Source organism: Triticum urartu, chromosome 4A (genome assembly GCF_056163025.1).
Source record: "Triticum urartu cultivar PI428250 chromosome 4A, HENAU_Tu73, whole genome shotgun sequence".
Lineage (NCBI taxonomy): Eukaryota > Viridiplantae > Streptophyta > Magnoliopsida > Poales > Poaceae > Triticum > Triticum urartu.
Genome location: NC_141876.1, coordinates 237,495,951 through 237,568,039, shown reverse-complemented (window position 1 = coordinate 237,568,039; position 72,089 = coordinate 237,495,951). Strand labels below are relative to the sequence as shown.

The following is a 72,089-nucleotide window of genomic DNA, read 5'->3' as shown; positions in this document are numbered from 1 at the left end:
CGTCAATACTGAGGCTGACATGACCTCGCGCCTGGCTCAAGTATTCGGATGCTCGATTGGATCCATGCCTTTCACATACCTTGGGTTGCCAATGGGCACAACCAGGCCGACGGTGACTGATCTCATGCCTTTGGTGTCCTCTGTCGAGTGCAAACTCTCTACGGCCGCTTCGCTTCTGGATCTTGGCTCCAAACTTACACTCGTGAATTCGGTGATCACATCGCCGGCGATCTATGCTATGTGCTCCATTAGACTGCCGCCGAAGATACTTGACCATCTGGACAAATTAAGACGCTGATGTCTCTGGGCCAAGAACACGGATGATGGTGTGAAAGCTGCTTCAATGGCGGCTTGGGGATTGGTTTGCAGACCTAAACACAAAGGGGGGCTCGGAGTACCTGCCCTTGGGGTCCAAAACCAAGGTTTGTTACTGAAGCAACTGCATAAGTTTTATAACCACATGGATATACCATGGGTTCAGCTAGTTTGGGACAGTGTGCCACATGCCTTTGATCCATGTGGATCGCTTTGGTGGAAGGATGTCATGGCCCTGGCGCCAATATACAGAGGCGTCACATCCGTCAAGGTGGGGAATGGGAGTACAGTTCTGTTCTGGAAAGATGACTGGTGTGGCGAAATTTTGGCAGACAGCCACCCCCGTCTATTCTCCATTGCTGAAAATGAAGATGTTTCCGTTCAGAAGTTGCTAACAGCACCAACGCTTGACCAAAACTTCCACTTGCCGCTCTCGATTCAGGCTAGAGGAGAGCTCGAAGATCTCCAGAACGCCTTGGCCACGGTGGAGCTGACAGAGCGGGCTGATGTTTGGAAGGCCGTGTGGGGATCGGACGGGCTCGCTTCCAACAAATTTTATCTCCACTGCTTCCGAGACGAGGACGCAGATGAGGCGTTTAAGTGGGTCTGGAAGACAAAATGCACTAACAAGTGGAAGGTATTTGCTTGGCTGCTTCTCGCTGATAGGTTAAGCACTCAAGGACTGCTCAGAAGAAAGAATATGAAACTGAGGGATGACAATTATGCATGCATGTTATGCCGCCAACCTCCCGAGGAAACAGTGGAACACCTGTTCTTTCAGTGTGCTTTTACCAGATCATGCTGGGGGAAGTTGGGGATCACTTGGCCGTGCCAGGGCAATAGGCTACAACTTCTGCATGCAGTGAAAAGTGTGTGGTCCAGACCGATGTTCATGGACATTTTCATCGTGGCAGCTTGGAGTATTTGGAAGGAACGTAACAATAAACACTTTAGAGGTATCATGCCCACTGTGGATGGATGGAGCCCGAGGTTCAAGTGGGACTTTGGTATGATGAGACATAGAGTCAAAGAGGCCTTAGTGCCCTTTGTTTGGCAGGTGGCCAACCTGACCTAGCTAGTTCCTCTATACTCTGTTGTATAGGGATTCTCCTAATCACTACCCCCTCCTCTCATGTAATCTCAATCATGTAACTCTTTGTGTGGAGGTTTAATACAAAGTCAGTGGGGGGTGCCCTCACTGTCCCAAAGTTCAAAAAAAAGTTCCACTCGTAGGCAAACACAAGCATTTTCAGAAGATAAACCAAGTTCAGATAAATCCTAAAGTTCCAGAACACGGATAAAAGTATTTGGGCATCAGGCCCCAAGGAGTCTAACGGTTACAAAACCACTCGGCATTCCGAGGCAAATTTAAGGCGAGGTATAAAGTTTGTTCACTCCGCAGGAGGAGGGCTTGCAGGATCGACAAACTCGTCCAGATCAATTCCGTCAGTGATCCGAGTGGAAGCAGCAATGAAGGTTTCCATGAAGGATTGGAAGTCATGCCTTTTGGTGTTGGCAACTTTGATTGCTGCCAACTTCTCTTCTCGAGCTTCTTTGCAGTGGACCCGAACCAGCAACAGAGCCACGTCAGCACCACATCGGGCAGAAGACTTCTTCCATTCCTGCACTCGACCAGGAACCTCATTGAGTCGAGTCATCAGGGACTCGAGGTCATTTTGAAGCGTTGCCCTTGGCGAAAGTGATGTATCAATGCGCGACACCGCCACCTTCAGGCGAGCAAGATAGCTCGTAACGCTAGCAACACGAGATTCCAGTCGGAGCACGTTCATGGCAGCCTCATCGCCGACAGGAGAAAGGATGGGGTCAAAGCCTGTCTCGGTCCGTCCAGTTTCTTCTTCAAAGTTTTGGCAGAATTCTGCAGATTCAAGGAGTTAATGAGTCGACCGGTTCATGGTGACTTGCAAACAGTAAAATCGGTCGGATAGAGAAAAGTACCTTCGAGCATAAGGAAGAGCTTCTTGGAGAGTGCTTTCAGATAAGCTTCCAGGTCGTTTCTCCTACGAGGCATGCTTTCCAGCTGCTCGTTCAGAGTCACCTTATCTTTCTTCAGACGAGTCGCCTCTCAGTTGGACTCGGTAAGAGACGCCTTCAGCTTGGTGATTTCCTCCTCTAGCGCACCGACCGAAGCCAGCTTCTTGTCAGCCAGTGCAGTCTTCTCCTGGGCCTCCTTTTGTGCAGCTGCAAGATCGAGGTCCTTCTTCGCTAGAGCCTGCCTCATTTTTTCTGCAAGATATACACTTGGGTCAGGTAGGAGAACGAAGAAATAACTTGAGGGATGGTCAAAATAAACAGTCGACAGGTCATTACCTTCCGTACCAGCCACTTCATCTTTAGCCTTTTTCAAGTTCTGATGGGCCAGCTCCAAGTCAAGGTTGAGTTGTCTCTGCTTTTCCTCGAATTCAGCGAACTTGGAGATAAGCGCACAGGATTTCTACAATTAGCAAAATACATGTCAATGGACAAGATGAAAGATCATTTACTTCCGAGTGAATAAAACTTTAAGACTACTAGAGAATCAAACATTCTACAGTAGTCTTGGGGACTACACCCAGTGGGTGCACTTATCGTGCCCCCACTGGTTTAGATTCCACTCGACATGGTCTGCCCAGACTGAGTGGAAGAAGAAAAAAAAGAGAGAGAAGAAAAGAGAAAGACATACTCAGACCCCAACCGACTGCCAGCAGTCGACTGCGGTCTCGGGGACTACGCCCAGTGGGTGCACTTAGCGTGCCCCCACTGGTTCAGATTCCACTCGACATGGTCCGCCCAGACCGAGTGGAAGAGTTAAACAACAAAGATGTCAAACGCCCACTGGGTGCGCAGATGCGAAGTGCAGGATAACAAGAAATTGCACGGAGAAAGGTTATCAGCTAGCATATCCTAGCAGAACAAACAACAAGATAAGAGTTCAGTCGGAAGCCAACTTACCTGGACATTGGCTTGAAGGGTCGCGTTGGCGTCATAAGCAGCCTGACTATTTTCGTGCACCACCTTCACTCGCTCCATCATTATGCCAGCTTGGCAAATGGCTTCTGCAGCGGCGTCCGCTTGGCTTTCTAGGACGTGATGAGTGGTGAAGAATGGGATTGACGGTGCAGACGTAGCAGCTTGAAGTTCCGATGCATGCAGCTGGACGGTTGAAGCAAGCACTGGTATAGTCGACGATGTGGGGCGTTCACTCGATACTGGATCAGCAAAAGTAACAGAAGCCCAAGTCACATCTTCAGGTTGTTGAATCGCTGACTCTGCCGCCAGCACCGATTGGGATGTCTTGCCAGCTGATGCCTTCTTGTTCCTCCTAGGCCTCAGTGGCACGTCCTCGTTGTTGTTGGAAGTTCAATGACATTGGGAGCAGCTGCAAAAAGATCAGTCACCGGGATGCAGTCGACCCCAGATCAATCGCCAGAATTTAATCGACCGATAAAACGGCCGAGTAACTGAAGACAGGATTATGAGAGTTGTACCCGGGTTGGAAGTGACTGCATCTTCCATTTCTTCATCTTCATACTTGTGGGTGGAAGTCCCGGAGGTAGCAGCACTGCAAATTTCAAGATTCAGTCGGTCATGTCTATCACGGTGGGTCGACCAAAACTCGACTCGTACTAAACCAAGAAATCAGGTCTGACTATTACCCGAAAACTGTAGGAATGGCCACTTTGATCTTGGGAAAGGCCTTCTGCAGTTTTGACGACGCAGCTTTCGGTTGTTTCGGTGCCTTATCAGCCGGCGCTGGAGACGGTGCAACTTTCGGTTGCAACGGTTCCTTCTCAGTCGGCACTGGAGAAGACGTCCGAGGGCGCTTTGATGACTGCCCAGTCGGCGTGGTCGCTTTGTCATGGATGCTTGTCACATCGTGAGTGTGCTTGGATCGCTTTTCCCTACGGGGAGATGAGTTGACCTCTTCTTCAACACTCGGGTCGTCACTCTCCTTGTCCTCCTCTTCATCAGAGTGCCACTCACCACTCTCGCCTCCGCTCGCCTCCCCCTCCGGATCCTGCTCCTGTTCCTCGTTGGGCATCGAGTACATCTCAATAAGGGCCTGAAAGACAACAAGTGAAGCAAAAAATCAGTCGTTTGACTACAAGCAGTTACATGATAAATCAAGAGAACGCTCGGCAATTTAGAGTTGGACCTTGTCTGGTTGGCGCGAGTTGTCGACTGGAGGGACTCTCCTAGACCCCCTGGGGTTATCTTTGTTGCCAGTGATACCCCTCAGCCACTTCTCCACCGTATCCTCGTCGACCTCTTCTGGGTGGATCCAAGTGGAATCCTCAATGCCCGAATACATCCACATCGGATGGTCACGAGCTTGAAGCGGCTGAATGCATCGCTTAAGGAAGACCTCCAACAGATCCATGCCAGTCATGCCATCACGGACGAGTTGGACCACCCGCTCGACTAGCACCTTCACCTCCGCTTTCTTCTCCGGGGTCACTTTCAAGGCGGAGGGCTTCTCGACTCGAGCCATGGAAAAGGGGGGAAATCCGGTCGACTGGCCTGGAGTCGGCTGGTCTTTGCAATAGAACCAGGTCGACTGCCACCCTCGGACTGACTCAGGAAGGATCATGGCTGGGAAAGTGCTTTTACCTCTCATTTGAATCCTAAGACCCCCACACATCTGGATCACGTGCGTCCTCTCATCACTCGGGTTAGCCTACTTGACCGACTGAGAACGACACATGAAAATGTGCTTGAAGAGGCCCCAGTGTGGTCTACAACCCAAGAAATTCTCGCACATGGACACGAAGGCAGTGAGGTACACGATGGTGTTGGGGGAAAAGTGGTGGAGTTGTGCTCCAAAGAAGTTCAAGAAGCCTCGAAAAAAAGGATGGGGAGGCAAAGAAAACCCGCGGTCAACATGGGTGGCGAGGAGAACGCACTCACCCTCCTGCGGATGTGGTTCGGTCTCGCCCTCCGGGAGCCGCGCCGATTCGTGGGGATCAGTCCCCCCTCAACCAGATCGTCGATGTCGTCCTGACGAATCGTCGACCGAATCCAATCGCCCTGGATCTAGCCATGCGGCAGGACAGACCTCGACGAAGATCTGCCCCGGCTGGACTTCTTCCCCTTCACCTTTGTTGCCGCCTTCTTCTCGCGCTCCAAGGCCACCGTATTCTCCTTCCCCATTGCAGCGGGCGGAGCTCGAACAGAGCGGCGGCGCCAGGAGCAGAGGTGGATGTGGTAGAGAAAGCGGGGGATAAAGAGGAAGAATGGAAACACACAGTGCAAAAAAGCCCAATTCGGCACCTTATATGAGGTCGTTTCTGAGTGGCTGGCTTGTGGGTCCGGGCGATCCTATCAAATCCCGCAATAGTCGCGCGCGCGATACATGGCAAAAAAGGTGGCGCAGTGATCGAGGCAGCCCTGCCTAATCCAACCCAATTACTGCGGCATCCTCCGCCCCGCGTGCTTCCCGAAATTTGAATCCCACAATATCCGCGAGCAACAGAGCAACCTGTCAGACGGAAGATTTTTCCCATATCAGCACTCAAAGCTTAGCAGTAAAAGTTCACTCGGTAGAACCAAGAATGGATCAAGGCGACTGAAAAAGAAGTTGAAGTCAGCATGATTGCTCATTTGGTCCCAATAAGACGCTTCCGAAGCGCGAAAATTGAATCGGAGGTGTTCTCAACTCCTCCTCCACTTGAACCCTGAACCATTCGGGGGCTAATGATGAAGCTATGTACCTAGGGTAGGGTCATAGCACTGACCTAGACACCCTCCCCTAGGACATCATCCTAAAACCAGAAGCATTCGAGGGATAGCATCATCCACTCGACTATGAAGCATTCCACTCGGAAGACTCAAAGTCACTCGACCACGACGATTATCACTCGACAGACAGAAGATCTAAAGTCACTCTGCACAACAACGGTCGGACGTTTACTTCATAGACTTAATAAGCATTTATGTCACTTTATTGCTAGCGTTACCAGTAACGCCCCCCTCTTGATGTACCTTAAAACCCTTGTAACGTGGGCTGGCTGGGGTCTAGGCGCACTCTATATAAGCAACCCCCCTCCACTGGCACAAGGGTTCGCACCCCCTGTAAACACACTGATACATAATCCATTCGACCGCCTCCGGGCACCGAGACATAGGGTTGTTACTTCCTCCGCGAAGGTCCTGAACTCGTAAAACTCGTGTGTACAACTTCGCCATAGCTAGGATCTTGCCTCCTCATACCTACCCCCCATTCTACTGTCAGTCTTAGATCCACGACACCCCCTTCCCCAATTCGGATTGGGCCTTGGGGGGCCACCACTTGGCCGCCTCCTCCTCTATTCCTCATGGCCCATCAAGGCCCATTAACTCCCCAGGGGGTTCCGGTAACCTCTCGGTACTCCGGTATATGCCCGAACTCATCCGAAACCATTCCGGTGTCCAAACATAACCTTCCAATATATCAATATTCATGTGCCAACTATTTTGAGACTCCTCGTCATGTCCGTGATCACATTCGGGACTCCGAACTACCTTTGTTACATCAAAACACATAAACTAATAATATCGATCGTCACTGAACGTTATGCGTGAGGACCCTACGGGTTCGAGAACTATGTAGACATGACCAAGACTCATCTCCGGTCAATAACTAATAGCGGAACCTGGATGCTCATATTGGTTCCTACATATTCTATGAAGATCTTTATCGGTCAAACCGCATAACAACATATGTTGTTCCTTTGTCATCGGTAAGTTACTTGCCTGAGATTCGATCGTCGGTATCTCAATACCTAGTTCAATCTCATTACCGGCAAGTCTCTTTACTCGTTCTGTAATGCAACATCCTGTCACTAACTCATTAGTCACATTGCTTGCAAGGCTTATAGTGATGTGCATTACCGAGAGGGCCCAGAGATACCTCTCCGACAATCGGAGTGACAAATCCTAATCTCGATCTATGCCAACTCAACAAACACCATCGGAGACACCTGTAGAGCATCTTTATAATCACCCGGTTATGTTGTGATGTTTGATAGCACACAAGGTGTTCCTCCGGTATTCGGGAGTTGCATAATCTCATAGTCAGAGGAACATGTATAAGTCATGATGAAAGCAATATCAATAAAATTAAACGATCATGTATGCTAATGATGTGATCCCGTTCATCAAATGACAACACATGTCTATGGTAAGGAAACTTGACCATCTTTGATTAACGAGCTAGTCAAGTGGAGGCATACTAGGGACACTCTGTTTTGTCTATGTATTCACACATGTACTAAGTTTCTGGTTAATACAATTCTAGCATGAATAATAAAAATTTATCATGATATAAGGAAATATAAATAACAACTTTATTATTGCCTCTAGGGCATATTTCCTTCAGACGGATCATTCGGACCATCCTCAAACACACCAGCTCATCAAGCTCAAGAACACCTCTCCTCGGGAGGCTGTTCATCCACTGTACTAGTTCATCGTTAGCCCACGAGGCAATCCACCACACCACACTGGAGTAGGGTATTACACCACAAAGGTGGCCCGAACCAGTATAAACCCTCGTGTCTCTTGTTCCTTGGGTCCGGCAAGCTAGGCCTTGAGATAGTTGTGAGAGCGAGCTAGGAGAGATCTTCGTGCGCACCCCAGTGTTCGAACCTCAAGGGTTTGCCGGAACCCGTAATCCAACATTTGGCGCATGAGGTAGGGGTGCGCTGAAGTTTTCTTCTCCATCGACCGACTCGCCGTTGCCCTATGACTCGAATGTCTGACGGCCCAAGGATCCAAGCCGACCACTGGGCGGCCTGGCCTGCCCGGGCGCTGCCATCCGCTCCAGAAGACCTCAACTTCACGCTCCGGGCGGCCCGCGCGCCTCCTGATACCCGCGGGTGCGGGCAGCGCGGGCCGGCGCCCGCCGCCCTCACACCGCGGCACACGCGCGCAGCCGCGCGGTCCTCAGGTTATGCTGCGGAAACGGCACCACACACCCGGCGGGAGCAGGCGAACATGCGAGCCACGCTCATCGTGGCACGGGAGCTGCTGCGGTGCATGCTAGCGGAGAGCGGTGCGATGCACTACTGGAACGAGTCACCGAGCTACTGGACGCCGCTTGCAGGGGTATGCTGCCTTTCTGCTCCTTAACCACACCCTAGGTCATGGTGGAAGCGAGCGCGAGGCCCGGGCGAGCCCGCACACCCCCTGGGGCATCAGGGGAATCCGACGACACTGGCGCGGGTCCTGGCACGGGCCGTCCTGCCGCAGCCATGCCATCGCTAGGAGGGACAAGCATTGACGGCCCGCCGCGAGGACGCGCTAGGATGCCACACGGCGGCCACCAGGGCCAAGCGCCGCTACTCGCGGCTCAAGGTGAGGGGCACCTGGGCGGCGGCACTGGTGAGATGATCACGGATGCTTACGTGCCCCGCATGGTGAACCCGGAATACTTGCCGGGGGAAGGCCCCAATCCGTTCCCCGGACTAGGATGGGCGGCTAGAGGGCTTGAAGCACAGGTCTTCCCCGAGCCGCCCGGAGGCTTCGTCGACCCCTTCAGCAACGACGACGGCGGGGTATGGTCAATATCTCAAGAGCAAGCTTATGCTAACCCCGAACTGCAGGAGAACCAGGCCGCGGTAGTAGTTAGAGACCTCAGGGCAGTGGCCCAGCCAGCGGCAGGAGTGGTGCTCTCGGGGCTGCGCGGGAGAGGCCCGGAGCCAGGCCCTCCCCCACGCCACGCGGAGCAAGGCGCTGCACGGAGGTAGGCCCTCTGTAGGGGAAAGCACCGGCGAGCCTCCCCCCCAGCAGAGGACCCGTGGTCGCTGAGGGTGCCGCCAGCATCCTCTTTGCCCCTTGGTCTCGTCCTGGTTTCTGGACGCCCCAATGGTGGTCGAGGGTGGCGTAGTTGTAACACCCCGGATGTAACTTTCCCTATTTGTAATCCAACTCTTGCCGTTTCCGGCGTTAAGTTATATTTATTTCTCGGGTTCGGGTCTTTGCCTCCGTGTGTTGTTTTCGTTGTCATGCATCTCATATCATGTCATCATGTGCATTGCATTTGCATACGTGTTCATCTCATGCATTTGAGCATTTTCCCCGTTGTCCGTTTTGCATTCCGACGCTTCGTTCTCCTCCGATGGTCTTTTCTAGCTTTCTTTCATGTGTGGGGATTAAACATTTCCGGATTGGACCGAGAGTTGCCAAGCGGCCTTGGTTTACTACCGGTAGACCGCCTGTCAAGTATCGTATCATTTGGACTTCGTTTGATACTCCAACGGTTAACCGAGGGACCGAAAAGGCCTCGTGTGTGTTGCAGCCCAACACCCCTCCAATTTGGCCCAAAACCCACCAAACTCTGCTCCATGTCCTAGAGCGTTCGATCATGATCGCGTGGCCGAAAACCGCACCTCATTTGGACTCTCCTAGCTCCACTTATGCCTATAAATAGCCCCCCCGTTTTCGGATCTCTTCTTCCTCCCCAAAACCATAGCTAAAAAAACAGGATCCCCGCGCCGGCCGGACACGTCCGATCCGACCGGACGCATCGCCGCAGCCAATCCAGCGCCGCCACGTGGCGGGCGGACCACTTCCCCGCCGCCGCTCCCGCCGGCCCGCCCAGGCCCGAGGCGGGCCCGCTCCCGCGCCCGACCGGGCCACTCGCCGCCGCGCGCCCGAGGTCGCCGCGCCGCCCGGTCCGCCCCGCGCCGCCGCCTGCTCCGCCCCGAGGCCGCCACCGCCGCCGCCGCCATCGACGCCGGCCAGCAGCTCGCGCCGCGCCCCGCGCCGCCTCCGCCGCCTCGTCGCCGGGCCGCCGCCGCCCGTCCCCGGCCGCACCGCCCCTCCTCGCCGCCAAGGCCGGCCGGCCCCGGCCTCGCCTCCCCTCCTTCCGGCCGCCACCGCCCGTCGTCGCCGGCGAGCGACCTCGCCGGATCCAGCTCGCCCGATCCAGATCCGCGGTTGCTACAGTAACCCTAATCCGCGGGGTTGTTTTTTCGCTAAGTCCCTAGATTTTTAGCTCATATGCTCCTGTTCGAGGCCCCGTAACTTTGCATCTGTAGCTCCGATTTGGACATAGTATATCAAAATTTTCGCCTCGACGAGTACATCATTTCATTCCATTGCATCATTTTCATTTGAGTTCATCTTGATGCCAAAAATGCTGTTAGAAGGAGGCTTCATGAGTTAATTGTCAGATCTGCTAGTTCATCTTAGACTTTTGTCATTTTTGCCATGATTATTGTGAGCATGATATGCCTATGAGTCCTTCATATGTTTTGTTAAGGATTTTGTCTTCTTTCCAGAGGTGCAACCCATGCATTTTTAGGATGTGTGTGGTGACTTGTGCAAGCTTGCAAAGAGAGGCACCCGGAAGATCTGTTTTCAGAGACTTAGTTGTTTTCACTAAGTCTGGGATTATTTAGTCCATGATGCCATATGTTCAGCTTGTTTCCCAGTGATCCGTGCCTCTTTTGAGGATGATCAGTAAAGTAGTTTTGTTAATCATGTTATTCTATTTCCATCCATGTCTTTGTTTGCAATTATGGAGCAACCTAGCTTGAGTCAATCGAGCTCTACTTTTGCTTCATTGTGAATCTGGGCAGATCGTCAACTCGTTTGCGATTTTGCCGATGTTGTTGTAGTTGATCCGTGCATGCTATGCCATTGTTCTTGCCATGTCTAGCTTGTATTATGTGCCTTCTTAATGTATGTATGCCTGCCTTGCCATGAATTGCACCGTGGTGAGTGCATCGAGCTCGTTTACATGCCTTCGTGAGTTATATTTCAGCATGTCTCAGTTTTCACTAAGTCTGAAAACTGATTGTGTTTTAGCTATGTTTGTGTGCCCGTTAGTATATTTTGTGAACCCTTTTGGCCCCAGGTCACTTTGGGTCTTTTGTTAAGCTTGTTGAGTAGCTCCATTCCATGTTCTTACTTGTCCTAATCAGGTCATGTATCATGTTGTTTTGCTGCTCCGAAGAGGGCTTCGTGATCTGAAATTTCAGACTAGTGTTAATTTCACAAAGTCTGGAATCTGTTTTTCATAATGGGAGCCCTTTGATGTTTCGCCTTGATTAAAGCTTGTCCAGCAATGCCCAACATTGGTCTTACCATTTGCCACCTAGCCTTTTCTTTCCCTTGGGTTCTGCAGACTCAAGGGTCATCTTATTTTACCCCCCCCCCCCCCCCCGGGCCAGTGCTCCTCTAAGTGTTGGTCCAAACTAGAGCCCCTTGCAGCGCCACCTCGGGGAAACTCGAGGGCTGGTTTTAGTTGTACGGATTGCTTATCTGAGTGTGCCCTGAGAAAGAGATATGTGCAGCTCCTATCGGGATTTGTCGGCACATTCGGGTGGTGTTGCTGGTCTTGTTTTAACCTGTCGAAGTGTCTTGAATTACCGAGATACCGAGTCTGATCGGAACGTCTTGGGAGGAGGTCTATTCCTTCGTTGACCGTGAGAGCTTGTCATGGGCTAAGATGGGACTCCCCTGTAGGGATTGAACTTTTGAAAGCCGTGCCCGCGGTTATGGGCAGATGGGAATTTGTTAATGTCTGGTTGTAGATAACTTGAACCTTAATTAATTAAAATGAATCAACTGAGTGTGTTGCCGTGATGGCCTCTTCTCGGCGGAGTCCGGGAAGTGGACACGGTGTTGGAGTTATGCTTGCGCAGGTTGTTCCTCTAGATTCTCGCTTGAGCTTTGCCTCCTCTTCTCGCTCTATTTTGCGAATAAGTTAGCCACCATATATGCTAGTCGCTTGCTGCATCTCCACACATATTTGCCTTTTCCTTCCTATAAGCTTAAATAGTCTTGATCGCGAGGGTGCGAGATTGCTGAGTCCCTGTGGCTCACAGATACTATAACTCCAGATGCAGGTCCAGGTGATTCCACTCCAGGTGACGAGTACGAGCTCAAGTGGGAGTTCGACGAGGACTCTCAGTGTTACTACGTGTCTTTTCCTGATGATCAGTAGTGGTGCCTAGTTGGGGTTCGATTCAGGGCCTTGTCGCATGTTGGGTTTTCTACTATTTTGGCGCCGTAGTCGGGCCATGAGTGTTGGTATGATGGATGTTATTTATGTACTCTGATGTGACGTGGCGAGTGTAAGCCAACTATGTATCTCCCCCTTTTATTATATATTACATGGGATGTTGTAATGATTGCCTGACTTGCGACATTGCTTTCAATGCGGTTATGTCTCTAAGTCGTGCCTAGACACATGGGAGCTATAGCCGCATCGAGGGCGTTACAAGTTGGTAATCAGAGCCTTCCCCGACCTTAGGAGCCCCATTGCTTGATCGTTTTTAGCAGTCGAGTTGTGTCTAGAAAAATGTTTTGAGTCTTTAGGAATTATATATCGGAGAGTTTAGGAATTCTTTTTACTTCCCAGTCTCCTCATCGCTCTGGTAAGGCATCCTGACGTAGAGTTTTGACTCTTCTCTTCTCAAATTTCACTAAAAAAAATTTACGATCACGCGAGTATCTTGGAATCGTTCCGATGGCTTATGATGAGAACATTGTCTTGGTGCCTCCTGTCAGGGGTTTAGTGGAAGTGTCCCGGGGAGTTGAGCTCTGAGGTGTTGTCATCATAATTTTATCGTTGCAATTCTGGAATACTTGAGATATTTTTGCCGACATCGAAAATCTCTTTTATGCAGTTCGTTGGTGAGATAACCTCGATGCCACCCAGTACTGGGGCGGGAGTTCGGGAGTATCTCCATAACTTGTATAACGGATGCTTTTCGAAGGTTGAGGTAGATGGTTTCCGAAGGTTTCTTGGTTATGTGTTGAAGGATGGATACAGCTGGATGTAGGATTTGCTAGTTTGGGTGAGATATTATGCTTCCCCTATATCCCCAACACCTGATTGCATAACCGGAAAGGTTCGGGAGTTTCATAGGTGGGAATTCTAGTAGCTCTAGTTCTTCTTCCACGGATATTGGTTTGAGATTGGGATTTCTTACCGATTATTCGTTCTTGATCCATACCTTGTTGATTTATTTCTCTACCTTAATTCTACGTGGCTTCTCAATTTATGGATATGTGACCATTTCAAGAGGAATGCATACGTTCATTTTGTTCGGATGTGAAGACTATATGTTGCAATTTTCATTCCGTTGGATTCAGCTTCAATATTTATCTATCAATGTGCTAATGGTGGTCAACCTCTTCAGGATGGCTCCTCCAACGCGCATGACTCCGAATCCTGATCCGCCACCGCCTCCACCTCCTCCAGAGGCATGGCAAGCTGTGATGGCCGCAACCAATGCAAACACACAGCTGATCATGCAAATTCTTCAAGAGCGCAATCAAGGCAGTCAAGGGAATCAAGGCAGCAATCAGAGTCACTTTGCTACACACAACCAGTTCCTTGCTAACGGGCCAAAGACTTTCAGCAATTGTGTTGAGGCAACCGATGCTGACGATTGGCTTGTGGATCTGTGTAAGCATTTCGAGTGCAGTAACGTCAGGCCTGAGGACTTTGTCAAGTTCGCTTCCTTCCAACTCAAAGATCAAGCTGCAGAATGGTTCCAGCAGTACAAGGATTCCAGAGGTGGACGTGTTATCACTTGGGATGATTTCCGTCGAGATTTTCGAGCTCATCATATTCCGCAGAGCGTGGTTGAAAGCAAGCGTGAGGAATTCCGCAATCTGAAGCAAGGCTCTTTGTCTGTCTATGACTACAACAAGTTGTTCCAGAAGCTCGCCCGCTTTGCCAAGCAGGACATCCCTGATGAGAAGAGCATGATATATCAGTTCAGGGGTGGTCTCAGAGAAGAAATTCAGCTCGCTCTTGTTCTCTTCGAGCCCTTGAGATACGATGAGTTCTACAACATGGCACTGAAGCAAGAGGCTGCTCAGTTGAGGTGTGATGCTTCCAGGAAGCGAGTCAGAGATGCTACTCCTTCTTCCTCTACTCAAGTGGCCAAGCAGCAGAAGTTTTGGCTTCCTCCTCCTCCGTTCCGTCAGCCGTATCAGCAGAAGAGCAAAGGTGGTAGTGGTTCTTCCCACCCACCCAACCCTGGCTTTCAGAACAAGACTCCGTCTCAAGCTCCAAGATCGAGTGCTCCGTATCACCGTCCTCTTTCAAAGGTCACGTGCAACAAGTGCCAACAGAAGGGTCACTATGCCAACAAGTGTTTCAACAAGAGGCGTCTTCCTCCTCCTCCTCCTGTCAGATCGGCAAGTACAGCTGTGGTCAAGCATAATCCCAAGCATGCCAAGGTCAATTTGATGAATGCAGCTCAGGCAGAGGACTCGTCACATGTGATCATGGGTAACCTTCCTGTTAATGATATTTCGGCAAAAGTTCTTTTTGACACTGGTGCATCGCATTGTTTCATGTCGAGACCTTTTGCATCTAAGCATGATTTTGTTACTCAAGTGTTGCCGAAGTCGTTGGCTATCGTCTCTCCGGCCCGTCAAATGACATCTCGAGTATGCGTTCCGGATGTTACTATCACTTTGGGTGACTATAAGTTCTTGTCCTCTCCAAATGTTCTTGGTGACTCGGATATTGATCTTGTTCTTGGAATGGATTGGCTTTCTAAGCACAAGGCTCAGCTTGATTGTGCAGCCAGACAGATTCAATTGACTCATTCGTCTGAGGATGTAATTGTCTTTGCCGCTCGGGATAATACCATCCGTCTGTTTTCCCTCAATGAGAAGGGTGAATTGGATGCCATCTCTCAAATTCCAGGCGTTTGCGAATATCAAGACGTCTTTCCAGAAGAGCTCCCAGGAATGCCTCCGCACCGGCCAGTTGAATTCGTTATTGAACTTGAGCCTGGCACGGAACCTGTGTGCAAACGTCCTTACAAGCTCGGACCTGAAGAGTTGAAGGAGCTGAAGAAGCAACTCGATGAGCAAGAAAGAATGGGTCTCATCCGGCCTAGTTCTTCTTCGTGGGGTTGTGGTGTTCTTTTTGTGAAGAAGAAGGATGGAACGGACCGACTTTGTGTTGATTACCGTCCGGTGAACAAGAAGACCATCAAGAACAAATACCCACTTCCCAACATCAATGAGCTGTTCGAACAACTCAAAGGTGCTCAAGTATTCTCCAAGCTTGATCTCCGTATGGGTTATCACCAGATTCGCATTCGTGAAGAAGATATTCCCAAGACAGCATTCAGAACAAGCTTTGGTTCATATGAATACATTGTCATGTCTTTTGGCCTCGCCAACGCTCCTCCGACGTTCTCTCGCATGATGAATTTCATCTTCAACGCCTACACCAATGACTTCGTTTTGGTCTATCTCGACGACATTCTGGTTTTCTCGAAGAACAAGGAAGATCATGCCAAGCATTTGCGTTTGGTTCTTGATAAGCTCAGAGAACATCAGTTCTACGCCAAGTTCTCCAAGTGTGAATTTTGGCTCGATGAGGTTTTTTATCTTGGTCATATCATCTCTGCCAAGGGCATTTTCGTGAATCCCGAGAAGGTGTCTGCAATTGTGAATTGGGAACCTCCTTAGAATGTGAAGCAACTCCGCAGTTTTCTCGGTCTCGCAAGCTATTGCAGAAGATTCGTTGAAAACTTTTCTAAGATCGCGAAGCCTCACTCAAATCTTCTTCAGAAGCACTTCAAGTACGTTTGGTCTCCGGAGTGTGATATTGCTTTCAACACTTTGAAAGAGAAATTGATCACTGCTCCAGTTCTGACTCCGCCTGATGAATCCAAGCCGTACGAGGTCTTTTGTGATGCCTCTCTCCAAGGTCTTGGCGCAGTTTTGATGCAAGAGAAGAAAGTTGTTGCTTATACATCTCGCCAGTTGAAGCCTAATGAGAAAAACTACCCCACTCATGATCTCGAGTTGGCGGCAGTTGTGCATGCTCTTTTGACTTGGAGACATCTTCTATTGGGAAGAAAAGTGGACATTTTCACTGATCACAAGAGTCTCAAGTACATCTTCACTCAGCCTAATCTCAACCTCAAGCAAACTTGATGGGTCGAAATGATTCAAGACTATAATCCGAGTATCGAGTACACTCCAGGCAAGGCCAATGTGATTGCTGACGCTTTGAGCAGAAAGGCCTACTGCAACAGTCTGATTCTTAAGCCTTATCAACCCGAGCTTTGTGAAGCTTTCCGCAAACTTAATCTGCAAGTTGTTCCTCAAGGTTTCCTTGCCAACCTTCAAGTCTCTCCTACCTTAGAAGACCAGATTCGCCAAGCCCAACTTCTTGATGCTATGGTGAAAAAGGTGAAGATTGGGATTGCCAAGAGTCAGTCCAAGTACAAGTGCTACCGCCTTGATGACAAGGACACTCTCTTCTTCGAGGATCGTATTGTTGTGCCCAAAGGTGAACTTCGTAAAGTGATCATGAACGAGGCTCACAATTCTCTCCTCTCCATCCACCCTGGGAGTACGAAGATGTATCAGGACCTCAAGCAAGCTTATTGGTGGACTCGAATGAAGCGCGAGATCGCTCAATTCGTGAATGAATGTGATGTCTGCAGAAGAGTGAAGGCAGAACACCAAAGGCCAGCAGGTCTCCTCCAACCTCTTGCCATTCCAGAATGGAAGTTTGACCACATTGAAATGGACTTCGTGACTGGGTTTCCAAAGTCCAAGCGTGGCAATGATGCTATATTTGTTGTCATCGACAAACTCACCAAAGTGGCTCACTTTCTGCCTATCAAAGAGTCGATCACTGCAGCTCAATTGGCAGAACTCTATACCTCTCGTATTGTCTCTCTGCACGGTATTCCTCAAATGATCTCTTCAGACCGTGGCAGCATCTTTACCTCGAAGTTTTGGGATTCTTTTCAGAAAGCCATGGGCACCAACATCCGCTTCAGCACTGCTTTCCATCCTCAAACAAGCGGTCAAGTCGAGCGTGTCAACCAGATTCTTGAAGATATGCTCAGGGCTTGTGTGATCTCCTTCGGCATGAAGTGGGAGGATTGTCTTCCTTATGCTGAATTCTCCTACAACAATAGTTTTCAAGCAAGTTCGGGCAAGGCCCCTTTTGAAATTATGTATGGCAGGAAGTGCCGTACCCCTCTCAACTGGTCTGAAACCGGTGAACGTCAGCTTTTGGGTAATGACTTAATCACAGAAGCAGAAGAAATGTACAAAGTCATTCGTGATAACCTCAAAGCAGCCCAATCCCGCCAGAAGAGCTACTATGATATTAAGCACCGTGATTTGGCTTTCGAGATCGGAGATCATGTTTACCTCCGCGTCTCTCCTATGAAAGGTACTCGTCGCTTCGGTATCAAAGGGAAGCTAGCCCCTAGATATGTGGGACCTTTCAAGATTGTCAGCAAGAGAGGCAACCTCGCCTATCAACTCGAGCTTCCTTCAAACTTTGCAAATGTTCACGACGTGTTCCATGTCTCTCAGCTTCGAAAGTGCTTCAAGACTCCCGACCGCACCGTCAACTTCGAGGACATTGAGCTCCAAGAAGATCTCTCTTATCGTGAGCACCCAGTTGCTATTCTTGAAGAGACTGAACGCAAGACTCGCAACAAGTCAATCAAATTTCTCAAAGTCAAGTGGTCACACCATTCCGACCGTGAAGCTACCTGGGAACGCGAGGATCACCTCCGTCCTGAGTACCCGGAGTTCTTTCAGTTCTAGATCTCGGGACGAGATCTTTTCGTAGTGGTGGAGTGTTGTAACACCCCGGATCTAACTTTCCCTATTTGTAATCCAACTCTTGCCGTTTTCGGCGTTAAGTTATATTTATTTCTCGGGTTCGGGTCTTTGCCTCCGTGTGTTGTTTTCGTTGTCATGCATCTCATATCATGTCATCATGTGCATTGCATTTGCATACGTGTTCATCTCATGCATTTGAGCATTTTCCCCGTTGTCCGTTTTGCATTCCGGCCCTTCGTTCTCCTCCGGTGGTCTTTTCTAGCTTTCTTTCATGTGTGGGGATTAAACATTTCCGGATTGGACCGAGACTTGCCAAGCGGCCTTGGTTTACTACCGGTAGACTGCCTGTCAAGTTTCGTATCATTTGGACTTCGTTTGATACTCCAACGGTTAACCAAGGGACCGAAAAGGCCTCGTGTGTGTTGCAGCCCAACACCCCTCCAATTTGGCCCTAACCCCACCAAACTCTGCTCCATGTCCTAGAGCGTTTGATCACGATCGCGTGGCCGAAAACCGCACCTCATTTGGACTCTCCTAGCTCCACTTATGCCTATAAATAGCCCCCCCGTTTTCGGATCTCTTCTTCCTCCCCGAAACCCTAGCTAAAAAAAACAGGATCCCCGCGCCGGCCGGACACGTCCGATCCGACCGGACGCATCGCCACAGCCAATCCAGCGCCGCCACGTGGCGGGCGGACCACTTCCCCGCCGCCGCTCCCGCCGGCCCGCCCAGGCCCGAGGCGGGCCCGCTCCCGCGCCCGACCGGGCCACTCGCCGCCGCGCGCCCGAGGTCGCCGCGCCGCCCGGTCTGCCCCGCGCCGCCGCCTGCTCCGCCCCGAGGCCGCCACCGCCGTCGCCGCCATCGACGCCGGCCAGCAGCTCGCGCCGCGCCCCGCGCCGCCTCGTCCCCGGCCGCGCCGCCCCTCCTCGCCGCCAAGGCCGGCCGGCCCCGGCCTCGCCTCCCCTCCTTCCGGCCGCCACCGCCCGTCGTCGCCGGCGAGCGACCTCGCCGGATCCAGCTCGCCCGATCCAGATCCGCGGTTGCTACAGTAACCCTAATCCGCAGGGTTGTTTTTTTCGCTAAGTCCCTAGATTTTTAGCTCATATGCTCCTGTTCGAGGCCCCGTAACTTTGCATCTGTAGCTCCGATTTGGACATATAGTATATCAAAATGTTCGCCTCGACGAGTACATCATTTCATTCCATTGCATCATTTTCATTTGAGTTCATCTTGATGCCAAAAATGCTGTTAGAAGGAGGCTTCGTGAGTTAATTGTCAGATCTGCTAGTTCATCTTAGACTTTTGTCATTTTTGCCATGATTATTGTGTGCATGATATGCCTATGAGTCCTTCATATGTTTTGTTAAGGATTTTGTCTTCTTTCCAGAGGTGCAACCCATGCATTTTTAGGATGTGTGTGGTGACTTGTGCAAGCTTGCAAAGAGAGGCACCCGGAAGATCTGTTTTCAGAGACTTAGTTGTTTTCACTAAGTCTGGGATTATTTAGTCCATGATGCCATATGTTCAGCTTGTTTCCCAGTGATCCGTGCCTCTTTTGAGTATGATCAGTAAAGTAGTTTTGTTAATCATGTTATTCTATTTCCATCCATGTCTTTGTTTGCAATTATGGAGCACCCTAGCTTGAGTCAATCGAGCTTACTTTTGCTTCGTTGTGAATCTGGGCAGATCGTCAACTCGTTTGCGATTTTGCCGATGTTGTTGTAGTTGATCCGTGCATGCTATGCCATTGTTATTGCCATGTCTAGCTTGTATTATGTGCCTTCTTAATGTATGTATGCCTGCCTTGCCATGACTTGCACCGTGGTGAGTGCATCGAGCTCGTTTACATGCCTTCGTGAGTTATATTTCAGCATGTCTCAGTTTTCACTAAGTCTGAAAACTGATTGTGTTTTAGCTATGTTCGTGTGCCCGTTAGTATATTTTGTGAACCCTTTTGGCCCCAGGTCACTTTAGGTCTTTTGTTAAGCTTGTTGAGTAGCTCCATTCCATGTTCTTACTTGTCCTAATCAAGTCATGTATCATGTTGTTTTGCTACTCCGAAGAGGGCTTCGTGATCTGAAATTTCAGACTAGTGTTAATTTCACAAAGTCTGGAATCTGTTTTGCATTTGCGTTTTTGCCATGCTTGTTTGAACCTCATAATGGATGAATTGGCCATGGCTCAGTGCTAGTATTTTGTTAATCATCTTGTGTGCATCCCTGCCATATATTTTGTTGTCATGTTTGGTGGTTGTAGCATGTTCGTTTCGTTGCGTTTAGATGCCTACTTGTTGTAAATCGCAGACCGGTGTCATTCTTAAAATGCTCGCCATTTCCAAACCGTAACTCCGATTCCGGCGTTCTTTATATCGTTTTCAAGCGATTTCATCTCATATTTCCAGTGGCACCCTTGGAATTCCAAGTTGAGGCCAGGTCCATGCGTTTCCTGTCATATCTTGCATTTTGCATCCCGCATCGCATCCCGCATAGCATATCTTCATTTCATCATATTGCTTGGTCTTGCACGTGGTTGATTGTATCCTTGTTTCTTGTTTGTCTTGTTTGGGTAGAGCCGGGAGACGAGTTCTCTACCGAGGAGCCCGTTGAGTTTTCTTGTGAGGATCCAGTCAACTCTGACAACTGTGCAGGCAAGATGATCATACCCTCGAAATCACTACTATCTTTGCTATGCTAGTTTGCTCGCTCTTGCTATGCCAATGCTACGATGCCTACCTTTTGCTTGTCAGCCTCCCAATTGCCATGTCAAACCTCTAACCCACCATGTCCTAGCAAACCTTTGATTGGCTATGTTCCCGCTTTGCTCAGCCCCTCTTATAGCGTTGCTAGTTGCAGGTGAAGATTGGAGCCGTTCCTTGTTGGGACATTTATTTAATTGTTGGGATATCACTATAATTCTATGTTATCTTAATGCATCTATATACTTGGTAAAGGGTGGAAGGCTCGGCCTCTCGCCTAGTGTTTTGTTCCACTCTTGCCGCCCTAGTTTCCGTCATATCGGTGTTATGTTCCCGGATTTTGCGTTCCTTACGCGGTTGGGTTATAATGGGAACCCTTTGATGTTTCGCCTTGATTAAAGCTTGTCCAGCAATGCCCAACATTGGTCTTACCATTTGCCACCTAGCCTTTTCTTTCCCTTGGGTTCTGCAGACTCAAGGGTCATCTTATTTTACCCCCCCCCCCCCGGGCCAGTGCTCCTCTAAGTGTTGGTCCAAACTAGAGCCCCTTGCAGCGCCACCTCGGGGAAACTCGAGGGATGGTTTTAGTTGTATGGATTGCTTATCTGAGTGTGCCCTGAGAAAGAGATATGTGCAGCTCCTATCGGGATTTGTCGGCACATTCGGGTGGTGTTGCTGGTCTTGTTTTAACCTGTCGAAGTGTCTTGAATTACCGAGATACCGAGTCTGATCGGAACGTCTTGGGAGGAGGTCTATTCCTTCGTTGACCGTGAGAGCTTGTCATGGGCTAAGATGGGACTCCCCTGTAGGGATTGAACTTTCGAAAGCCGTGCCCGCGGTTATGGGCAGATGGAAATTTGTTAATGTCCGGTTGTAGATAACTTGAACCTTAATTAATTAAAATGAATCAACTGAGTGTGTTGCCGTGATGGCCTCTTCTCGGCGGAGTCCGGGAAGTGGACACGGTGTTGGAGTTATGCTTGCGCAGGTTGTTCCTCTAGATTCTCGCTTGAGCTTTGCCTCCTCTTCTCGCTCTCTTTTGCGAATAAGTTAGCCACCATATATGCTAGTCGCTTGCTACATCTCCACACATATTTGCCTTTTCCTTCCTATAAGCTTAAATAGTCTTGATCGCGAGGGTGCGAGATTGCTGAGTCCCTGTGGCTCACAGATACTATAACTCCAGATGCAGGTCCAGGTGATTCTGCTCCAGGTGACGAGTACGAGCTCAAGTGGGAGTTCGACGAGGACTCTCAGTGTTACTACGTGTCTTTTCCTGATGATCAGTAGTGGTGCCTAGTTGGGGTTCGATTCAGGGCCTTGTCGCATGTTGGGTTTTCTTCTATTTTGGCGCCGTAGTCGGGCCATGAGTGTTGGTATGATGGATGTTATTTATGTACTCTGATGTGACGTGGCGAGTGTAAGCCAACTATGTATCTCCCCCTTTTATTATATATTACATGGGATGTTGTAATGATTGCCTGACTTGCGACATTGCTTTCAATGCGGTTATGTCTCTAAGTCGTGCCTCGACACGTGGGAGCTATAACCGCATCGAGGGCGTTACAGTAGTGTGGGGCCCTCACCTGGCGATATGAAGTAAGGCTCGCGCGTGTGTGAAGGTCTCCGCTCGTGACACTCTCACATTGAAGGAAATATGCCCTAGAGGCAATAATAAAGTTGTTATTTATATTTCCTTATATCATGATAAATGTTTATTATTCATGCTAGAATTGTATTAACCAGAAACTTAGTACATGTGTGAATACATAGGCAAACAAAGTATCCCTAGTATGCCTCTACTTGACTAGCTCATTAGTCAAAGATGGTTATGTTTCTTGACCATAGACATGTGTTGTCATTTGATGAATGGCATCACATCATTAGAGAATGATGTGATGGACAAGACCAATCCGTTAGCTTAGCACTATGATCGTTTAGTTTATTGCTATTACTTTCTTCATGACTTATACATGTTCCTGTAACTATGAGATTATGCAACTCCCAAATACCGGAGGAACACTTAGTGTCCTATCAAACGTCACAATGTAACTGGGTGATTATAAAGATGCTCTACAGGTGTCTCTGAGGGTGTTTGTTGAGTTGGCATAGATCGAGATTAGGATTTGTCACTCTGTGTATCAGAGAGGTATCTCTAGGCCCTCTCGATAATGCACATCACTATAAGCCTTGCAAGCAATGTGACCAATGAGTTTGTCACAGGATGATGCATCACGGAACGAGTAAAGAGACCTGCCGGTAACGAGATTGAACTAGGTATGATGATACCGACGATCGAATCTCGGGCAAGTAACATGCCGATGACAAAGGGAACAACGTATGTTGTTATGTTATGCGGTTTGACCGATAAAGATCTTCATAGAATATGTAGGAGCCAATATGAGCATCCAGGTTCCGCTATTGGTTATTGACCGGAGATGTGTCTCGGTCATCTCTACATAGTTCTCGAACCCGTAGGGTCCGCACGCTTAACGTTCGATGACGATTTGTATTATGAGTTATGTGATTTGATGATCGAAGTTTGTTCGGAGTACCGGATGAGATCACGGACATGACGAGGAGTCTCAAAATGATCGAGAGGTAAAGATTCATATATTGGAAGGCTATATTCATGTAGCGACCAGATCTCAAACGGTCTGATCTCTGTGCATCAGTGTCATCCCTGGATCGGTAATGATGACACGCACAGTACTTGAGGATTTATAATAGAGTAGCAATCACACACTTATTACATCGAATGTCTCAAAAGAGAACTTATTACAATAAATATGGCTTAAGGCCATCTAATATGATAATAGCGGAAGGCTTGGAAGATAAAGTGAGTCCATCAACTCCAACGGCATCACTGAGTGAAAGACCACGACCTAAGGCTCCCTACTCGTCGTCTGAAAAGTCTGCAACATGGTATGTTGCAGCCCGAAACAGGTCAGCACATGGAATATGCTGGCAAGGCAACACAAAAGAGTAATGAACAGAATAATGCTATCACTACATGCATATATGGCTGGTGGAGGCTGTATGGTTAATATGTTTTGCGGAAAGCCAATTTTTCCCCAGTACAAAGGAATATATCTTATTTAACTACAAAGTTTGTTGAAAAACAATGAGAATGGTAAACCCCATCTCAATCCCAATTAAAAAGGTAATTAATAACCCAACCAAATTTATGTTAAGAGTGATGAGATCCACATGATAATCCAAGAACTAGATACTCAAGATGTCCATAACCGGGGACACGGCTAACCATGATTAGTTTGTACACTCTGCAGAGGTTTGTGCACTTTTCCCCACAAGACTCGATCTCCTCCGTTGTATTTCTCGCACTGCATGGTGTTTGAGAAACGGATGACCGAGACACAGTCTTTCCGAAGAGGTCCCCTTAACCGATAGATAGGCATGTACACCTTCAATCCCCTACATCTGCTAGCCCATCATGGAAAGGTTTCCCACAACTTACTCAACTATGCCAGAGCCCATAATGGCATGTGGTTGCACACGGAAGTTTCTAGCATGAATAATCTTATGATCCCTTTGAGCCTGGGTGGCAGTCCATAGGAGAATCACACGGTACCCCGGGATTTCCAAAAATACAGACAACACTGGGTTCCCCAGGTGCCTCAATCCACCCAGATGTGTATTAAAGTTGCCACCTTAAGTTAACCATTAATTAACAAAACTCACATATGTCATGGATACACTCAAACCCAAACCACGTCTACAAGCATAGCATAGCAATATAAGCAACGTAGCAGTAACTCCCATAGGTTTGATAATAAACAGGTGAATAGGTACTACCTCATCTACTTCCCAACCCACAATATTAATCAGATCCTAATCATGCAATTGTTTGAGGATTGATCTAATGCAATAAAACTAGGTAGTAAAGGGGTATGATCAAAGTGTTACTTGCCTTGCTGATGATCCGTGAAACCTAGAGACTCGTAGTAGCATGCTTCGCACTCCGGGTACTCTATCGCAATCAAACAAGCATACAATAAGCAATCAAGCAAGACGCATGAGTAAAACTCAAATAAGAAGATCTAACCAGAAAGTTCAACTTAAGAACTCCGTTTGCAAAAGGAATCAAAACAAACGAAGCAACAAAACTCAAACTGCGAAAGAAGCAAGCTTTGATAACTAATCTGGACTAAAGTCAAATTTTACAGTAACAAAAACTTGTTTAAGTTGATTAAACAGAAAGAGGGCTTCGAGACGAAACTCTAGGCGCTTGAATCGCCTGATTCCGACAAACGAGCGAAAAGTTAAACTAAAACGAAAATTGGATCAGAAATCACGATCGAAAATAATCGCGAAAAATCCAAGAAAATGAAAAACTGATGAACAGACTAACGAACGAACGTTCGCTATCTGCGGCTAACGGGCGAAAACCGTTCGTTAAAACGAACGTACGGACGAATGTCCGCTATATAACTAAACCGGAAAAAAATAAAACCAATCTAATAATAAAAAACGCATCTAGGTTTTTACCGAAAAACCGAACCGATCAAAGAAACCGGCGGCGAACTCCGGCGACGGCGGCGAGGTGGCGAGGCGGCGGCGCGCGGCTCCGGCGGGGCGGCGGCGGCGGGCTAGCGTGGCTTAGGGTTTCGGCGGGCGGGCTGGTGGGCTGCGGGCCTATGCCTCGGCGGCTTATAAAGCCTTCCCCCGGGCGGAGTCCCACGCGGATACAGCCCAAAGTCGGTGTCCTCTTTTTTAAAAAAAAATATTCTGCCCGGAAAAACGAATAAAAGAAATACTAAACGGACTCCAAAAATCCTAAAATAATTTTTCCCCGTCCTCTAAAAATCTACCGAACAAGGTGAACATTTATTTGGGACTCTAATGCAATTTTGAAAAACGCATATTTTTCCTAATTCAAATAAAATAATGATAAAACTCCGAATAAAAATCTTATTTGATTTTAACATTAAATCTCCAATATTTCTTTATTTTGAGGAAGTCATTTTATCCTATCTCTTTTATTTTTATAAAAGAAATATTCGAAGAGAAAATAATTAAAATCAAATGATCCTCTTTTCAAAATTCTAGAAAAACTCAAATATGAAAATATCGAAATTCCCAACTCTCTCCGTGGGTCATTGAGTTGCGTAGAATTTCTAGGATCAAACCAAAATGCAATAAAATAAGATATGCAATGATGACCTAATGTATAACATTCCAAATTAAAAATTTGGGATGTTACAATTCGGACATCGGAAAGGTTCCGAATGATTCAGGTATTTTTCGGAGAACCGGGGAGTTACGGGAATTCACCGGGGGAAGTATTGGGCCTTATTGAGCTTTAGTGGAAAGGAGAGAAGGGCCACAAGGGGAGGCAGCGCGCCCCCCATGGGCTGGTCCGAATTGGACTAGGAGGGGGCGCCCCCCTCTTTCCTTCTCCCTCTCCCTCTCCTTCCTTCTTCTCCTACTTGGACTAGGAAAGGCGAAACCTACTCCTACTAGGAGCAGGAATCCCCCCTTGGGAGCGCCCCTTGAGGCCGGCCCTCCTCCTCCTCCCCTCCTTTATATACGGGGGAGGGGCACCCCATAGACACACAAGTTGATCTTTAGCCGTGTGCGATGCCCCCCTCCATAGTTTTCCACCTCGGTCATATTGTCATAGTGCTTAGGTGAAGCCCTGCGTCGGTAACTTCATCATCACCGTCAACACGTTGTCATGCTGACGAAAATCGCCCTCGGCCTCAGCTGGATCAAGAGTACGAGGGACGTCACCGAGCTGAACGTGTGCAGATCGCGGAGGTGCCGTGCGTTCGGTGCTTGATTGGTTGGATCGCGAAGACGTTCGACTACATCAACCACGTTACTAAACACTTCCGCTTTCGGTCTACGAGGGTACGTGGACACACTCTCCCCTCTCGTTGCTATGCATCTCCTAGATAGATCTTGCGTGATCGTAGGAAATTTTTTGAAATATTGCGTTCCTCAACACACATAATAATGAGTGGGGCTGTACGCGCCCTGGAGTCTCTGGAGTGCCGCCCTCGGGCCTCGGGGGCTCCCACCCATGTCCTAGTGGAAGCACCATGCTCCGCGCTGGCCGTCGACATTGTCCCGCAATGACTATGCTCATAGCTAGTGAAAGAACTTAGCTCCACGCTGGTGGGAAGACAAGAAGACTAGCTAGGTGCCGGAGGCGGCCATTTGCTTTCAGCCCCTTTTTGTAGCTCGATTTGCCGCCTTTGGATTTGAACTTGAATTCGTGTTTTCATTTGCAAGTGTGGGGGCGTATTCTCTCGTTCGTGTTGATTTTCTGAGTTTTCTGGTTCAGCGCCTTGTTTCGAGGCTCACGCCTGCTACCCCCTTCCCCTTGCGAGCGCCTCACGAGCAGGGGCTGGGCGTGGTATGCGCGCGCTACACGCACAACCTGCCGTAGTCTAGCGCTCGTTTCTCACGAGGCCCTCTCGGGCGAACTAGCAGGCTCTTCAGAAGCCCAAAATCTCGCGAGCCCGTGAAGGACTCCTCTCGGGAACCCGCGGAGAAATCCCCTCGGGAGGAATACACATCGGCAACTACAAGACCAGTTCGAGGCCCGCCTGGGCTGAGGTAAGTTACAACAACAAGCCGCGGGGGAGCTCGTGGGCTCGCAAAAGCGCGTTTTAAGTCTGGCTTAAGGAATAAAACGGTAGTCTAATTACATGAGGGGCTCCCCATCCCCAAAATTCTCTTACACCTTGAGGGGTCGTGCCCAAGCTTTCGCGTGCAGGTTCGAAGCAAAGGAGCGGGGGCTCAATCGGACATGTCGCTCGCAGCATCTTCCGAATCGCTCCACACACGCTGCTGGCGATGTCGCCAGCATCATCGTCGCCATCATAAAGCGTGCCGGCTTTATCCGCCATGACCACCACTGCGTCGTCCTAGGAAGCGAAGGCCCTAACCAGAGCATCCACATTATCATCCACCCAACGCGCCAGGTTGTCCCAGATGGCTTCGGGCACTGGAGCAATGGCGGCGTTGAAGTCGAAGTGGGGATCGATGCTCTGGAGATGACTGAAAACGTGGGAGAATGCGCGCCTAAGGAGTCCTCGGCTCCTTTCCTCAACAAGCTCGCGAGCCCTCTCGGCTCGGTCCTCCAGGCGTGTCACAACGTTAGTAAAGAAGCAAAGGTGGCTGGCATAGTCTTCTGCGGGGGGTGAGGGGCGTGTTCATCACAGATGGCGCCCAGCGCCTGGTTGGCCCTTGCTCTGAGGGCCCGGAGCATGGGAGTGTGCTCGTGCTGCAACGTCTACCAGCGGAGCACTTCCTCCCTGCTCTGTTGCGCGAGCGACTCAGCATCAGCAACCCGCCGCTGAAGCGGGAGCAGTTCGGCACGGGCAAAGGCCAATTCAGCCTGGACGGAGACCAGGGCTGCCGTAGCGGCCTTCTCGCGCTACTCCGCTTCCTCCGGCCACGACCTAAGGGCGGTGGTTCTACCCTCAGCTTCGGCTTCCACGAGCTTCAGCTTCAGGTCGTGTTTGTTGGCGAGGTCTGCACGAGCCTCCGCCACCCTACGGTCGACTTCCTCTTGGATCCTGGCCTCGCGCGTGCTGGCCGCATCCTCCGCCTGGGCGACCTGGCGCTCCCTCGTCTCCAACCGCTCAAGCTCGAGGCTGCGCTCTGTGGCCTCCAGCATCGGCACCTCCTTGCGCTTCAAGATCTCTTCCTCTTCGGAAGGTGCCCCCTTCATCGATGCCAAGGCAGCCCAGCGTGCCTCAACCTCCTGCTCCAAGGAGGCATTCAGAGCTCGAAGCTCACCTTCTCGCTTCTCTTCAGCCTCGTGGCGGTGGTCAGCCTCCCTGGCCTCCTCCAAGGCTCGGGCGCTAGCTTCGGGCGAGGTAGCAAGGGATGCCTCGGCCTGCACACTAGCGCGCTCGTGCTGGAGACGCCCGAGGTCGACGGCCACCTTCAGCTGATCCCATTCGTCCGCCAGCCGAAGGCCTTCGATTTCAAGACGGGCATCAACATCCACAAGCTCTTCCCCGAGCCGACTCAGCGCGCGCATTGCCTCATGGAGAGCTCATGTCGGACGGCGCCGCACTTGCGCGGAAGCTCAAACGCGCGGCCAGGCCCATCCTCCGTGCCAGGGGTCGATGGAGAAGTTCGAAGCGGCTCGCTTGCTCCCGGCAGGGGGCTGGAGGTCGGCGCCCTTCCGGCCGCCCTTCGGACCTCGGGGGAGGACCGGTGAGGCGGGGCCTCATTGCTCGAAGATGAGGCCAGCTCCGAGGTCGTCCAGCCATGGGCAATGACCAATGACGGGGCCCTCGGCACACTCCCCGCGCCCCAGGCAGGACCATGAAGGAGGAACGACAAGAGCACAGGATCGAGGCGCCAGGCCGGCGCATCTACCTCCTCGACAGGCCCCGCGCCACGCATGGCGGGCCGACATGAGGCGCTCAGGGTCAGCGGAGGGCCTGAAGCGGGCGGAGGTCGCTTCTCAAGAGATTACGTCGCCTTGGCAGGAGGGGCCCTAAGGAACTGCGGTCAGGAGGAGAAGCCGCACTCAAAAAATTACAAAGACAAGATACTCACTCATCTATGGCAATGTACTTCCTCTGCTTCAATGGCCGGAAGGCGTCACCACTGTAGCTTGAAGACCCCTTCCTCTTGCGGAGCGCTTCGAAGTTCGGTCAAAGCCGGCCGAAGCCCTGGATTTGATCACCGATGTTGGGCGCGCCTGGCGTGGCTCCTGAGGAGGCGACCTCAGGAATGCTGGGCCGCGTGGAGTCCCCGGTCCCCACCTCGTGGCGACTCGCGAGGGCCCCGGGGGCTTCGGCCTCAGGAGTATCGAACCGTGTCGCCCCCGCAGCTGCCTCCTCAGGACGGCTCTCTCGAGCCCGAGTTGATGACGATTCAGGAGCCTGAGCAATGTCGGCTCCTCAGCGGTCGCGCCGCCAGTGTTCGACGGCGACCGCCCGCCTGCGCCCACTTCAGGGGCGAGCACCGTGCAGGCGGCGACTAAGGGGGCCACGAAGACGGGGCTCTCGTGAGGCCCTTCAAGGCCAGCCGGGCGTAGTCCCCATTCGTCGAAAGGGGGCATCTGCCTCGCGAATTCCACCTTCTTCGAGCAGTAGTACAAGAGGCAGCCCTCCTCCGGCATATTGGCTGGCGACGGGTTGCCCGTCAGGAGCTCAAGCACAGTGTGTTGCGCCTCAAGAGGAAGCCCGGGCTCATGAAGCCTAATGCGGTCCTTGCGACCGGAGAAGGCCCACATTGGACGAGAATGGCGCTAGAGTGGGGCAATGCAGCGCCGGATGAACTCCTTCACCACCATGGGCGCCATCACGCCGAGGTCCTTCAGCCTAGTGAGCCGGCACCAGACATGGGCAAGGCGCGGGTTAGTGAGCTTCTCGTGCCCCCAGCCGGAGCTGGGAGTAGCTGGTGCCGTCGGAAGCAAGAGCAGGGGCTGCGCACGCCGACGTCCACGAACACCCACCGCCTCCGGAACCCGCTCACAGACGGTGAAATCTCTAAGTCAATTCCCGCACCGGCCGTCGCAGCTACGGCCTGGAAGCTCAGGCATCCGGAGTGCTGTCGGGGGTCAGTCGGATGCAATGAGAAGAAGTGGTGAAGTAGGGCCACAGAGGGAGCAATGCCCACCATGGCCTCGCAGACAAAGGCGAAGACGGCGAGAAGGATGATGGGTTGAGGATCCAGGTGCGGCATATTGATATGGTAGTGAGAGCGCACGGCGTTGAAGAAGGCGGAGAAAGGGGAATCATGTGTAACGCCCCGGACACACCCGCCGGTGGTCGTTACTCCTGGCGGGATCTAGACTGGCCCCACAGATCGATACTAGTCTTTTCTGTGCACTTTGTCCTCACTCGTGCGCACCCGGGAGCAACTTCCCTGTCGGTCACCCATCCTGAAACTACTCCAAGCTGAGCACGCTTAACTTTGGAGTTCTGTCCGAATGGGCTCCCGGAAAAGAAGGAATTCCTTATTGATATGAGTAGTCTATCATCCCTATTAAGCCAGGCTATCATATACATCCCCACTCAGAGGAACCGACATCCTCGTCGGGCCACAGGAACGTTCCCTCTTGGCACATATGTCTGTGCTTCCAGTCCGGCACATGTGCCATGCCGTGTGCCATGACGGGTCACAAACATCATGCACAACATGACCGTGCACCTGTCCGCAAACATCCATGTAACCGCGAGGGTCCACTCTGATACCAACTTGTAACGCCCCGGACACACCCGCCGGTGGTCGTTTTTTTTTTGAAAAGACAGTAGGAGAGGCTCCTACTGGTTGTATATATTCCTTCCTTTGTGGCTAGTTACATGTGTGTTACAGAGTAAAGTACATAGCAGAGGCCTGCCATCCCTTTTCACCCCTGATGGGGTGGAGTTTAAGATGGGTACCAAAACAAGGTTTACTACAGAAAGGTCAGGGATGGGGTTTAGGCTAGCGAGTCACAAAAAGTAGTTACAAAAGATTTTTGCGCCTCCTTCACCCTGTATTGGAGGAGGTCAAAATCACCCTTGAATCGTGCCAACTAGGAGCCAGTGCTGGTGCTGACCCCTCTGAAGTGTTTATTATTGCGTTCCTTCCACAAACTCCAAGCTGCTATGAGGAAAATTTCCATGAAGAGAGGTCTTCGGTTAGACTCACTAGTTTGTGCGATTAGATCAAGCCTAGAATCAAACCCCGGCCATGCAATGCCGATCTTCTCCCAGCAAGCCTTACTGAACGGGCAGGTGAAGATCATGTGGTCCACTGTTTCTTCAATATGTTGACCATAGAGAAGGCAATCAAAGACCTCACCAATGTTGTAGTGGCGACGCTTCAGCATGTTCCTTGTATTCAGACGATCAAGAAGCAGCAGCCAACCAAAGACTTTAATTTTCATGGTACTTTTAGATTTCCACAGTAGCCTGAAAGTTGGATGTCTCGGGGCCAGCCTAAAGCAGAATTTATAGTAATCAGCAGACTTAAACTCAGTTTGTCCCCAGGTATAGTGCCAAATGTCCGTGGTAGTCGTGGAAGGGCGCATGTGTGTGGTTAGGGTTTGCATATCACAGACTTTCGAAAGAGCTTCGGGAGAGAGCGGCAGGTGGAAGAGGTCATGCAGTGGCGTGCTCTCCAAGAAGTCCTTAATGGAAGCATCTTCATGCAAGGTGAAGGAAAAGGCCCGAGGGTGTGATGTCTCAAGGGTTTCGTCAAGCCATAGATCTTTCCAAATGAGAGTAGTTGTCCCATCAACCACTTGGACACGTGAAACGCCGCGGTATTTAGGTGTAAGTTTAAGCACGTCTCGCCACCAGAACGAGCCCACCACGTCCAACGCGTGCGGAATTTTACCCGCGTAGTAAGTGTCCCAAAGCAGGTGCACCCACGGGACATCCTTCTTGTTATAGAACTTGTGAAGGAATTTCATGAGTAAAGCTTCATTTTGAAGTTTCAGGTTGATCACGCCGAGGCCTCCATATTTCTTGGGCTTGCAGACCAAATTCCAAGCGGCTAGAGAGTTGCATTTATCTCCGTGTTCGGTCTTCTTATTCCAAAGGCAGCGGCGACGGATCTTGTCCAGCATCTCGACTATTTGGGGGTGTAACTTTAGGGTGCACATGGCATAAATAAGCAAGGACGTGACGGTTGCATTAAGCCATGAAAGCTTCCCCCCGTATGACATCATGGAAATCGTGGCGGTAAGGCATCGTTCAGCACTGCAAACGAGAGGCATGAGGTCCTGTACCGTGGTCGTTACTCCTGACGGGATCTAGACTAGCCCCACAGATCAATACTAGTCTTTTCTGCGCACTTTGTCCTCACTCGTGCGCACCCAGGAGTAACTTCCTGGTCGGTCACCCATCCTGAAACTACTCCAAGCTGAGCACGTTTAACTTTGGAGTTCTGTCCGAATGGGCTCCCGGAAAAGAAGAAATTCCTTATTGATATGAGTAGTCTATCATCCCTATTAAGCCAGGCTATCACATCAGGCCAGCCCAGAGGGCGTGAAGGTGAATGGGGGTCTCGGTGGCTGTCCTGTCGACCGCGGCACGGGATGCGGGCCAAACCACCATCTTCCCCCATTCATTGAAGTCAGTGACGACTGCTGGGCGAACCTTGTCCATCGCCTCCTGGTTGAGCACCACCGATCGCTCGACGGCGGGCTCGAAGGCCGGTAGTGCTTCAGCTGGAGCCTGGGGCCTCTTCTTTCCCTTCTTCTTCCGGCTCGGCGCCATGGCGATGGAGAGGGTCGGATCCTGGCCGGGTTGGAAAAGGAGACCGTTGCCTTCGGGAAGACGGAGGAGTTGGGGAGTGCGCTGCCAGCAAGGAAGGTGGGGTTGTGTAGACAACAGTGGCCGCCTAGCCAGGCGGATATCAAGGCGGCGTGGGGAAGTGAAAACGCCCACGTCCTGTCGATCGCCACACGTCAATCATGGCCGCGGGTGGTGGGGTCCCGCGACACTCTGCACTTGTCCTTTGGCTTCGCCTCGAAGCCAAGTCCGGGCGCGCCTTGGGCCCCGGGGGCTACTATCGGCGTCCTAGGAATAGGGGTACCCAGGCTCGCCTGCCTGCGGCCCGGGGCGTGGCTCCACCAACGGCCTGGTACGGCCCATCTTCATCAGCAACCACTCAAGGCCCTTGCGAGGGGCCAAGACTCGCGAGGCAGACGACACCAAGACCTCCCCAAGGGTGGCCTCGCTAGGCTGACTCCTGAGGAGCAAAGATATCTATGCAAGGGGCACCTCGCGAGGTCCGCGTGACATGAGCCATGACGACCAAGGCCAGGCGGGCGCCAGCGGGTGCAGAGTGCCAGTTTCCTCTTTGGTGCTAAGGAAGCAAGCGCAGGCGAGGAGTCCCGAGGCATCAGGCAAAGGTTTCCATATCGGTGCAACAAGACCAAGACCAGCAGGACGGCAGGATGGAGGTCACCGCGGAGCCCACGGTAGCGTCACCACCAGAGCCTTTGGCAGGCGAACACCACCTGTTGTCAGGATAACTTGTACTAGTTGTCTCCGTTGTGGGATCCCTTCCCGCCTAACATTTGGGAAGAGGACCCGGCCTCTATAAATAGGGCTAGCCACCACCATAGCAGGGGACGGATCACTCGGACCATCCTCAAACACACCAGCTCATCGAGATCAAGAACACCTCTCCTCAGGAGGTTGTTCATCCACTGTACTAGTTCATCCTTAGCCCACGAGGCAATCCACCACACCACACTAGAGTGGGGTATTACACCACAACGATGGCCCGAACCAGTATAAACTCTCGTGTCTCTTATTCCTTGGGTTCGGCGAGCTAGGCCTTGAGATCGTTGTGAGAGCGAGCTAGGGAGAGATCTTCGTGCGCACCCCAGTGTTTGAACCTCAAGGGTTTTCCGGAACCCGTAATCCGATAGCTTCCAACTAGCAAAATTAGTACCATCAAAGTAAGGACCTCTACGGTTGTAATTTCCCTCGCTAGACGCCATAATCTCCTAGGTTGTGAAACTAAGGCTATGATCACCAAAGCTATGGAAATCAAGGCAAATGGAGACCAAAGCTCTGATACCACTTGTAGGATTGAAAGTAGGTCTAGAGGGGGGTGATTAGACTACTTGACCAAATAAAAATTTAACCTTTTCTCCATTTTAGTTGTGAGCAGATTTTAGCAACTAGCACAAGTCAAGCAATTAACCTACACATGCAATTCTAAGAATGTAGCAATGGAAAGTAAAACATTGCATATGAAGGTAAAGGGAAGGGTTTGGAGAGTGCAAACACAATGGAGACACGGAGATTTTTGGCGTGGTTCTGATAGGTGGTGCTATCGTACATCCATGTTGATGGAGACTTCAACCTATGAAGGGTAACGGTTGCGCGAGTCCATGCAGGGCTCCACCCACAAAGGGTCCACGAAGAAGCAACTTTGTCTATCCCACCATGGCCATCGCCCACGAAGGACTTGCCTCACTTGGGTAGATCTTCACGAAGTAGGCGATCTCCTTGCCCTTACAAACTTCTTGGTTCAACTCCACAACTTGACGGAGGCTCCCAAGCGACACCTAACCAATCTAGGAGACGCCACTCTCCAAAAGGTAATAGATGTTGTGTTGATGATGAACTCCTTGCTCTTGTGCTTCAAATGATAGTCTCCCCAACACTCAACTCTCTCTCACGGATTTGGATATGGTGGAAAGATGAGTGGAAAGCAACTTAGGGAAGACTAGAAATCAAGAATCTTGTGCTAGGATTGGAATGTCTTGATCTCAACACATGAGTAGGTGGTTCTCTCTCAGAAAATGTATGCTGGAAGTGTAGGAAATTTTTGATGGTTCTCTCACAAATGGAGAAGGGGGTGGAGGGGTATATATAGCCTCCACACAAAATCCAACCCTTACACACATTTGACCCAACTCGGTCAGACCGAATAGATGAACTCGGTGAAACCGATTTAGTTCAAAATGTGAACATTAGGGATCTCGGTGGGACCGACTGCAACAACTCGGTGGGACCGATGAGCTAGGGCTTAGGGAAAACATCATCTCGTTGGCGCCGATTACATCAACTTAACGAGACCAAAATGAAGCAATAGGGCAACAAAAAATTGGTCAAGCCATCTCGGTGAGACCGATCCCTATTTTGGTGAGACCGAATAATTGCAATAGACAACAAAGAATTGGCAAGGCCATCTCGGTTAGACCGAGATCCGTACTGGTATGACCGAACTGTTAGGGTTTCTGGTAGTGTCTATGTCATATGAACTCGTTGGCGCCGGATAGAATGAATCAGTGGGACCGAGTTGGAGTTTAGGGTTTAGACGTATTTGGAATGAGAAAGTGGTTGAGGGTTTTGGAGCAATATCACTAAGCATTTGAGCAAGAAAGCCATTAAGCAACACCTCATCCCCTTTTAATAGTATTGGCTTTTCTATGGACTCAATGTGATCTTGGATCACTAAAATAGAAATGAAGAGTCTTGAGCTTTTGCCAATATGTGCCCTTAGCATTTTGAGGGGTCCACATCTCTAGTCCATGCCATGCCATTCATTGAACTTTCTGAAATATTACACTTGAATGGATATTAGTTGAATGAGCTATATGTTGTTACGAATTACCAAAACCACCCGGGGATTAGTTGCACTTTCAAATGTTCAACACATTTATGCCTCAAATCCACGTACTCAAAGATCTGAACCATGCGTTCAGAAGATTTGCAACACATTGCAAATAACCTACCATATTCATTTACTGAACATAAAGGTGTCACATAATCCTATAATCCTACAAACATATGCCTGAAAGAGTGGGGGTACCAACAAAAACCACTGAACTCCCCGTTCACAACAATAGGGAGAAGTATGGCAATAGTACACTAGGATTTGGCGTCTCGCAAGCAAGGATATCGAGGCCTCTAAATCAGTAAATGCAAGTCAACTTCACATTGGCAGACACCTAATGGGTAGTATGCACCCGGTGGATGGGAAACCTCCACCAACCTAGGTCATAGTGCACACAATGACCGGGGCATCGGAATACCCAACTCAACCGCATTGGAAATCATGAACAGTCACCATCGGTGACGATATTTCCATCAAGTATATATACAAATATAGATTCTGGAGAAATATATAACTAAAAGTCTACAATTATCGACATACATTTTTCAACTAGATTGCAAAAACCTTTCAAATGATTCATATCCAAAGATCATGGCCGTGGCAAAGTGCGAACAACACTCGGACTGAACTCAAGCAAAGGGTATAATCTAGGCAGAAATAATTTTGCTCAATAAAGGGAAGGTATTCACATAAGCAATACCTACACCAGTTTTCTTTTAGAGACAGAATGAGAACAATGAGGTGGTGAAACATAGAGCAAGTATTATAGCAGAAGGGTTCACGCAGATACCTAACTATTCTCCAGAGGTGGAATCTCTTTCCAATAACTTGTATCATTGGCAATACAAAATGTCTATCTATGCAGTTGATAGATGTAGTGATTACATATCCATGTGGTCACTAGATTCAGACATAGATGTTTCCCAATGGAATCTCGCTTATGAATTTGGAATGCAAAACGCAACATACATTGTGTAGAAAAACCAATAAGTCACCATACGACTTATTGTTGTCAGTATATTTTGGTACAACCGACATAGTGGGTTCCTTATACACAAGGATTACTTTTACAGTGATGATTATCCATGCATGTCCTTCATACATAGGGATTACTCCCGCAGTGACGAAGCACATGATCATCCTAATGACGTATTTTGAGATGAAGGATGGGTAAAACCTCGAGCACCTTCACTCATACATTATGGTACACGGTGTTGTCTATATCTAAAATATATTGGATAAATTCATTGTGGACAAATCTTATGCATCCACTAGACCATGATGGCGCGCGTTGTCACGCCCGTCCATTTTTTCAATTGAATGGTCAGCATTTCACAAATATATTGATACACAAACACATTGAATTGAGTAGATGTTACATGATAGTATCAGTAGCCAGAAATATACAAGCTTAGTGTATTAACCCATGATGACACAAATATAACTTATACGTTTATAGACCAATAATAATGGCATGGCAGCTCTATTGATGATTTAATAACAAATGTTATCCAGCAGACAATGATTTTCAAAGGACCTAGAACTGATGTTTTTTTATTGTAACCTCCCTGCTTTGCTTGAAATGTAATCTTTTGACTTCTTTAATATTTGTGAAAGCAGATATAACCTAGCCACACATAGTAGAAGAACTAAACCAAGTGATACGAGGCTTTGTCAGTACACCAAGCATTCATCCAGTACATCCTTCATGAGCTGCTCAAGATAGATATCATTAACTGTTATGCTTTAGAACTGAAATAAATGCCAATGGGAGTTAGACAGATTGTGTTGCATGAGTACCTACAAACATAAAATATTAACCCCGGTCCTCATTGAAAATATACCATCTATTCATTTGGGAGCAACCAAGCTTTTATGCTTTTGAAATACCATCGAAAGATTTTGAGCAATAGCAGTCTGGCCTGATTGGATCATTCTCTTCTTGCGTTCATTGTTTTCATATGGTGTGGAGCTATCCCAAGTATAAACTATCACTACCCATGCATTGACAACCAAAAATTGTCCTAATTTTAAACCCACCTACTCTTTGGATTTTTTATCTCAATCTAGGAATTACATACCAAGGGTTGACAATCTAAAGAAATGTTAACTGTTTGTAGGCTAAACAATGCCGACAAGCACCAAAATGAAAATGTGAGATTCTGTCACAATAAGCTAGCATATTGGAACTTGTTATTGCAGCCCTAAGATTGGACCCACATTATTTGAGCTTCCAAATCACATAGGAATAATGCTTGGTATTGCAGTTATAAAATTATGTCAAAACAATATTAAATGGTCATACAGAAGGCTACCTTGTTATTTTTAGGGATGGATCCCTCTTCTTTCCCAATCATCTATCTATCAAAATATCCATTCTTCTCCAAGTTTCACTTCGTTCTTGTATTCTCTTGATTTGATTTGCGGCCGAAAAAAGTGTTGGGGAACGTAGTAATTTCAAAAAGAATTCTACGCACACGCAAGATCATGGTGATGCATAGCAACGAGAGGGGAGAGTGTTATCCACGTACCCTCGTAGACCGAAAGCGGAAGCGTTAACACAATGCGGTTGATGTAGTCGTACGTCTTCACGATCCGACCGATCAAGTACCGAACGTACGGCACCTCCGAGTTCAGCACACATTCAGCCCGATGACGTCCCTCGAACTCCGATCCAGCCGAGTGTTGAGGGAGAGTTTCGTCAGCATGACGGCATGGTGACGATGATGATGTTCTATCGACGCAGGGCGTCGCCTAAGCACCGCTACAGTATTATCGAGGTGGACTATGGTGGAGGGGGGCACCGCACACGGCTAAAAGATCAACTGATCAATTGTTGTGTCTCTAGGGTGCCCCTGCCCCCGTATATAAAGGAGCAAGGGGGGTGCGGCCGTCCAGGAGAGAGGGCGCACCAGGAGGAGTCCTACTCCCATCGGGAGTAGGACTCCCCCCTTTCCTAGTTGGATTAGGACTTGGGAGGGGGAAAGAGGAGGGAGAGAAGAAGGAAGGGGGGCGCCGCCCCCCTCTCCTTGTCCTATTCGGACTAGGGGGGAGGGGCGCGCGGCCTAGCCCTAGCCGCCTCTCCTCTTCACCGTAAAGGCCTACTAAGGCCCATTAACCTCCCGGGGGTTCCGGTAACCTCCTGGTACTCCGGTAAAATCCCGATTTCACCCGGAACACTTCCGATATCCAAACATAGGCTTCCAATATATCAATCTTCATGTCTCGACCATTTCGAGACTCCTCGTCATGTCCATGATCACATCCGGGACTCCGAACAACCTTTGGTACATCAAAACATATAAACTCATAATATAACTGTCATCGAAACGTTAAGCGTGCGGACCCTACGGGTTCGAGAACTATGTAGACATGACCGAGACACGTCTCCGGTCAATAACCAATAGCGGAACCTGGATGCTCATATTGGCTCCCACATATTCTATGAAGATCTTTATCGGTCAGACCGCATAACTACATGCGTTGTTCCCTTTGTCATCGGTATGTTACTTGCCCGAGATTCGATCGTCGGTATCTCAATACCTAGTTCAATCTCGTTACCGGCAAGTCTCTTTACTTGTTCCGTAATACACCATCCCGCAACTAACTCATTAGTTGCAATGCTTGCAAGGCTTAAGTGATGTGCATTACCGAGAGGGCTCAGAGATACCTCTCCGACAATCGGAGTGATAAATCCTAATCTCGAAATACGCCAACCCAACAAGTACCTTCGGAGACACCTGTAGAGCATCTTTATAATCACCCAGGTACGTTGTGACATTTGGTAGCACACAAAGTGTTCCTCCAGTAAACGAGAGTTGCATAATCTCATAGTCATAGGAACATGTATAAGTCATGAACAAAGCAATAGCAACATACTAAACGATCGGGTGCTAAGCTAACGGAATGGGTCAGGTCAATCACATCATTCTCCTAATGATGTGATCCCGTTAATCAAATGACAACTCATGTCAATGGCTAGGAAACTTAACCATCTTTGATCAACGAGCTAGTCAAGTAGAGGCATACTAGTGACACTCTGTTTGTCTATGTATTCACACATGTATTATGTTTCCGGTTAATACAATTCTAGCATGAATAATAAACATTTATCATGATATAAGGAAATAAATAATAACTTTATTATTGCCTCTAGGGCATATTTCCTTCAAAAAGGAGCTAGGTGTTATGGATTCTTGGCAATATGCAGTGTCGAACAAGTACTGGACTATTGGTAGACATCTTAGTACATGCCACCTTTTATGTAAGCATATGTGTTCTCTTAGCCTACATCTCCCATAATAGTTACCTTGATTCCTTTACAGCTGGCTAGCTTTTACCCAGAAAAAATTTAACATATGAGCATACAACTTTTTTCACCATGGAAAGAGGGACGCGCATTTTACTTTACCTGTATTGAAGGGTAATATTCAACAAAACTTGTAGAAAAAATGTTTAGGCATACAATAACATGGACGGTGGAACAAAATTACTAATCTCAGTGCAAAGTCTTACCAGCGGCCTAAATGCATAAATCTGTAGCAATATTTCTTTCTACTCAATTTCCCGGCATATTTTGGAACTGCAATGAGCATCATAAGTAATTATAAGGGTAGAGGAAACCAAAGAAAATAAACCTTTGTGATATTAAGGGCAATTTATAAGGTTCGCACTATGGCTATGGCATGACATGGTAATTACCGCTGGTACTCATGAAGTAGAGAGCAAAAACATCCACACCTAATTTTATAATCTTCTCGCAGTACTGCTGCTGATGATGATATCTGAAATGGACCACGTGATTTGATAATGTACAAAAATTCAGGATGTATAAAAATAAACTTTCGACATTGACATATATTGCACCGAAATTCAAGATGCGCAACTATAGCATATTGGACTTGATAATTTTTCAATTTCAGCATACATAGAGGAATTGTTTTGCTTTCAGGCACTTAATTAGGTAATCAGTAGAAGAGAGAAAGAAAAGTGTACGAAAAGAGTATACGGTATAATTATCGATCGGAGCAACTCTAGAATCATATACCTGCTTGAACTATGTTGGTGCTCTTTGCAATCATTTATAGCAAAGGTTCAAGTCTACTTCTGATAAATTAAAACTCAGAGTGGTCAACTTCTTGTATGCAGCACCGAAACATGATCACTAACAAACTGTTCCTAATTTTTTTGTTGGATCCTTCCACATAGCAAAATTGAAAAGAACATAACTAAAAAGATTCAAAACACAACTATTTGGATGATAGCATCATGCTACTAAAACTGATAATACAATCATTATATTTTTCTTCAACCAATTACATATCAAAAAAATCATGCCATTTCAAAAATTATGAAGGAGAGTTACTATACCTAAACATCAATTCCCTCCATAAATACATCATTTGGCCTATGACCAACGTTTGACCTGCAAGTGGATATAGAAGAAAACTCACGGATCCATGAAATATTGTAGTGGGGTGAGTGAAACATGGGGAGAAACAAAGTTGTATTTATGATGGTGATTTTGCTGGTTACATAGGAGGATGGGATTTAACATCAACGTTCATAGGAGAAGAAGACAACATCAGTCGTCGTGACCTGCAGATCAGGACCCAAACCAAATTCCTTGACTCTGCCTGCGGTGATGCGTTTGTGCCGGTTGTACACCTCCAGCCACAAGGCTGATGGTGGGTGTTCACCGGCGGTGATGTTCCACCTAGATGATTGGCTCCAAGAACTGGGGACAGATCGGTACCACGCCATGGTGGTAGGCCATAAGACATCGCCGAATCCGCCTCCTTTTCTTGCTTATCAACATCAAACCCTAAGCTCGACAACCGCCTGCTGATTGGAAAGGGGATGCAAGATTGAGGGTCACTTACGGATCCAATCAAAGATTTACAGTTTTGCTAGAACTCATCTAGCTGAGTTCTAGTTATGTCGCATTCACCTTTTATAGCCATTAGATGTGATGCTATAAGATGCGTGTGTGCTGACATGGGTTGTATATGTTCTTGTTTTCCAGATGAATGAGACGAAATTATATCTCAGCTAGATAAGTTCTAGGCACTCCCAAGATTTATGCACATCATAGGGTATGGTGGTTTCTGGCCGGCACAAAGGGAAGAGTAAAAGGGATGGGAGATTGCGGCGCTATGGCGTTGGGAGAGGATTTGGCTTGGGAAGAGGATTGATCACGAGGAGAGAAATTGCATTCGGTGGAGTCCTGGAGAGATTGAAGACACTGGCCTCGTCCAGTCTACGCTCTATGGGGCCCATCAACCAGGTTGCTAGAAAATTGTTACGGGAGCAGCGTCCCCATCAACACTGGCCCCCGTCGCGCACCAGAGTTGAATCGGACGGGCATACGCATTCATATCGCGGAAACAGACGGTTCGAGTGGCTGATGGCCTAACAAGGCAAGAAAAATGCACGGTTATAATGTCTCTAAATAACTCGCATGGCTTCGTTCTCTAGACGTAAAGAAAGATCCATTAAAACCATGAGTTGATGAGAATGTGATATTGGGACATAAAGTTTCATAGTGCCATTGGACCCACCACACATAATTGGTTGAGGCTCAAGAATATCTTTCAATATCTCCAATGCATCAAATAACTTGTCCTAGTTTTTCAGTTTAAGAGGAATCTTGGCACCAATATCATTGGATAAGTGGATCAGATCCCTACTATGTCAATATTGTAGACAAGCTTTGTGTTCCTACTAGGTGTGGTAGCTATTTCATGAAAGTCTTCGAAACATACCTTAGTGGCTACATCCACCAACCATTATCTCAAAGATAATGTTGCTTGTGTTTTCCGGGTGCAAACAGGTTACATAGTAAGTAATATCACTATATTGCTCATCTTGCAAGTCAAATCATGTGACAACCTTCTTGATTTGTTTATGAAGTCTCTACCAACTTCAACATTCCAAAAACATGTTCATGGTTCAAAGCACCATATTATACTCTTTTTTCCTTTATGAGTTTACTTCTGCAGGTTCTCATTAAGGTTTTAATTGAGGTAATATCAACATGAGATCATATGTCATACTTTCTATTTTCCCAGCCAGGGGTTTTAGGAGAGTATACACGACATATTTATTATGCTCTAAACTCTATGGATTTTCTGATATTGAGTTAAAAAAGACAAATATTATGTTATGTCATGTTATTTTCTTCTTATATTTTTCCCACTGGGTTTTGAAGAAGTTTTCAATGGCATATCAGATCCCACTCTTTTCCCTTATGAGCTTTCTCTCGAAGTTTCTCATAATAGGTTTTTAACGAGGCGACATATGCAATACTTTCTATTTTTTTCCCACTACGGTTTTTAAAGGAAAGTATACAAAGCATATTTAATGTTTTCCAAACTCACCAATGAGTTTTCTCCTTCTTCAAAGATTTTTCTCATGTGAGTTATCAAAGAGACGATAATCATAATATGTTGCATCATTTTCTTCTTACTAATTTTCTCACCCGGTTAAAGGAGTTTTAGTAACATATTTGCTCTATTCTCATATTTTCCCACAAAGTTTTTCGGGGAGACTCAAGATTATACAAAAGATTTCTCAAGATGGAAGATCGATATAGAAGAAGCTTTCAACGATGAAACATTAAGAAGCGGTGTTGTACAAGGGGAGTGTTAGGAATTAATTAGTGGATTAATTAGTACATGTCTATTGTTAATTAGCACATGCTAATTAACAAACAATTATTAGCAAAGGGGTGTGTCCAACCCCGAACAGTCGCTTGCCAACAGGCACGTGTTGTGGAGGGATGCCTCCAAACAGACACCTCTATTTCCAACAGGCACCTGTTGTGGAGGAATGCCTCCAAACAGACACTTTCTCCCCACCTCTTTCAGATGTATATATACTTAAGAATCAACAGAACCAGGACTAATCATCCATTCACTTCCATTCATTTTCGTTTTACTGTAACACTAAGGTTGTCCATAATTGAAGTATCATACATGTCAACAAGACAATTTTAATGAAGTGACCCCTCAACCAACTCCTAAGTGGGTTGTACTAAGTTGTCCGCAATGGAAGTATCATACATAACTAGACAATTTTGATAATGTGGCACAAAAAAGAAGGCTTCACTGCATGCAAAAAATAAAAGGTTCTAAGTGCTTGCAAATATTTATCATGAGATCAAATTTGTGGAAGTTGTGACCAATGAAACAAAATTGATGCTCCTAAAATGCTACTTTCAAAAGCATTTTGCAGCACTCCTTTTTTTTTGCCACACCTTCAACTAATGTGATCTCATGATAAAAATTTGCAAACACCATTTATCAAAGTTTACCCAAAAGAAGTCAGAATATTTTCTTTTTTTCATTTTTACGGTTTATCAAAGCTCATTTGAGCTCAAGAGTACTCTCAGATTTTGAGTTCTTTTATCTATTCAAATTTTAAGCTTATTTTGACCAGCTGTGATTAACTTTGTTCATGAAGACCGTTTTGCACTCAGATAGCGTCCACTGCCGCAAAAAAAAGCAAAGCACTCAGACTGATCAGACAGCTTGGAACGAAACTAGCGAGAATCAAATCACCAGCTTCGTAGATGGTCCCTGACAGTTAATATAAACTTGTGTTCGCCTCTTCTTAATTGAAGAGATAGTCCAGGGTTAAAATGTGCACTCTGCATAAATATCCATGTAACAACTAATACACGACACAAAAGTAGGCAACGTTCCTTCCAAATCCTGGTACAATAATGTCGAAAACGACAGCAATGCTCACATGCGAATATAAAAGGTTTGTTCAGTAATAAGCAGCAAAAGGATGACCACCGCCTCCGCAAACATGGGGTATAAGGAAATACTCATTTTAAAGCAACAACCATGCCTCTTTATTCTTCCTCCTCTGCCTCCTCAAGCCATTTGACGAAAGGCTCCAGAGCTTTCACGAAAGATTGCCTGCCGAATGATTAACTACAGTTACTAGGAGCTTCATCAAGATAAAATGCTATCAATATTTCTAACAGATGGCTTCTCAGTAACTAGTTACCTTCCTTTTTGGTTTGAACCCTTGCGGAACCAAAGAAGTATGGTATCTTCAGCTAGGACATCTTGATCATACAGTGATCTTATAATTTCAGGGAACAGCTTCATCAACTTAGCATCCTCATAACACTGTGTCTGGACCTTGTATATGAGTTCCAGTTCTAGCTTTCCACTTGTGCAAAATGCATTCATAAGACCAGCCCAAGCATTCACCTGTAAATGCAAAAGGACAACACAACAAATAAGATGAATCCCTTTCAAAATAACATCACTAGTAGTTACTCCCTCAAGTGATTTAAAACATCTTACAATTGTTTAGAGGGACTACATGCCTAACTAACAAGCTACAGATGCCCTAAGCTTATTATCCCATGACAGGCCACACTTGTTATAGCTTTCACAAGAATAGAATGCTCAAATTCACTCTACCAACTTCCAAAGCAACAAAATAACCAGCCCGCACTCAATGCAAGAAACTTAGAAGCCTATCAACAGCAACAAAAATCCTTGACATGTCTTATATTTTCAACTTCTATGTAACTTGCCAGAACAAATTTACCGTTTCATAAGGACATGTGTAAGCAAAAAAACAATCCATAGCACATGGGACAAGATCAACGGAGTCCAACAGCATTGTTTGGATGTGAGGTAAGTAGGTAGCATTGTGCAACGCTGAAAGCAAACTGAACCCAGTATCCTGGTGTAGGAAAGCTTATTATGTTGTTACTTGAGATGTACTTCTTTCCCTAGGACTTATGAGCACTTTCAAGAGAAAAACATAATTCCAAGACAGATCTTACCTGCCTAAGTGCTGAATTAGAATTTTGCTGCTGGTTCTTTCCAGACCACTGAACAGCCTCCATCAGCACATCCCACAGCATGCGAACAACCTCTATATCAGGAAATTTAGCATCTTTAACCTGTTGCTTGACAACCTCAGTTACTTCAGATATTTCAGCTTCTTCATTGATCATAGTGGTCAGAGTTGACTTTATCTCCTTGAGCTTAACTTCAAACATTTTCTTGGTATTGTACTCAACAAGGCTAGTCAAACCTTCTTTGCTGATGCAAAATAGTAAAAACATCAGCCGGTAACAAAATAAACAACAAAACTACACTCTCATGCAAATGAAGAAACTGAATTAACAGAAACAGCGTCTAAAAACTCACGTGAAATGCTCAGACAAAGCCTCAGAGGTTCTCTTTCCTGATGGAAAAAATTCAAGTAAATTGTCCTCCATTTTGCCTTTCTTTAAAAGTGCAATCAGATCATCCAAACTATTTTCCTTCAGATATTCCTTGAAGAACTCAGTAATGAATGAAAGAACTATCCCTTTGGCAACAAGATTGTCCTTAAGCAATGGCTGAAAGACAGTTTCAGGTGGCAGACCTGATAATTTCTGAGAAAATGCAAGTGCCGTGAAAATGGCAAGTTTCTGTCTCTCATTTTCTTCAAAGAACTCCAAGGACTGGAGAAACTTTCGCATAACATTTTCAAGACTTTTTATTAAGAAAGGCCTCCTGCGCAATGTTTTCTGAATAAAGAGGACATAAGGTAATATTGCTTCACGTTGTGCTGCACAGTCAATGAGAGAATAGGGGTGGCGCTCTCCCTCTTCTTCGGGTTTAATCGTACCAGGCTGAGTACGCACACCAATGAAAACAACCTGCATTCATGCATTCACTCAAACATTAACCTTTCTGATTTGCATGGAGGGGGGCTACTTATTATAGGTATGCCACTGTGCAAGAGTTAATGCTGAAACATGAGTCAGTTTGAGCATATAAAAATGGGTAACTGAAAATGAATAAGAGGAAATCAGAAGTAGAAATTTCAGATTGCAAAATGAAAAAGGAAAACAGCAAAAACAGCAAACAATAACTTGATCCACTGTCTACCAATCTTCTAGCATGCAGATAACGAAAGAGTACTCGTGTCGAACCTTTTGCTTCACATATAATAATCGATTCTTTTGTAAATAAAATGTATGCTTAAAAAATTGAAAGTAGTGAATTGCGCACTTAAGACAATTTAAATTTTAACTAGACAGAATTCAAAGCCATTCAATTTTAAAGTTTGACATGCATATTCGGAAAATGTTAGCATGAAGATTGCAATTTCATAAAGGAGTTCCAAATCTTACACAAGCCAACTGTAAACAAGCATAAAATTCAGAAAAGGACACTTTCAAACAATCTCAAGACTCTTGCAATATAAACTGTAGAAACAAAGATAATCAGTGTAGCTCAATTAAGCGGTCCATAAATGTGGATACTGGGAGAAAGGCATGACCATATGCAAACGAGGCATACATGAAAAATGTTCAATATAGAAACTGGACCATGCATACCTCAAAGAAAGTGTCACCGTAACGTGAGAAGTTGAGATCTGATGACTCTATACTTTTGGCAACAAGTTCCTGCAAGACATCACTTTATTCATATTGACTGCTCAGGGTAGAAAAATAAGATAGAAGGCAAAGGCGTTTTTCAGATTCATAACATTAGTCATAGATACATATTAGATGTTAACTAAGATGAAAAAAGCAACGCCCTAGTCCAGCTAATCAGCCTAATCTTCAAAAAGGACCCCGCTTTTATTCACTATATGCAACTCTTCCTTTATCTCGCACAAATCTATGATATGTAAACAAAACTGTTGCATTGACTGAACTGGAAGTTGACCATATTTAATGAAATAAGTTGTCAAAGAGAGAAGCACTGATCGATTTCATTTTCAATTGATAGGCACTGAAAGTCCTTAGCTAATTTACCAGGCAAAACTCCAAAGGTGGATTTTCTAAAACTACCTATTGCAAATAGAAGTAATCCTGAGATGTCCCAATGTTTCAAAAAATGCTAACTGCATATATCTCACGAGGAAGTAACATTTTGATGTTCGACAATGTTTCCCAACTGCAGACGCTTACAACTTACAAGCATTACAACAGGTGAAATTCAGTAAGTTAAACAGTGGCTAACCAGATCTCCAGCATTATCCAGATAAATCTGGACAATTGCATCAGAGAACGACGAAGGGTCCAAAGGAGCTGCGATATTCCGCTTGCGGGTCTTAATCCGCTGGCCTCTGCAGTATTTTTTACATAAAAAATTATAATGGTACACACGAGATAACTACGTAAAGAATTTGCAGGCAATAACAGATAGGAAGTAAATCAGAATCATATTATAATAAGATAACTACGTAAAGCAAATATCGTTCAACAGGAAGAAAGTTTCTTATGTTAGTGTGCATAGTTGGAACAACATAAAAAGATATCAAGACAAATGCAAACAACACTATGATATTGTGAACACAAATTTGTATAAGTGTCGCATGAAATGTTGATTAGGGACAAACCGAGTTAGAAGAACTAGGGTTTGAGGCCAAAGCACTCCGGCCAAAAAAATAAAAAAGAATGCCACCTTTTATTGCACAAGGCGTGCCGCACTGAAAAGTCAGAAATCCATAACATGCAGACAAAAAGTATCGGTGAAATGAATTTATTAGACACATATGAATAGCTGGGCAGACACATGTCCGGTTGCATCACAAATCAACAATACATTAACTAATATGATCTCAGCATCGACGGTGAACAAGGGCGCGAGTAAACACAGGAGTATTACCCGAGGGTGGGCTTCTCCTTCGAGCTGCAATGAATATTAACACAAATTAGAGCATACCAGGAAAAAATGATATGGAAATAAAATAGCTAGAAATTTCGTCTCGGCGAATGAATATAGTGGCCTACAGATTCACTATTGTGCCTGATTGGTTTCTACTTGTTGAACAAAAAGATCACAAAGAGCCGAAATACAAAATGTTGTAAATTAAAATTACAACCACAGGACTTTTACTTAAGGGATATTTGGTTTGATCCACAGTTTGCCTTGCCATGGCTATCTGTAGGCACGCCACAAGCTTTTAGGCATTGATCCTTCCCACAGTTGTGCTCTGCTGCACTTTATTATCCATATCCCCATGTGTGAGTCAGTGTTTTGCCAACTTGCTTAGTCATACACACTACCTAAGCTTCGCTGTGGCAGAGTTAACGTTGACAAAATCAACGAACATGCCCTTACTTCCTACTTGTCAATCCCTCCTAAAATGCCTAGATCTAACATACCAGTTCGTACAAAGATATCTGAGGCTGCTTGGTTGGCAGGTAAATTGTCGGCAAGCCAACAACAGTTGTCCTTCACTTGGTTTGATTCCACACTTGGCAATTCGCTTGCTAACATTATTTTACACTAGCACATATGCCCGTGTGTTGCAACGGGCTAATAAAGATATATACATTATTCTACCGGCAAACTTGATCAGGGACCCTATACTAATTTCATAGAAATTTTGTTAAAATCTTCAACTAAGTCAACAATGCATATAATACTCGCATTTAATCTTCGATAGAAAACACAGAGGTAACAAACTCCTATAACTGTAGATAAAACTACAGTGTATTATAGTCTTTGCTAAAAAAACGAAGGAGGCTAGTTGTTAAAAACGGGTTCTCAAAGATCTTAGGCGTTGGTGTGAGGCAGTCTCGGTGGCACCCTATCCTTTACACGTGACAAGGTTATCTCCGCTCTCAATCCTTGTTGTCTGCAGGCAGGATCAACACTCCACAGCTCAGAGTACACAGTAGGCAGCCTTCTCCGGTGACAACTGGGTGTGTGCGTTAATATGTTGTCCAGCTGTATTTTTTTGTTTTATCTTTCATCTGCTTTGTAAGAGGTTTCTCTCATCACCTTGTATCTGTTCAGCCCTTGGCGGGGCGTTCATATATATAAAGCGAGGAGGAAGCCTGTTTCAAGAGTTAAAACAGGTGATGTTTCTCAGACACATACTCTTCTGGTCTCTTTTTTAAAAGTTTTCAATCAAGCCCATATGTTCTCGATATTTTCCAATTCAATATGATTCCCTGCTATCCATTCATCTAGCACACAAGCAGCAGCTTATCAGAAGGCAATTAAGAGCAGTGCAAGCAGTTAAGCATGGCAGCAGCAAGTTAAGAGAGTCTCTTTTGGTTGTAGGGCGGCATTCACAAAACACCACTTGATCAATACAAAAATAAGGGAAGTTCGTACAGTTTTCACAAAATTCAGCTGGCTCAGATGGTTAGCGGGTAAGAATTTACCACTCCAGGTCACTAGTTTGATTCCCACAGCTGCCTATTTTTAGCTGATTATAGGATAGTAATGCTGTTCTGTCTGGGCCTTGGCCTGGGGAAAGCTGCTCAAACGGAGTTGTGCAGCGTTGATATGCAGGCTCATTAGCAAAGCAGCGCGGGGAAGCAGACCCATTAACGCGGATGTAACCAGCAACATACGAAAGGCATGTTGAGGTGGTGGACGAAAATTTGCGATGTATGAAAGGCAGGGTAACGGACGAAAATTTGAGGGAAGAAAGAATCCTCCCTTCAATATTATTATTATTAGGTATAGATATTGGCTTCCTTGTCGACCTTTAGTTGGCTTAGGTACAAAATTTAGCAAATATTGCTTACCAACTATGGAGCGTCTACTTGAAATATACACGTCAAGCAAAGGCAAGAAGCTTTCACCAATCCAGGACTCTTTGCTATAATAAAGATAGACAAAGCAACAAAATTCGGAAACTCATTCGTCACAACTAAGATGAGCAGATTTAGCATACAAGTCAATAAAAAGATCACAATGAAATGCAATAGATCGCAAAAATACAGGTTTTCACCAATAAAGTCCCATGTTGTTATAATTAAACCACAGCAGTTAACATTACGAAATAATCAGTTGATATGAAAATTCATATGCTCACCAAAGAAATATTGATACGGCACATACAAACTCGGAGTTGTACAAAGGGGGGACCAAATAAATATTTATCGAGAGAAACGGAGACCAGTAAGAATTGTCAAAATAAGAATTCATGTAACAGATGACCTTGCTTCAATTAATCCAAGGCCCAAAAAAAAAGTAGCAAGTAACATAGAACAATCACATGTGTCCATAAAAAATTGAAAAAATATTCATCTCAGATAATAATAATAATAGGGGCAAACCAATTACTGTGCACCAAGGAATCAAGGAATCTAAAGAACTGATAAGATCATAGCAACTTCATCCAACGATTCACAACATCAAGAGATCATCAAATCCCTTCTTAACTAGGAAAATCAAGAAACCCTAAACGTCGGAAAGAAAACTCCCGTGCACGTTTCTTAATAAGCAGGAAAACACTTACCTCGCACGGATTAATAAACAAGAACCTAACCGCGCAAAATCAGTTGGATCTGATCAAAACCAAGTGTGGAATACTGGAATGTCGCGCTAACACCATTGTTCGCACTCCCAGAATCGATTGCTGCATCCGAGAGCGCGAAAATCATGAACTATCGCCACCAAGCACAACCTACTAATACTAGCACGCTAAACAGGACGAAGAGTCCATCCCTCCGATCCAGGCAATCCTACGAAGCTCCGCGGATCCATCAGCCATCAAACAAGGAAAGGCAGAGATCTAGTAAGGCAGCGATTGAGTCCATTCATACCTCATAAACAACGATCTGGCACGGAGAAGAGAGGAGAGGTGAAGGAGATCGGGGCTTCGCGGGGGGGGGGGGGGGGGGGGGGGGGGGGGGGAGGGCCGGTTGTGCGGCCGCCGAGGCGATGATGGGTGGAGTGATAAAAACCTAGCTTTCGGGGATGTGCTGCGGCGGTGGCAGGAGGTACGTAGGGGGGAGATGGAATAAACGGGGCAGGGTGAGGAGGGGAAACGAGTGGTGGGGATTGACCGGGACCGGGAGTTCCGTGTGCGGGCTAGTGGAACATGTTGGGCTGAACACAGGTTGTTCAGCCCGGCCTGCCGTGAAGAATGAGGCTTGGATACTCGCCGGTAGCAGAGTAAATTGCAGTCTATGTGCCTTGAAGCTGGGTAGGGTTGAGTGGGCATACCTACCTGCGATCATGCTGAAATTGGGCTTCTCCACAGCATGGACTGATATTGTAATGGAAATGATAAAATCAGTGTTTTTCTCGGTTTTGTTCAACGGAGAAAAGTTGGAGCAATTTAAACCATCCAGAGGTATAAGGCAGGGAGATCCCATTTCCCCTTACCTATTCTTATTGGCAGCAGAGGGCCTTTCGTGCCTCTTAAAAAATAGTTCTCAGTCATCGGTGCTTGATGGCGTGAGGGTGGCACCCACAGCTCCTGTGGTGAATCACCTTCTGTTTGCGGATGACAGCCTGTTGCTATTTAAGTCTAGTGTGAAGGGAGCAAATGCGGTATCAAACCTACTTCGTACTTATTGCGGCGCATCCGGTCAAAGAATCAACACTGACAAGTCCTCAATATTCTTTAGCAAAGGGTGCCCCGAGGTTTTGAAGAACCAAGTAAAAAACATCCTTCATGTTCAGAATGAGTCCCTTAGCGAAAAATATCTGGGGATGCCTACAGAGGTTGGTCAGTCAAAGAATGGCACATTCCGTTATCTGAGGGATAGAGTGTGGGAAAAAGTGAAGGGGTGGATGCAGAAATTATTGTCAGCAGCAGGTAAAGAGGTGTTGATAAAATCAGTTGCACAGGCCATACCAGTTTTCTCTATGTCTTGCTTCCGCCTCCCGAGGGGTCTATGTGATAGTGTAACGTCAATTATTCGGCAATTTTGGTGGGGCTCAAAAAAATGGGAGGAGGAAACCTGCATGGGTATCTTGGGACGCCATGACAAACCCCAAAAACTTGGGTGGTCTTGGTTTTAAGGATATGGAAGTTTTTAACCTGGCTCTACTATCTAGACAGGCTTTGCGGTGCCTGACAGAGCCGCTCTCCTTGAGTGCACGCATTCTAAAGGCGGCTTATTACCCTAACTCATCCATCTTCGAGGCAGAGTTGGGCTCACACCCATCACAGATATGGAGAGCAATTGTTGATGGAAGGGACATGATGAAAATGGGTGCGATTATGCGGATAGGAGATGGGCGCTCGACCAATATTTGGCAGCACAATTGGATTCCAAGAGCAGGTATGATGAGGCCGATTTCTTCCTTGATCCATAACCCTCCAGAAGTAATTTCAGACTTAATTGATGCATCATCCGCTTCTTGGAGGGAAGGTTTGATCAGGCAAGTTTTTGCTCCAATGGATGCCGAGGCTATCCTGAGGATTCCCATTTGCACCCGTCAAGTTGATGATTTTTGGGCGTGGTCCGAGGACCCGAGAGGCCTTTTCTCTGTCAGGACAGCGTACAAAATAATATACCGCATAAAGAGTGGAAGAGAAGCATGGTTAGAGGAAGGAGAGCATACCTCCAATCTCCGGGGTCTGATGTCGAGTTGGTCGGCCTTATGGAAGCTACAGGTGCCGTTGAAGCTTAAAGTTTTCACTTGGAGACTTGCCCAACACTCACTACCGACAGGAGACTTGCTACAACACAGAAACATGTCCACGACGGATAACTGCGGCGTGTGTGTGACGCCCCCGATTTAATCATACACTAATCATACACGCAAACGTGTACGATCAAGATCAGGGACTCACGGGAAGATATCACAACACAACTCTACAAATAAAAAGTCATACAAGCATCATATTACAAGCCAGGGGCCTCGAGGGCTCGAATACAAGAGCTTGATCATAGACGAGTCAGCGGAGGCAACAATATCTGAGTACCGACATAAGTTAAACAAGTTTGCCTTAAGAAGGCTAGCACAAACTGGGATACAGATCGAAAGAGACGCAGGCCTCCTGCCCGGGATCCTCCTAACTACTCCTGGTCGTCGTCAGCGGGCATCACGTAGTAGTAGGCACCTCCGGTGTAGTAGGAGTCGTCGTCGAAGGTGGCGTCTGGCTCCTGGGCTCCAACATCTGGTTGCGACAACCAGGTAGAAGGGATAGGGGGAAAAGAGGGAGAAAGCAAGCGTGAGTACTCATCCAAAGTACTCGCAAGCAAGGAGCTACACTACATATGCATGGGTATCAAATGGAATAAGGGTATCATATGTGGACTGAACTGCAGAATGCCGGAATAAGAGGGGGATAGCTAGTCCTGTCGAAGACTACGCTTCTGGCAGCCTCCGTCTTGCAGCATGTAGAAGAGAGTAGACTGAAGTCCTCCAAGTAGCATCGCATAGCATAATCCTAACCGATGATCCTCCCCTCGTCGCCCTGTGAGAGAGCGACCACCGGTTGTATCTGGCACTTGGAAGGGTATGTTTTATTAAGTATCCGGTTCTAGTTGTCATAAGGTCACGGTACAACTCCAAGTCGTCCTGTTACCGAAGATCACGGCTATTCGAATAGATTAACTTCCCTGCAGGGGTGCACCACATTCCCCAACACGCTCGATCCCATTTGGCCGGACACACTTTCCTGGGTCATGCCCGGCCTCGGAAGATCAACACGTCGCAGCCCCACCTAGACCAACAGAGAGGTCAGCACGCCGGTCTAAACCTAAGCGCCCAGGGGTCTGGGCCCATCGCCCTTAGCACACATGCACGTTGCGTGGACGGCCGGAAGCAGACCTAGCCTAGTGGCGTTCCAGTCCAATCCGGCGCGCGCCGCTCTGTTGCTGACGTCACGAAGGCTTCGGCTGATACCACGACGCCGGGATACCCATAACTACTCCCACGTAGATGGTTAGTGCGTATAGACCAAATGGCCAGACTCAGATCAAATACCCAGATCTCGTTAAACGTGTTAAGTATCCGCGAACGCCGACCAGGGCCAGGGCCAGGCCCACCTCTCTCCTAGGTGGTCTGAACCTGCCCTGTCGCTCCGCCTCAAAGTAACCGTCGGGGGCCGTCGGGAACCCAGGCCCACCTCTACCGGGATGGAGCCACCTGCCCCTTCAGCCCCCATCTCCGAACAGTATCACAGGTAATGTAACTGTGTGAAGTAAATCGTATATGCCCGTGATCACCTCCCGAAGTGATCACGGCCCAGTAGTATAGCATGGCAGACGGACAAGAGTGTAGGGCCACTGATGGAACACTAGCATCCTATACTAAGCAGTAGGATAGCAGGTAATGGTAACAACAGTAATAGCAAGGACAGGCTATGCATCAGGATAGGAATAACGGAAAGCAGTAACATGCTACACTACTCTAATGCAAGCAGTATAGAGAAGAGTAGGCGATATCTGGTGATCAAAGGGGGGGCTTGCCTGGTTGCTCTGGCAAGAGAGAGGGGTCGTCTGTGACGTAGTCGACCACAGGGACATCAGCATCGTCACGGGGTCTACCGAAGAGAAGAGGGGGGAGAAACAGTAAATACATAGCAAGCAAGTGCATATCAGGACAATAGGCAGAGCTAAACATGTTCTAACGCGGTATGAGGCGATACCGGTGAAGGGGGAAAACACCCGGGAAAATATCCCCGGTGTTTCGCGTTTTCGGACAGATGAATCGGAGAGGAAAAGTTGCATGTTTGCTATGCTAGGGATGTGTGGCGGACGAAAGGGCTGCGTATCCGGATTCGTCTTGTTGTTCTGAGCAACTTTCATGTATAAAGTATTTTCATCCGAGGTACGATTTATTTTATTTTAATTTTTAAAGCTTTAAATGATTTTTTTAATTCTGAATTTATTATAATTCGAAAATAAAAACAGGATATACTTTCTATACCCATCGTGGGAGCCACAGTGGATGACAGGTGGGACCAAGGGGTCCAGTCGACTTAGTCAACAGTCTAGTCAACAGTCAATTGTTTGACTGTTGACTGGTCAAAACTACAGATCGGGCCCAGGTGTCATTGACACATATTCAACATTTTCTTTTAAGTGGATAATTAGAGGGGGTCCACCTGTCATTGACTAGTATTTTAATAGGTTTATTTAACTAGTTAATTTAGAAGCGGGGATCCACATGTCATCTACTATTAGACTAATTAACTAGTACTCCTACTAATTAAACTACTCCTAACTAGCATGACCGGCCACACACGGCTATGGCACAGCTGGCCACACACACTCCCGCACACACACATCACGTAGCTAGAAGTTGATTCTATTATCTGAACATAGCATTTTGCGATTTTTATATGATTTAATCCAGGCATCGAAGAGATTTGGTCCAATGGAATAAAATGGAGTTCGTCATGCAAACTTTCTACTCATACTATTTTTGCTCATGTTAGTAGTTGGTTAACCACCATTTAGAGACAGTATAGAGGGTTAGTCATTGTAAAAATAAGAAAGCTAGCTAGTAGCATCTACAGTAGCAAGCACTAGGCAAGAGCAGCGGCGGCTAGAAATAGCAGGAGCAGTAAAAAAAAGCAGCGCAGCAGCATGCATCAGTAGCAAGCAGCGGCCAGTCGGGGCGAGGGTGCTACCGGCGAGCGGGCGGCGTGGGCTGGCGGCCAACGCCGGGCGCGGTGACGCACGACCTGGAGGGCGTGCGGCGAAGGAAGCAGGGCGCGGCCGGTCGGCGCGGCCAGGCGGGCGCAGCAAATAGCAATGGCAGCGCCATAGTAGCGTCAACAACAGAGCAGTAGCAGCGGGCACAAGTAGAGCAGCAACAGCAAGAAGCAGAGCAGCAGTGTGCAGGGGGGTGCGGCCTCGGGCGTACGCGCACGCGCGAGGGCGCCGGCCTCAGGCGGGCAGAGGCGCTGGGAGCGCGCTCGGTGTGGCTACGGCAGGGTCTGGCCATGGCGAACTCAGGTGGGGGCGGGTCTATGGCGCCGATTCCAAGGGGAGAAACAAGGGGAACGGGAGGAGGGCCTCACAGTGGAGGACGCGTGCGAGCTCGAGGGGTCGGGGAGGCCGGCGGCTGTCGGAGACGACCGAATCGAAGGCGGCGAGCTCGGGGCAGAGCTTGAAGATGATGTCAAGCTTGGCAGTGCCCCGGCTTGAAGTTGAGGGCGGGGATGACGTGGAGGAGTCCGGCGGAGCTCCTGGGCGGGCAGAGACGGCGAGAAGAGGCGGTTGACCGCGGCAATGGCGACGAGGTGGCCTCGGGGGCAACGAGCGGAACGCAGAGGGGCGAGGGGCGCCCAGATCCATTGAGGAGGGGGGGAGTGAGGGAAGAGAGCTAGGGTTTGGCCCGGGGCGAGGCCTTATAGGAGTGGGGGTGCCGGCGGATGGCCGCCACGGCAACGACCGGTGCCGTGGCAGGCATCGGCCATGGCCACGGGGTGGTTCGTGAACAGGGGAGGAGAGGAGGGGTGCGCCTGGGCCGGTGGTCCAGTTGGGCCAGGGAGGTGGGTGGTTTCTTTTATTTTTGTTTTTATGTTCCTTTGTTTATTTTCTCTCTGTTTTATTTTAGTTTCACATTGCTATAGTTTAGATAAAATACCAAACTAGTTCCTAATTTAGTTTCATAAATATGTCACTGCCCCATTAGTTCGGGCAATTAAATAAATTAGTTTAATATTTCATTAATTGAATAGGGCATTGAATTATCTGTTCCTGCTACCGTTTTATTTATCTCAAAATATTTAAACAATTTCTAAAAGTGTGGTTACTTCACCAAAATAATTTATGGATTATTTTCCGCAAACCGAAAATTTTAGTTTTACGTTTGAAAACTTTTGATGTTTGCCATTAATCTCAAATTTGAATTTGATTCGTTTTGAACTAACGCGAGATTAGCAACAGTAACCATCGTGACATGGCATCATTAATAGAGGTTTACTGTAGCTTAACTACCCGGGCGTCACAATTCTCCTCCACTACCAGAAATCTCGTCCCGAGATTTTTAGGAGGGGAGTAAGGGAAAGACGTGGCTACGAAATTCTATCGAGTCTTCTCGGTCTTGATTGCTCTTCTCAGAGAGGTTGATCCCTTTCGTTGATGTCTTCATTTTCTCTACTTTAATTCACCATGATCAAGTCGTCATCCTTTCTTCGGAACTCCAACGTACTTACGAATAGGTAAGAGGCAACTTGGCTACGTCAGAATGTTTATGAGGGAAACAATCTGGGTTAACCCATGAATGAGCATAAGACTACCTCTCGAGTTGAACAAGTGAAACACATCGAGAGCAAAGTAAGACGGTGCAATAAGAAGTTTCGAGCGGATAGGCAATCGTTCATTGCCTGAATCAGAGTGTAAAAGGGGTTCAAAGCAACGGGAATAAGTATTGTGTCCGATACCAAAAGTGATCACTAGGAATGTGGCTCGCAAATTACATATGAAACGAAGCGTAAGGGATAACTTCGAAACAGGGATGTACAGGAGAGTCAGGTTTCGATCCTGTGGAACTGTGAGTTATGGGCCCACCATGTGGTTCAAAGTAGGAAAATCGTTGATATCTTGCACGGTCATGATAGCAAGACATGTCAGAGGGTAGCCTATCAGTTATGTTGGCAACAATGTCGATACCAAGGACGAGGGACGAAGAGAACCATTTTCCTGCTCGTTGAACGAGGCGGGCCATTAGGCAAAGTTCTCGTCCATCGGTGGCTACCGAAATGTTATCAATTATAGTAATAGGGTCTTACTGGCAGAGTTGTACCACGAGGTGCTTACCTAAGCAGGGAATTACCACGGCTCAGTTAAGTAGATTATAAGAAAGTTTGAACAAAACAATGGAAAGGAAAATGTTTTTAAACACATATATCAGGGGTATACCCTTCCTAAAGTCAAGCAGAGGATGATATCCAAGACAGGATATAAAGTAGAAAATCATTTAGATAAAGGGAGAGCAATTTCATGACATTACCCAAACAATGGTGTTTGGATAATTGAGCAAGAAGCATTCAACATTGGGCTAAAAATGTTCTTGCTGAAAATCGGAGTACCATAGACATGCTTCGAGATAGCATTGACATGGTATTCAAGCAAAGGTCAGACTTTGGATAAACGAAGGATTCATCAGGAACAACTTGTAGAATAAGTCTTACAATTTCCTCATGGAAGAATGGATAACCTCGCATAAAAGGAAACTATAACAATAAGTCCTCCGGTCAGATGTGCTAGGCATGACATCACCTTACCGGGTCATAAAAGACCAGTGTTATAACTCTTGGAAAAATGTCCCAACCATCATATCTGACCGAGATTCAGATCTAATCGGTGTTAGGATACCTCAGACTCAGGATGCCCGAGAAGAAAATGTGCCAAACAATTTGTCGAGACGACAATGTAAGATCTTCGAGAAATGAACTATGGGAGCGAGTTTTGACACAAGAGTTCATCATTAAACCAAGAAGAGGATGAGGAGGTGGCTGATAGGCTCAGCAATAAATCATCGAGATTTCCAAAGGATGGATTTCCACCATTATGTGAACAAGGAAATATCATTTGTCGGATCAAATGATATAATGATGTATGCTCGAGGGAAACATAGACAACTGAACAATGATAGAAGGGTGCGCCCAGGAATCTGGACTAGGTAGCACGGTTAAAATTTAGCACGATAATGATATAGCCAACCGGGCTAGGAATGACTTGAAGGATTATTAAACTCGTAAGCAATGAAAATTACTTATAGTTATTGAATCAGAGTACAGACTTGATTCACTATCGGTGTCCTTGAGTGTCTAACAACTCAGAATCCGGGGAAAATTTTGGAATCAGTGTGAAATAATACTTGAAGAAGAACTCATAAGAAGTTATGCAGTTCCGTGATAATCTCGAGATACCAGAGGGGGTAATACTCGACGACGGATCAAAGTAGAGGTTGGACTGGGGTATTGCTCTACAGAAGACAAGCGCTTAAACTTGCACGCAAAATGGTATTTAAAGGAGAACATGGTCGGAACCACGATTGCTAAAGGCCAGATCCCAGATATAAGATGAACTTATACCAAAGGAATAATTAATTTTAAGAGAAGCTTTAATGATAAGATCTACATCGGGTCCATGGGCATGAACACAAAGTTCAAGGTCAACTCCCACTTCTCCAATGCATAACCTTTCATTCACTTCTCACTTTCGAAGAAGTTGTAGTGTTGAAATTTTATCTGGCAAAATACCAGAAGTGTATGACTCGTGAAAACTTTCGAGTTCACACATATTAAGGAAGGCATAGGTTCAACCCATCAGGGTATCGTGGAAATATATACCACAAGCTTCAATAGTAAATACCACCAGCTCGAAAGCTGAGCATGGTTGAGAAAGCAGAGGATACAATTTACCAAAGGCATTATGTATCTGAGAGAAGGCCCACAAGGTTATTGAGTATGAAGGACGCTGTTGGATAAAACCCAACAAAGGATCTGCCGGTCCATAATGGAGCTGATGTGAGTATCGGTATACGATCACAGGATGAAACAAAGCAAGGGCTTTGAATTATAGAAACACTGACTAATCTAGAGCTCAAATGCAAAGGGATTATGATTTTCAAATCAAAGGATCAGAAGCAAACACTCTGATTAAGGAGGGATAATTTGAGTAAGCTTAGGGGTAAAATCGACATCAATTTGATTGGTCGAGATCTAGCTCATGTTTAAGGCGATGTCTGAGCCGAAAGGATGAATCCTAGGATCTGATTGAGGATTGCGAGCATTTGCAACATAATGAATCAATGTACTCAAAATGATAGTAACAAAGGCTGCCCATAAGATTACTATACTTATGGGATTAACCATAATGCAAGCAAGCAAGAATTTCAAGAGCAATAAGCTGCTAAGGATTTTCAGAATATTGAATATTATTTCGAAGAACTTAGTGAAACACATAAACAACTGGGGATGGGCGGATACTCGGTAAGTGCAAGGAATTATCCGTTGGGGTGATCATGTGGGTAATGAACTGCAAGGCAGTAGGCACAAGGTATTCTCGGAACAATAGAGAGAATTTTCGGGGTATCTTGTAATAACAAGATCAATGGGATTGAAAGGACAAGTGTATGTAGTTATCCATAATAATATAACAGTGGTAGGGAACTTGCAAGGGCGGTGGGCACAAGGGTCTCGGGAAAACCTCGGAGAGTATCTTCCGAATCGTCTGGTGCAGCAAGCGATCATCTAGAGTGAGGGGCTCTCCGGGAGAAAGTCTTTCGAGAACCTAAAGTTAGTCCTTTTTGCAAAATCATTTAACCCGAATAGGAGAGAGATTAGAGTCCCAGAGTAAAGATCGAGGAGTAAAAGATCCTAATACCACCCAATGGCGACGTGGGCCCATGGGCCGCACAGCCATGTTAGTAAAACAGTTTTCATCGACTAGACTCAACTTCGGCCCAGGAGTTTGGAAAGGGGATTCCTATAGGCAGTCGGCTCTGATACCAACTTATGACGCCCCCGATTTAATCATACACTAATCATACACGCAAACGTGTACGATCAAGATCAGGGACTCACGGGAAGATATCACAACACAACTCTACAAATAAAAAGTCATACAAGCATCATATTACAAGCCAGGGGCCTCGAGGGCTCGAATACAAGAGCTTGATCATAGACGAGTCAGCGGAAGCAACAATATCTGAGTACCGACATAAGTTAAACAAGTTTGCCTTAAGAAGGCTAGCACAAACTGGGATACAGATCGAAAGAGACGCAGGCCTCCTGCCTGGGATCCTCCTAACTACTCCTGGTCGTCGTCAGCGGGCATCACGTAGTAGTAGGCACCTCCGGTGTAGTAGGAGTCATCGTCGAAGGTGGCGTCTGGCTCCTGGGCTCCAACATCTGGTTGCGACAACCAGGTAGAAGGGATAGGGGGAAAAGAGGGAGAAAGCAAGCGTGAGTACTCATCCAAAGTACTCGCAAGCAAGGAGCTACACTACATATGCATGGGTATCAAATGGAATAAGGGTATCATATGTGGACTGAACTGCAGAATGCCGGAATAAGAGGGGGATAGCTAGTCCTGTCGAAGACTACGCTTCTGGCAGCCTCCGTCTTGCAGCATGTAGAAGAGAGTAGACTGAAGTCCTCCAAGTAGCATCGCATAGCATAATCCTAACCGATGATCCTCCCCTCGTCGCCCTGTGAGAGAGCGACCACCGGTTGTATCTGGCACTTGGAAGGGTATGTTTTATTAAGTATCCGGTTCTAGTTGTCATAAGGTCACGGTACAACTCCAAGTCGTCCTGTTACCGAAGATCACGGCTATTCGAATAGATTAACTTCCCTGCAGGGGTGCACCACATTCCCCAACACGCTCGATCCCATTTGGCCGGACACACTTTCCTGGGTCATGCCCGGCCTCGGAAGATCAACACGTCGCAGCCCCACCTAGACCAACAGAGAGGTCAGCACGCCGGTCTAAACCTAAGCGCCCAGGGGTCTGGGCCCATCGCCCTTAGCACACATGCACGTTGCGTGGACGGCCGGAAGCAGACCTAGCCTAGTGGCGTTCCAGTCCAATCCGGCGCGCGCCGCTCTGTTGCTGACGTCACGAAGGCTTCGGCTGATACCACGACGCCGGGATACCCATAACTACTCCCACGTAGATGGTTAGTGCGTATAGACCAAATGGCCAGACTCAGATCAAATACCCAGATCTCGTTAAACGTGTTAAGTATCCGCGAACGCCGACCAGGGCCAGGCCCACCTCTCTCCTAGGTGGTCTGAACCTGCCCTGTCGCTCCGCCTCAAAGTAACCGTCGGGGGCCGTCGGGAACCCAGGCCCACCTCTACCGGGATGGAGCCACCTGCCCCTTCAGCCCCCATCTCCGAACAGTATCACAGGTAATGTAACTGTGTGAAGTAAATCGTATATGCCCGTGATCACCTCCCGAAGTGATCACGCCCAGTAGTATAGCATGGCAGACGGACAAGAGTGTAGGGCCACTGATGGAACACTAGCATCCTATACTAAGCAGTAGGATAGCAGGTAATGGTAACAACAGTAATAGCAAGGACAGGCTATGCATCAGGATAGGAATAACGGAAAGCAGTAACATGCTACACTACTCTAATGCAAGCAGTATAGAGAAGAGTAGGCGATATCTGGTGATCAAAGGGGGGGCTTGCCTGGTTGCTCTGGCAAGAGAGAGGGGTCGTCTGTGACGTAGTCGACCACAGGGACATCAGCATCGTCACGGGGTCTACCGAAGAGAAGAGGGGGGAGAAACAGTAAATACATAGCAAGCAAGTGCATATCAGGACAATAGGCAGAGCTAAACATGTTCTAACGCGGTATGAGGCGATACCGGTAAAGGGGGAAAACACCCGGGAAAATATCCCGGGTGTTTCGCGTTTTCGGACAGATGAATCGGAGAGGAAAAGTTGCATGTTTGCTATGCTAGGGATGTGTGGCGGACGAAAGGGCTGCGTATCCGGATTCGTCTTGTTGTTCTGAGCAACTTTCATGTATAAAGTATTTTCATCCGAGGTACGATTTATTTTATTTTAATTTTTAAAGCTTTAAATGATTTTTTTAATTCTGAATTTATTATAATTCGAAAATAAAAACAGGATATACTTTCTATACCCATCGTGGGAGCCACAGTGGATGACAGGTGGGACCAAGGGGTCCAGTCGACTTAGTCAACAGTCTAGTCAACAGTCAATTGTTTGACTGTTGACTGGTCAAAACTACAGATCGGGCCCAGGCGTCATTGACACATATTCAACATTTTCTTTTAAGTGGATAATTAGAGGGGGTCCACCTGTCATTGACTAGTATTTTAATAGGTTTATTTAACTAGTTAATTTAGAAGCGGGGATCCACATGTCATCTACTATTAGACTAATTAACTAGTACTCCTACTAATTAAACTACTCCTAACTAGCATGACCGGCCACACACGGCTATGGCACAGCTGGCCACACACACTCCCGCACACACACATCACGTAGCTAGAAGTTGATTCTATTATCTGAACATAGCATTTTGCGATTTTTATATGATTTAATCCAGGCATCGAAGAGATTTGGTCCAATGGGATAAAATGGAGTTCGTCATGCAAACTTTCTACTCATACTATTTTTGCTCATGTTAGTAGTTGGTTAACCACCATTTAGAGACAGTATAGAGGGTTAGTCATTGTAAAAATAAGAAAGCTAGCTAGTAGCATCTACAGTAGCAAGCACTAGGCAAGAGCAGCGGCGGCTAGAAATAGCAGGAGCAGTAAAAAAAAAGCAGCGCAGCAGCATGCATCAGTAGCAAGCAGCGGCCAGTCGGGGCGAGGGTGCTACCGGCGAGCGGGCGGCGTGGGCTGGCGGCCAACGCCGGGCGCGGTGACGCACGACCTGGAGGGCGTGCGGCGAAGGAAGCAGGGCGCGGCCGGTCGGCGCGGCCAGGCGGGCGCAGCAAATAGCAATGGCAGCGCCATAGTAGCGTCAGCAACAGAGCAGTAGCAGCGGGCACAAGTAGAGCAGCAGCAGCAAGAAGCAGAGCAGCAGTATGCAGGGGGGTGCGGCCTCGGGCGTACGCGCACGCGCGAGGGCGCCGGCCTCAGGCGGGCAGAGGCGCTGGGAGCGCGCCCGGTGTGGCTACGGCAGGGTCTGGCCATGGCGAACTCAGGTGGGGGCGGGTCTACGGCGCCGATTCCAAGGGGAGAAACAAGGGGAACGGGAGGAGGGCCTCACAGTGGAGGACGCGTGCGAGCTCGAGGGGTCGGGGAGGCCGGCGGCTGTCGGAGACGACCGAATCGAAGGCGGCGAGCTCGGGGCAGAGCTTGAAGATGATGTCAAGCTTGGCAGTGCCCCGGCTTGAAGTTGAGGGCGGGGATGACGTGGAGGAGTCCGGCGGAGCTCCTGGGCGGGCAGAGATGGCGAGAAGAGGCGGTTGACCGCGGCAATGGCGACGAGGTGGCCTCGGGGGCAACGAGCGGAACGCAGAGGGGCGAGGGGCGCCCAGATCCATTGAGGAGGGGGGGAGTGAGGGAAGAGAGCTAGGGTTTGGCCTGGGGCGAGGCCTTATAGGAGTGGGGGTGCCGGCGGATGGCCGCCACGGCAACGACCGGTGCCGTGGCAGGCATCGGCCATGGCCACGGGGTGGTTCGTGAACAGGGGAGGAGAGGAGGGGTGCGCCTGGGCCGGTGGTCCAGTTGGGCCAGGGAGGTGGGTGGTTTCTTTTATTTTTGTTTTTATGTTCCTTTGTTTATTTTCTCTCTGTTTTATTTTAGTTTCACATTGCTATAGTTTAGATAAAATACCAAACTAGTTCCTAATTTAGTTTCATAAATATGTCACTGCCCCATTAGTTCGGGCAATTAAATAAATTAGTTTAATATTTCATTAATTGAATAGGGCATTGAATTATCTGTTCCTGCTACCGTTTTATTTATCTCAAAATATTTAAACAATTTCTAAAAGTGTGGTTACTTCACCAAAATAATTTATGGATTATTTTCCGCAAACCGAAAATTTTAGTTTTACGTTTGAAAACTTTTGATGTTTGCCATTAATCTCAAATTTGAATTTGATTTGTTTTGAACTAACGCGAGATTAGCAACAGTAACCATCGTGACATGGCATCATTAATAGAGGTTTACTGTAGCTTAACTACCCGGGCGTCACAGTGTGTGGGGCGCTGGATAGCTGGCGCCACTCACTTCTGGACTGCACCCTATCCAGGAGCATATGGGCTTTGTCAAATGAGGATATGGTGCAGCATATGTCTATGAACCGAAGCGACAACGCAAGAGAGTGGTTATTCTCCATGTTCGAGTCTCTGCCAAAGGACGAGCTTGTCACAATGATCGTCACCCTATGGGCGATTTGGGCTGCACGGAGGAAGTTAATACATGAGGGGATTTTCCAAACACCCTTTTCAACTCATGGTTTCATATCAAGCTACCTGTCCGAGCTACAGGTTTTGGAGAAGCCAGAGAAGGAGAAGAAGGCACCGGCCCCTAGACCGAATCAGTGGATCCCTCCGCCTGAAAATCACATGAAAATCAACGTTGATGCGGCTGTTGTGCGACATGGTGGTTTTGGGACGGTTTCGGCCATATGCAGAGACGGCAGCGGGGAGTACCAAGGAGCGTCGGTGATCCGGTTCAATAATGTTGATGATCCAGAGACGTTGGAGACCTTGGCGATTCGTGAAGCTTTGGCCCTTGCTGAGGACCTGCTCCTCCATGATATTTCAGTGGCATCGGACTGTAAAGTGGCGGTCGAAGCAATCAAGAGAGGTACAAGTGCACAATATGGAGCCGTGATACATGAAATAATAGACCGCTCTAGAGTTTTTTCTTCTTGTTTGATTAATCATGAGTTTAGGACCTCGAATGTTGAGGCTCACAAGCTTGCAAAGCATGCGTTATTCCTGGGTTTTGGCCGCCATGTCTGGTTAGGTCACCCAGGAAATTTGGATTTCGTCCCTGTAAACATTTGTGACGGGTGAATAAAAGCTTTGCGAGTTTGTCTCAAAAAAAAGAGTAAATTGCAGTTACTCAAAAAAAACAGAGTAAATTGCACAAACCATCATCATCTACTACAAGGTTTGTCTCAAAAAATAATCTACTAGAAGGTTTGTTTCCTCTCAAAAAAATACTAGAAGAGTTGTTTACCTCAAAAAAAATACTAGAAGGGTTGTGAGTTTCTAGAAAAAAACTAGAACGGTTGTGTGATTTTAAAAAAACTAGAAGGATCTTGCGTGTATGTGGGAAAGTTTATTGTGTTGGTGGTCGCATGTTGTCAGGAGCATCCTACGGTCATCCCCATGGACCTATCTATGTCTCCCACGACACCACATGGACCAATGACTAGAGCTTGAGCAAGGGCTATCGAAGATAAGGTGAACTCACTCCTCTTCAAACTTACACACTCTTCATGTGAGGCATGGCTACTACCTCAAGCAGAGACCCTATGTGTCATCAGGTACTTAGAGGATAGCCACGGAGCAACTACACCCAATGGACAAGATGGCGAGCACACCAAGTACAAGGACCAAGAGAAAGAGCTACCAGGAAAAGTACAGCCACCGGACAACTGGACCATGCCGGACGTCTGATGCCTGGAACTCCAACCAGCCCAAGGACCCAGCCAGCGAGTGCTACAGCGGCCGGACGCCCGACACCTCTGAGCGTCCGGACGACTGAGCCCCTCCAGTAATCCGGTGCCACATCACAGAAGGAAAATAGAGAAAATCCGAGCTCTCCGGATGATAGACGACCGGAAGACCGACGCCCTCCGGACGTCTGGACCTTCACGAGCCTCCGGACGTCTGTAACCTCCCGGACGTCCGACGCTTGTCTACGCACAGTGACTAGTGGCGAGGCCCATGTACCCATTCACCCCCTAGACTATATATACTCCTTCCCCTCCCTCTTATTAGGGTTTAGCATTGGTTTATCTCATGCTAGAGATAGAGCTTTGCTCGTCCACTTGATACCTATTCCATTGGAAACCAAGCCTCCTAGGAGAAGATCCCCCAAGTGGATTCAAGCCCCCCTCTTGAGGGAAGATCCCCTAGTGGATTCAAGACCTCCTTCTAGGATATGAACTAGTGACCTATGTATCCCCCTTTGTTGTATTTGAATCATGTATCTCTCTTTGTGTTCATGCATCTAGCACATGTGTGATCATTTCTTGTTGATTTGAGTGTTTCCTCTCATTTTCCCTCATATTTTGCCTTGTGTGTTCATCGTGTTCTTCGGGAATCCCCCTCAAAATTGTGAAAGGTCGGCCTCTAGGGTTTCACCCTACATCATCTTGGTATCATGAGCCAAGGTTGATCACGAATTTGGAGTCCCTACCCCTCATTTTCTAGCCTAATTTTGTTGATTTTGTCCCAATTCCAAAAATCCCCACAAAATAGCCCCAATTTTTTGGGGATTTGTTGGTATGATGAAGTTTTGTTGGATTTGATCCATGAATTTGCTTTGCCACAAGTGGATCTAGCTTTCCCCCATCCTTCCCATCATTTTCGTCCACAAAATCCGTCCAGTTTTGACCAAAATTTTCTTCTCCACCCCGAGTTCTCCGAGTTCATCCTGCAGCCAAAATCGCCAGGCACCGGACATCCGGTAGTTACCGACGTCCGACGACCACCGGTCGTCCGACCGATACCAGACGTCTGACCAAACCTGATGAAACTGAATTTTTTTCACTTGAAAAATTTCAGCCACCGCCCACACTTCCGCATTGCCACTCCAATACCCCTCGTTGCATTTCTGCATATCACCACCACTTTCCGTAACCACCAACACTTACCCGCTACCAACTCCGACAATTTTGACACGTTTTCTTTGGAGAAGTTGAGTTGAGGTTCTCCGTTTCCTAGGGTGTTTTGGCTAACTAGGGACGGTTCGACATCGACACAACCAACGCTCATCCTCGCCACGGACTCGTCATCGACAACAACCACTTTACCATTTTGACACCATCAACCATAAGCAAGGGTGGTAACCTCGACGACACTCTCGTACATTCTCCCTTGCCATTTTATTGATAACCCATAGCCCATTTTACGTCACTTACCTATCGAGACAAGCCAGTGAGTATTGCCGGCAACGTTACTCTAGTCACGGATGTTTGCACCCGGGAGCAACTTCCCAGTCGGCCATCCATCCTGAAATTACTCCAAGCTGAGCACGCTTAACTTTGGAGTTCTTTCTGAATGGGCTCCCGGAAAAGAAGGAATTCCTTATTGATATGAGTAGTCTATCACCTCTAATAAGCCAGGCTATCACATACACCCCCACTCAGAGGAACCGACGTCCTCGTCGGGCCACAGGAATGTTCCCTCTTGGCACATACATCTGTGCATCCAGTCCGGTACATGTGCCATGTCGTGTGCCACAATGGGTCACAAACGTCATGAATAACATGGCCTCGCACCTGTGTGCAAACATCCGTGTAACCGCGAGGGTCGGCTTTGATACCAACTTGTAACGCTCCGAACACACCCGCCGGTGGTCGTTACTCCTGGCGGGATCTAGACTGGCCCCACATATCAATACTAGTCTTTTTTGCGCACTTTGTCCTCACTCGTGCGCACCCGGGAGCAACTTCCCGGTCGGTCACCCATCCTGAAATTACTCCAAGCTGAGCACGCTTAACTTTGGAATTCTTTCTGAATGGGCTCCCGGAAAAGAAGGAATTCCTTATTGATATGAGTAGTCTATCATCCCTAATAAGTCAGGCTATCACAGTTACTTGTGCACATTGGTGATCATCATTCCCATTGCATACATACTATATCATCTTGGTATCATCTCTTGTGTCATATGGTTGTCACCGCATATATACAATTGCTATCTTGGTTCGTGAAGTTTTGCATTAGTGGCCAAAGAGAGAGCTCCAAAGAGAAAGAGCCAACAAGCTTTTACGCAAAAGAGAAAGATAAGCAAAGAGCTTTTAAACAAGAACCATAGCATCATACTACATTAAGATTGTCATACTTGATCATCTTGGATCATATCACCGGAACACCATACATATAGCATACTTGGGATAGAAGTCGTTGCATTTTTGCTTTGTAGGTTGTGCACAATCTCGTATCTGTCTATTGAGCAATCGTGCTAGCGTCTCTCTTGTGTTGTGCAACAAGAGCATTTTCCGTGGATTCCACATTTTGAGCTCATTTCTTGGTTGCACGACCCCATGTATCTATTCGTGCGTGTGTTTCCGTGTGCCACATATTGCTATTGGTCTACTTGTTGCACTTGAAAATTTGTGAATCTTTTTCAACATTATTGAATCTTGCTAACATTCACATAAATTTTATGCCACCACCCTCACCAAGCTACTCAAAAGCCTTTTTGTGTAGGTATGGGAATCGACAAGATCCGGTACCAATTGTGTTATTTCCTTGTTACACTATTGAGTGATCATTGATTCATCTTCAACATTGGATAAGGTACATTTGAAAGTGCTAGTGATCGACTAGAGGGGGGTGAATAGGTGGTTTTTATGAAAGTCTTCAAGACAGTCAATGTCTTCGAAGACAGACAATCAAATACAACATACACAGTATGCAGCGGAATATAAACTACACTAGCCAAGCCATAGTCTAAGAAAATAGTACTGAGTAAACACGAAGACAAATAGCAGCTAGGTAGAGTGGATTGGAATAGGAAGAGAATATGAAGCCAATTATGCAATCAGAGAGAATGTCTCACACAGTGAAGTCAAACAGGGCAACCAAGCAATGACTTCGCAAAGCTAGACAGTAAGTAAAGGTGAAGTGATAGAACCAATTGCTTGACGAAGACAATGATTTGGTAGACCAATTCTGGTTGTTGTGACAACTATACGTCTGGTTAGGGAGGCTGAGATTGAACTCAGAAGACTGCGTCTTCACCTTATTCCCCTTGAGCTAAGGACACTTAGTCCTCGCCCAATCACTCTGGTAAGTCTTCAAGGTAGACTTCCAAACCTTCACAGACTTCGTTCACCGGCGATCCACAATGACTCTTGGATCCGCAGAACGCGATGCCTAACCGACTGGAAGATACACAGTCTTCAAGTGTAATAATTCTTCAGATCACGCAGACGGAAAAGACTTTAGTGATGCCAACACTCTTTAGGCTTTGGGTGTTTTGGTTTTTTCCTTGCAAGGATTCTCTCTCAAAGGCTTCGGAGGTGGGTTGCTCTCAAACGACAAAATCCATGCACTAACTCTAAGCAGCCACCAATTTATGGTGTAGGGGGTGGGCTATTTATAGCCAATAGGCAACCTCACATGATATGTACAAAATGACCCTGGGTCACTAAGGAACCGACACGTGTCCAACGGTCGGATTTCAAACACATGTGGTAGCTTGACTTGGGCTATAAGCAAAGCTGACTTATCCAACTCTGGATAAGATTTACTCTCATTGTCTTCACTCAAAGACATAGGATTTGGGTTGAGCATCGCATCAGTTTTCAGACTTTGTTCACTTGAACCCCACTTAACAGTTTGGTGGTTCCTGTGACTCAAGAAAGAAGAAAATGAAACTACGAAAGAAACTATGTCTTCACACTCCATTGTCTTCAAGTGAATGTCTTCACACGTCATTATCTTCAACATGAATGTCTTCACGAACCATCATTGTCTTCAATGTCTTCATACATTTTGATGAGTCATCTCTAGTAGGTAAACCGAATCATTGAGGGACTTCTACCTGTGTTATCCTGCAATTCTCACAAACACATTAATCCCTCAACCACGTTGTCGTCAATACTCCAAAACCAACTAGGGGGGCACTAGATGCACTTACAATCTCCCTCTTTTTGGTGATTGACGACAAACTGGTTGAAGATACGTGAAAGTTAAAGAACACAGTCATTGGCTTCATGAAGTTGAAAGGGCTCCCCCTGAAGATGTGCATATAAGTATTTTGCCTTTGAATGCAAATGCACATGGCAGGTTCTGCTTTGTGGAGATCTCCTTCAATTCATGAAGACAATTCATCATGCATACAAAAATGTAGTGAAGATAATGACATGCACAATGAAAAATGGGCATCTGCAGAATGACTTCTTGCGGAATTTATCATCGCAATAAAAGGTAGCAGCAAAAGTAGCAGACGACTACCAATACTTAAGTGTTACAAGTCAAAACCAACAGTTCAAGAACGGGAGTTGCAAAACTTAACAAAAATAAGCACCTGACCCATATAGACAAGCTTGAAGACTATCAACTCATATGCTTCTCCCCCTTTTGTCAGGAAGGACCAAAAATGATTGAAGACATAGAGTGTCTAAGCATTCTGAAAGGATCGAGAAGAGGTGTCTAGAGGGGGGGGGGGTGATTAGACCCCTCAACAAGCAAAAATAGCAGTTTTTAGGTTCTTCAAGTTGAGGTGGAGTTTTAGCATAGGTTTAAGCATTCACAATACATTTCAAGCAAGCATGGCAAGAGTATGAGTAGCGTAAAGAGTAAAGCATGCTAATTGCAAGAAAGTAAAGGGATTAGACTGGAGTGTGCAAACGCAATGAAGACATGGAGATTTTTGGCATGGTTCCGATAGGTGGTGCTATCGTACATCCACGTTGATGGAGACTTCAACCCATGAAGGGTAACGGTTGCGCGGTGTTGGGGAACGCAATATTTCAAAAAAATTCCTACAATCACGCAAGATCTATCTAGGAGATGCATAGCAACGAGAGGTGAAGAGTATGTTTACGTACCCTCGTAGATCGAAAGCGGAAGTGTTATGAAACGCGGTTGATGTAGTCGAACGTCTTCGCGATCCAACCGATCAAGTACCGAACGCACGGCACCTCCACGATCTGCACACGTTCAGCTCGGTGACGTCCCTCGTACTCTTGATCTAGTTGAGGCCGAGGGAGATTTTCGTCAGCACGACTTCACCTAAGCATATGACGGTGATGATGGTGATGATGAAGTTACCGACGCAGGGCTTCACCTAAGCACTACAACGATATGACCGAGGTGGAATTCTGTGGAGGGGGGCACCACACACGGCTAAACAATCAACTTGTGTGTCCTAAGGTGCCCCCTCCCCACGTATATAACGGAGGGAGGGGAGGCCGGCCGACCCTCATAGGCGCGCCAAGGGGGGAGGAATCCTCATCCTAGAACGAGTAGGACTCCTCCCTTTCCTAGTCCTACTAGGAGAAGAAGGAAGGAGGGGGAAGAGAAGGAAGGAGGGGGCGCCGCCCCTCCCCCTAGTCCAATTCGGACTAGGCCCATGGGGGGGGGGGCGGCCAGCCCTTGGCAACCCCT

General features: G+C 47.2%; 2 protein-coding genes across 2 annotated transcripts; one reads left to right on the top strand and one right to left on the bottom strand.

Annotated features, from left to right (window-relative positions):
* Positions 1-544: 544 nt before the first annotated feature.
* Positions 545-1,158, top strand: LOC147975481 (uncharacterized). Its single transcript, XM_087520442.1, has 2 exons — positions 545-952; positions 1,111-1,158. Exons 1-2 carry the CDS (start codon positions 545-547, stop codon positions 1,156-1,158), a joined length of 456 nt encoding a protein of 151 aa, XP_087376568.1.
* A 43,069-nt stretch (positions 1,159-44,227) lies between these two features.
* LOC125551678 (uncharacterized) lies at positions 44,228-51,313 on the bottom strand. The gene is made up of 8 exons (XM_048714958.2): positions 51,189-51,313; positions 48,286-48,309; positions 47,638-47,743; positions 47,007-47,075; positions 45,826-46,322; positions 45,456-45,717; positions 44,660-44,868; positions 44,228-44,568 (listed from the first exon to the last, which is right to left on the bottom strand). Exons 1-8 carry the CDS (start codon positions 51,191-51,193, stop codon positions 44,502-44,504), a joined length of 1,239 nt encoding a protein of 412 aa, XP_048570915.1. The 5' UTR covers positions 51,194-51,313; the 3' UTR covers positions 44,228-44,501.
* Between the last annotated feature and the right edge of the window lie 20,776 nt (positions 51,314-72,089).

What these genes read in the sequence shown, in the direction of transcription:
- LOC147975481 (XM_087520442.1), top strand. Translation starts at nt 545, where the DNA reads ATGGCCCTGGCGCCAATATACAGAGGCGTCACATCCGTCAAGGTGGGG. An exon ending in AATGCACTAACAAGTGGAAG is followed by an intron (nt 953 to 1,110) that starts GTATTTGCTTGG and finishes TGCTTTTACCAG; the next exon opens with ATCATGCTGGGGGAAGTTGG.
- LOC125551678 (XM_048714958.2), bottom strand. An exon ending in TGGATAATGCTGGAGATCTG is followed by an intron (nt 47,076 to 47,637) that starts GTTAGCCACTGT and finishes GATGTCTTGCAG; the next exon opens with GAACTTGTTGCCAAAAGTAT. An exon ending in GGTTCAAACCAAAAAGGAAG is followed by an intron (nt 44,569 to 44,659) that starts GTAACTAGTTAC and finishes ATCATTCGGCAG; the next exon opens with GCAATCTTTCGTGAAAGCTC.